Source organism: Clupea harengus, chromosome 1, assembly GCF_900700415.2.
Source record: "Clupea harengus chromosome 1, Ch_v2.0.2, whole genome shotgun sequence".
Taxonomy (NCBI): domain Eukaryota; kingdom Metazoa; phylum Chordata; class Actinopteri; order Clupeiformes; family Clupeidae; genus Clupea; species Clupea harengus.
Window position 1 is genome coordinate 18,890,506 of NC_045152.1, and position 71,806 is coordinate 18,962,311.

General features: G+C 42.7%; 4 protein-coding genes and 1 long non-coding RNA gene across 5 annotated transcripts in view; all 5 read left to right on the forward strand.

The window, feature by feature from the left end:
- The first annotated feature begins 883 nt into the window (after positions 1-883).
- Positions 884-2,137, forward strand: LOC105898511 (insulin). The gene is made up of 3 exons (XM_012825547.2): positions 884-975; positions 1,211-1,417; positions 1,648-2,137. Exons 2-3 carry the CDS (start codon positions 1,225-1,227, stop codon positions 1,809-1,811), a joined length of 357 nt encoding a protein of 118 aa, XP_012681001.1. The 5' UTR covers positions 884-975; positions 1,211-1,224; the 3' UTR covers positions 1,812-2,137.
- A 5,245-nt stretch (positions 2,138-7,382) lies between these two features.
- On the forward strand, positions 7,383-8,609 carry LOC105898719. The gene is made up of 3 exons (XR_001162321.3): positions 7,383-7,541; positions 7,730-7,906; positions 8,224-8,609. It is a non-coding gene; the product is annotated as an uncharacterized LOC105898719 (long non-coding RNA).
- A 5,772-nt stretch (positions 8,610-14,381) lies between these two features.
- scaf1 (SR-related CTD-associated factor 1) lies at positions 14,382-25,338 on the forward strand. Its single transcript, XM_042708904.1, has 11 exons — positions 14,382-14,579; positions 15,428-15,481; positions 15,611-15,766; positions 15,953-16,029; positions 16,342-16,445; positions 16,537-18,200; positions 18,249-20,325; positions 21,226-21,308; positions 21,408-21,710; positions 22,879-23,007; positions 24,710-25,338. The coding sequence occupies exons 2-11, from the start codon at positions 15,428-15,430 to the stop codon at positions 24,851-24,853; spliced, it is 4,791 nt and encodes a 1,596-aa protein (XP_042564838.1). The 5' UTR covers positions 14,382-14,579; the 3' UTR covers positions 24,854-25,338.
- Positions 25,339-31,189: 5,851 nt separating this feature from the next.
- Positions 31,190-51,380, forward strand: LOC105898513 (transient receptor potential cation channel subfamily M member 4-like). Its single transcript, XM_031569975.2, has 28 exons — positions 31,190-31,438; positions 34,414-34,475; positions 34,928-35,105; positions 39,242-39,422; positions 39,615-39,784; positions 40,017-40,194; positions 40,534-40,598; positions 40,941-41,180; positions 41,346-41,448; positions 41,824-41,942; positions 42,033-42,338; positions 42,594-42,695; positions 43,090-43,218; positions 43,333-43,462; positions 44,371-44,516; positions 44,883-44,995; positions 45,136-45,237; positions 45,514-45,560; positions 45,656-45,885; positions 46,002-46,117; positions 46,279-46,411; positions 47,438-47,612; positions 47,932-48,097; positions 48,437-48,618; positions 49,053-49,185; positions 49,639-49,711; positions 50,036-50,129; positions 50,754-51,380. Exons 1-28 carry the CDS (start codon positions 31,364-31,366, stop codon positions 50,780-50,782), a joined length of 3,777 nt encoding a protein of 1,258 aa, XP_031425835.1. The 5' UTR covers positions 31,190-31,363; the 3' UTR covers positions 50,783-51,380.
- Positions 51,381-70,695: 19,315 nt separating this feature from the next.
- Positions 70,696-71,806, forward strand: part of LOC105898514 (transient receptor potential cation channel subfamily M member 4-like) — a 24,716-nt gene continuing 23,605 nt past the window's right edge. The window contains exon 1 of the mRNA XM_031570008.1: positions 70,696-70,929. Within this exon, the coding sequence (XP_031425868.1) occupies positions 70,855-70,929 (75 nt within the window). The 5' untranslated portion in view covers positions 70,696-70,854. The remainder of the gene's footprint in view (positions 70,930-71,806) is intronic.

Here is a 71,806-nt window from a genome sequence, read left to right on the forward strand (position 1 = left end):
AATATTGTATGCTACATCTATACTATGATGGTCTACAGGCCATAAAGAGGGACACAAAAACACGAGGAGGATTTGAAGAAACGTGTTGCCACAATATTCATGTCATACATAACATACACATAGACACACACACATTATAGTGTAGACACACACTATGCTGAATTCACACAGTGCAACCTCAGAGTCTAATTTCTGTCTTCCACAATGAAGAACACAAGCCTGAGAGGAGACTGAGAGACTGATGGGTGAAGAAGCAGAAGTGAAGAGACAGAGACATTTCAGAACCAGATAATAACACTTTACTTTTACTTTCATTTACTTTTGGAGGACAAATTCCAGGCTTGTTATTAGAAAGGGGTTGGATTTGTGATGGTTCGTTTCCAGCCTCTCTGTAGTGTGCAAACAGAGTTTATGTGTATTTAATTATCTCATTATATGCACATAGACGAGGGGATGACAAAGTCTATATCTTGCATTTGATGAGCAAGATGTGTGATTTATTTACTTTCCTGTAGGGCTCTGGTCAGCATCTAAAGCTGTGAGTGGGTATGTTGGCACTCACAACAGGAGCAGAGGTGAAGGACTGGGAGGGAGACAGATGAAAGCAAAATCAAGTATGGAGTCCATGTCATGAGGGTAATCACAAATCAGAGTGGAAAGAATAGGTGTAATTATACAGGTGGAAACAGGATGATTAAACAGTACACAGCAAACCATGTAGCTCAGCGATCAGTAATAGACTGCATTGCTGGACAGAGAGCAGTGCATTAGTGACAAGTACTGAGAGAGAGAGAGAGACAGACAGACAGAGAGAGAGAGAGAGAGAGAGAGAAAGAGAGAGAGAGAGAGAGAGAGAGAGAGAGAGAGAGAGAGAGAGAGAGAGAGAAAACAGGGCTCCAGGATTATATATATCGCCCACTCCAGTTTTGCTGGAGGGACCAACAGCAGCCTCCGGATCAGAACTGTAACAGCCAGGTAAGAGCCTGTTCCACGACTTTTAATTGAAATGCTCTGTGTCCACCTCTTCTCTCTTTCCCTTGATTTCTTTCTCAATCTTCTTCTGTAGTTCTGATTGTAAAGTACAAGTTAATGACGCTGAATTAAGTCCACTGAACAACTTCTCTTGTTTGTTGATGTTTACTTGTGGAGGTCACGACATGTGTCTATGAACCATTTTTTCCTCAAATCTATGCAACTGCACCGGTGCCAGCGGTTGGAGGAAGAATGTCTGGTTTCAGAGTGCTGTTGCTGCTGCTCTGCTGTGTGTCTCTGGCTCCCAGCTCCCCTGGTACGCTCGCAGTCTCCCTCAGGGCTCGCCGACTGTGTGGAGTTCACCTGGTGGACGCCCTGCTGTTTGTCTGCGGCGAGAGGGGACTCTTCTACCAGCCGGGAAGACGTGTCAGAGAGGAAGACATACGTAAGGGACATGAACAAACGAGAGAGTGAGAGAAAAGATGTAGCCGGGATGGGTGGTGAAAGCAATTTCTTCAGCTCACCACAACTGAAGTCACCCCATCTGTAAGATGTCCCTGAATAGATTGACAGAAAATTGTCAAGGATGTTGGTTTACGATACAGAGTATGTGTGTTTGTAAGAGTGAGAAAAAGAGACTATTTATCAGTAATTCAAATCCATTTCTACTTGCAGGTATCATGATGGACAGTGTTCCTTCTCTTGAGGAGACCAGAGTTGTCCTGGACAAAAGCAGAGGAGGACCCAGCAGAGTGATCTCAAAGAGGGGCATTGTTGAGCAGTGCTGTCACTTCTACTGTGACTTCTATGACCTGGAGAATTACTGTAAGAACACATAAGAGGCGTTGATACTTAGATTAGAGTCATGCTTACACCTGCTTACTCATGACAAAAAAACATTTAGAATGTCACATGAACCGCAAAATGTAGGAACATCTATTCTAAAGGGACTTAAAACTAACCTTGCAGTGATTCGTAATACTGATGTAACATTGAGAGGAGGGTTTGTGGAGCTCCATCCTGATTGTGTGTTATGAGTGTGAGAAGGAACGGAACAGAATGATGTCATGAAAGACTATGGAAACCACATTCAAAACATTAATATAGACAACATTCATCTCATGCTGCACTCATGCTGCTGAACACTATGATACACAATAAACTTCTGACAAATCACTATAGAATCTGTGTGTGTTTGTGTGTGTGTGTGTGTGTGTGTGTGTGTGTGTGTGTGTGTGTGTGTGTGTGTGTGTGTGTGTGTGTGTGTGCACGTGTGCACGTGTGCACATGTGTTTAATGAACGGGCAGAATAGAAGCAAGCATGCCTCTGTGTATCTCTTTGTGTTTGCATACAGCCATAGAGGAGAGTCAAAAAATGTATACAATGAACTACATATATCTTAATGGAATTAAATGGATTTTCATCTGTTTCCAGAAAATGAATTGCAAAAGCCAATGACAAGAGACCACACTGTAGGAGACATTGTGGTTGAAAATAGACATTGCCGAAACTAAATTAGGACGCAAAGAGAAATATGAGAGGGATTTTAAGAAGACTGCTGCAACAGTGGAAGACACGCATATAGCAAACAGAACTGAGAGGAGACTAATGATGATGGGTGAGGAAGGAGAAATAAGGGGACAGACTGACATTTCACAGCCAGATCATAGTGGATCTTAGTAAGAAGTACACAGCCAGATCATAGTGGGTCTTAGTAAGAAGTACACAGACAGATCCTAGTGGATCTTAGTAAAAAGTACACAGACAGATCATAGTGGATCTCAATCAGGCTAATTACTGCAGGACGCACTTTAATGGAAGGGTCTGAGATTAACACAATCTCTACCATTCTTTTATCTGTCCAGTGCAAATAAGATGGAGTCCAGAGATGATGGAGGAAATTGAGAAGTGTATTGCTCCAGATTGTACTGCGAGGTCCACTTCAACATTGTAGTCATCCAGCTGGGATTAGTTTCTGTACTGATCTCCATTGTAGATAGACAAAATGATCTTATCTCCATTATCAAATGTCTCTGCAGTTTACAATAAATAGAATGAAGTTCAACTCTACATACTGGCATTGATATGATATACCAAACCTATCCTCTGGTAGTTGACTTGAGGTCATTGAAAGTGTCTGCTTAAAGAGAGCACCCATGTGCTCATGTATGACTTTTTTGACAATCATAAATCTCTTGAATGTAGGGGAATGAGTGGGAACACAGAGACATGGAAGAACACACTGGAATGATCAGATAAGGTTCTGGACAGATATTGAGACCCTTTGATGACAAGGTCCAGGGTATGACCAAGAGAGTAGGCTCCTGTACCTGCTGTTTTAGGCTGAAGACACCAAGTAGTGCATTTAGTTATTTAGCATAACAGCTCTTCAGATTATCCACATGCAAAATAAAAGTAGAGACAATAGTTCACTTAGCTCATCAGGAAAAACTTCAGCTGAGTGTTTTGGAGGCCTGTAAATAGTATATGAAAAGAACACTTAATGAGAGCACATAGGCACTCCAATGATATAAAGTCACCAAATGATAACTGTTATGCTCTGAAGAGATTCTGCGGCTATAGTGTGGCTATTCCCCCTCCTCTCCTGTCTGTTCTACACTCATCAAAGTGACGTTTGGAGGGGCTGATTCAACGAGGGTAGTAGTGCCACTTGCTTGATCCAACCATGTTTCAGTTAAAAGCAAAATATTAAGTTTATGTGTGCAAATACGATCATTAATAATTCAAAATGACTTGGTTAGAAGAGATCTAATGTTCAGAAGAGTTAGCTTTACAGTAACTGTAGAGGCTTTAACAGATTCATGTTGATATGTAACATTCTTTAAATTAGAAAAGTTAACCAGTTTCTCTGAACATTGTTTATTGGTTCACTTTCTGACTAGGGCAAGTATAGCTGAGTATGTGAGTACACACTGCCCTGACTTGAACTGACACCTCAGCAAGACTGCATGTCAGCTCTCTGAGTTGTCTGCGAGTGTGTTTGGGGAGTTTGTTAGTGTCTGTGATAGTTGGGTAAGCTACTGAAGGTAGAGTTTGTTAGTGTCTGTGATAGTTGGGTAAGCTACTGAAGGTAGAGTTTGTTAGTGTCTGTGATAGTTGGGTAAGTTACTGAAGGTAGAGTTTGTTAGTGTCTGTGATAGTTGGGTAAGTTACTGAAGGTAGAGTTTGTTAGTGTCTGTGATAGTTGGGTAAGCTACTGAAGGTAGAGTTGGTTAGTGTCTGTGATAGTTGGGTAAGTTACTGAAGGTAGAGAGACGGGTTTGATGTGGGAGGGAGAGAAAGTGGGGAATAAGGGTGGGGATGGAAAGGGTGGACCAAGATATATTTTTTTTCTAAAAACGTGTCTATTGTATTAAGAATCGCATTCATTTCGCCCAAGGAACACCACCACCAGGGGGCGACATGTAATTGTTTATGGCTCGGTCTGAGCGACCATGTTTCCAATTTACAGAGACAGGATTGTGTACGAACACTGGAGCTTTTTTTTGGCACAAACACAGAATGGACAGATAGAGGACCTTGAGGAGCAATTCACCTAATTTTACAAAATGTGCACTGATTACGATGGGAATGTATATTCGATGTGTAGGCCTAATTGCATATGACAAATATCAAATGTGTTGTATATACGTGTTCGCTACAAATAAGGCTGTGGGTAAATGGATAAGTCCTCATGAGTGGTCTAAGCTGCTTCCTTTTAAGTAAAGTGAGTGGGTTAGTAAGCAGGCATTCAATCGATCAATCCGTCAGCCAATCATTAAAATGTACTAATTCCTTGAGGCCTGGTTCATATTTTACCAATGAAATAATACAGTCATAGTAGTTATAGTTATAGTTTCTCATATAATTTAAATAGGCTGGTGCTGATCCAGTGGCTGTCCTATAGTATTATGAATGGTCATGTGTATACAGGTCACCCAAGGCGAGCTCCTCCTGCGACCTCCTCCTGCGACTGTCCCAAAGGCTCCTTTAAATGCTTGCATGCTGCTGTTGTGTGAAGTTTTGCCATCCACAATACGTCTCCAACAGATCAAGAACTCCCAGTCCCAACATGTAGAGCGTCTTCAACCAATTAAAACACCAGGGTTTAAAATATGTGCCGTCTGCTCTTGTGCTCACGGAAGAGATGCTGTAAAAAATATATACCATGAAGCAGCGTGACAACTCTCGCTGGTTTGAGCTTCGGAGAGGTCGGCTCACAGCAAGTCATTTTGGTTATGTTCTGGCTGTCAAGCAGGAGCGCTCATCCAAGTCACTCTTAAAAAAAGCACTGGGTAAGACATGCTTGGATGGACTTAAATCTATTGAGTGCAATATTTCCAATGAGAAAGAGGGTATACAGTGCCTAGAGCTGGCGGTGGGCATTGAACTGTCGGGCCTGTAGCTAACCTGTTGTGGCATAGTTGGGGCATCCCCTGATGGGCTTGTGGGGACCTCTGCAGTCCTCAAGGTGAACTGAACGCAACAATTCAGGAGGCTGTTCAAGAGCCGGTGTTACATAAAGAAAGAGGGCCTGCAGTGCTAGCTGAAAAAAAAACCTATCCATACTGGCAGCCTGGGTGAAGCAAGGGTATCAAAGATGGCTGCCCTTGAAAGTTATTTCTGTGCTTCCATCTCTCATAGAAAACTGCTGTCCTAATGTGTTACTGTGACAACATATGAGGTCCTAGTGGTGTGTTTTCGCATTTAAGGTTCATTATATAAGAACCAATAAGTGCTACAGTAGAATGTTACAATTCAAAAGTTAGTTCAACTCAGCGCTGTTCACTGAGCACTAGCTGCAGTGCAGGGCAAACTAGTGTTGTACCACATTTCTCTCATTCGGGGAAGAGTGGTTATATGCATGACCTAATGTGAAAATAATATAAATAGGATTTATTAATGCTATCATTTGTACTGTTCCATTGTGAGTCTACGTCTATGTAGGCACTCTGGTGTTAATAATATGCATTTTCCTGGTGTATTTAACTAATATGCATTTTTACTGATGTATTAAGTTGATACAACAACTGGTACTACTATGATTATTCCTAGTGAATGTCTAGACCCCTGAATGAATGTGTTTAAGTATGTTATGGTGACTGTAGGCCCTTGCTGTTATAAGCCAGGGAGATAGCCTCCACTATTCAGACTGCCCTTGCCATGAGCTGGATTAGCAAAACAGACAAATAGCTGGTCACTCGGCTAAACCTCCCTGGTGAGTGAAATAGATGTACACAACACACACACAGGGCACATCCTCCTCTGCTTCCCAACACACACACACACACACACACACATCCTCCTCTGCTCCCCAACACACACACACACACGCACATTCTCCTCTGCTCCCCAACACACACACATCCTCCACAGCCCCACCACATTTGAACTCCTGATGATATCAAATCTAATCAATGATTTTTCTTAAAGGTTTTCATTTTGGAATTGTGTCTGTAAAATCCCCACACTGAACAATTACACTTACTTTAAATTAAGCACTTATATGCTTATATTTATGCATCCAATCATCATATCTAAAAAATTGTCAGCCCATTCATGACAGGCTGAAATGCAGGTTTTAAAAATGCAGTACTAAAATAATCTTAAACTAAGAAACTGCACTATCACCGGACTGAGCATGGACATGACATCTTTGTGGTGTAATCTCTTAAACCGTCAAACACAAACACAAACACAATATAAAACAAATAATTACCCAAAAAGGAGAGTAGAAAGATAAACATGACGAAACTCATCTGCTCTAAAACAACTTTGAACTTTGTTCATTCAGGGAGAATTTGGCATCAAACAGGGGACACTAGCACCAGGACCTTGGAGTATCAGTGTTTACAATCATGATAAATAAATGACATTTAGTCACATCATACTGAAACACATACTGCACATTCATTGGCTATATTGAAACTATACTACATATTGTTTTAGTACATCAGATTAAAGAGGGGGTGTACATCAAAACTCAGAAGCGACACAATAACCTGAATTCACAAACAACTACGTATGGTTAAAAGGTGTTAAAACTGTGACATGTAAGAGCACACACTTTTTTCTTCATGATCTTGCATTTAATGAGCAAGCAGGGCTCTGGTCAGCATCTAAAGCTGTGAGGGGGTATGTTGGCACTCACAACAGGAGCAGAGGTGAAGGACTGTTAGGGAGACAGATGAAAGCAAACTCAAGTATGGAGTCCATGTCATGAGGGTAATCACAAATCAGAGTGGAAAGAATAGGAGGGAGGGGTAATTATACAGATGGAAAGTGGGTGATTAAACAGTACACAGCAAACCATGTAGCTCAGCGATCAGTAATAGACTGCATTGCTGGACAGAGAGCCCAGTGCATTAGTGACAAGTACTGATAGAGAGAGAGAGAGAGACAGAGGAGAGAGAGAGAGAGAGAGAGAGCGAGAGGAGAGAGAGAGAGATGAGAGAGAGAGAGAGAGAAGAGAGAGGCACCAGGATTATATATAATATAATCCACTACTGCCGGACACACATAGAGGGGGGACCGACGATAGCATCCGGAACAGTGGTGTAACTGCCAGGTAAGAGCCTGTTCCACAAAATGTTCTGTGTCCACCTCTCTCAGCCCTGTTTGCTCTTTTTCTGCTATTTGCCATTACTCCTACTTACTCCATAGCTTTACACATTTGCTATGAAATGTTTCTATTAAATTATTCTAATCCAGCATTCTGAATTGAACAACTTCTCCTTTCTCCTAAAACCTATGCAGTGCTGCCCCAGTGCTACCAGGAGACGGAAGAATGTCTGGTTTCAGAGTGCTGTTGCTGCTGCTCTGCGTCTCTGGCTCCCAGCTCCCCTGGTGCGCTCGCAGTCCCCATCGGGCCTTCTCACTTGTGTGGTCCTGATCTGGCGGACGCCTTGTATTTGATCTGTGACATATCATGGCGTAAGGAACATAAACGAAAACCTTAAAGGGACAGAGAATGAAAGAGAGAGAGAGAGAGAGAGAGAGAGAGAGTTCACCACATGGAAAGGCTGGCTTGTAGGGCTAGATAACTCACCCCATTCGTTAGATAGCAATATCCCTGCATAGACTGACAATGAGAGAGGATGTTAGTTCATGTCAGTTGGTTAGATTGTAAAAGCCATTGTGGTGCACATTGTGTTTGTAAGAGTGATGTATGAGTAAGAAAAACAGAAAGAAACAACGAGAGCTTTATTTGGGAATATTTTTCAATATTTCAAATATGTTTCTATTTGCAGTTCCAAAGAGGCGTGCGGAGGCCAGAGTTGTCCTGGATCATAGCAGAGGAAGACAAAATTCACCAATGAGCATTTTTGAGAAGTGCTGTGGCTCAGCCTGTGATATTCATGTCTTGCAGGAATATTGTGAAAACATACAATAGGTGTTGATATTTGGATTAATGCCATAATAAATGCCAATGCTAAACCTGCTAACTGTTGCTGAAAAGCATTCAGAATGTCACATGAACCACAAAATGTAGGGATCTAAGTTGTATTGAAACTATCTTGCAGTGATTCGTAGATGTAACATTCAGAGAAGGATTTGTGGAGTTCTATCCCGATTGTGTGTTATGAGTGTGAGAAGGAACATAACAGAATACTGTGATTAAACATAATAGAAACCACATGGTGTGATCATAATAGCCGATTAATATGGAAGTTAATCTGAAATTAGTCATGCAGCCGAATACTATGATACGATACACAATAGCCTACATTTCTCAGACAAATCACTGTAGAATATGTGCTATGCATTACATGGTCATGGTCAACAAAGGAGGATGCTTCCCTTTTTTTGCTGGAAAACAATATATGGATTTTATTCACTTAGGCTACTCAAACATTTCTTTATACAGCACCTGGCACACATTACACCCAGCAAACAGGGGTTCTATTGCCCAACTTCATTCTAGAAACTATGTTCAATGCAGTAGCTTCTGCATGGCAACACAGCTTCATCATTTTTGCAGCTAACCTATTATTTACCTCCTCCTACCTCCTCTTATGTTTGAGAATCAAATCTGACCATTTCCAATAGGCTTTTGTTTTCACAGGCTGTATTAGTAATTTAGTATGAAATGCAGTCACACTAACTAGGCCTTCTCGGTGTTGAACCAGTTTAGTGGTAGAACTAGGGATGCTAAACCAGAACTAGAGATGCTAAACCAGAACTACAGATGCTAAACCAGAACTAGAGATGCTAAACCAGAACTACAGATGCTAAACCAGAACTAGGGATGCTAAACCAGAACTAGAGATGCTAAACCAGAACTACAGATGCTAAACCAGAACTACAGATGCTAAACCAGAACTACAGATGCTAAACCAGAACTAGGGATGCATTTCCACAAGAAAGTGCAAGTGTGATTGACCCGCACCATCAGAGGGCCGTGATTTTTCTTACTCTATGCAAGCTAGGTTGACATGAGCGCTTCAAGCTACGAAGAATGGTTTGACATACCCCCATTGGCATGTCATACTGTAGGCTATGCGCGTAGCTTAGACCTATGAAAAGAAGGTTTTGACTCTGCTACTCCCTGTTGGATGAGTGGTAATGCATCTGAAAGGTGCAGGGCAGTGTACTTGATTTCATGATTTTTTTGTGTGTTTTTTTTGCAATCAGATTTTGTGGTGGTGATTTGAGAAATTTTGCGAATTTTGTTTCTCTTTAAACCCCATTTAAATGCCACAAAACAAATTATCAGACAGATTATCTATATGAGTATTTTTAATATGTTTAGTATTTTGATACTTTTTGTTTTAATACTTTTTTTTATGTTTTTTTTTTTACTTTTCAATGTTATTGAAATAAGTTAAAATAAAATGTCATGCCTTGGTTTGAACCTTTGAACTCCAAAAGCACAAGTTCTTGTTAATATTCAGAACAGTAATCATGAGTAATCCTGTACTATTGTTTAAAGAAATCTGAACAGAAAACATTAGAAAACAGGTGACCAATTGTGTCTACTTCTCCAACATTCTAAAATGTTCTTAATTCTTAAATCGTGGAATAATGAAAAGCTGGAGGGACTGTCCAACGTTTCAACACACCTAACTTAATCACTCAGATTAAAAAGTTTACACTAAATTACACCCATGAGTATCGCAGTTAATGTTCATGTCTACATCATTCGACACCCCTGTTTTGTTGACTTGTTAAGAAGTGTTTGCTAGCAATCCCAGTAAATGCAGGCACTTCTCTTTCAAACACCACAAATTGTACACATTAAATTGTCACAACATGTATTTGATTTGAAAGTGAACCACTTACAATTTCTACTGATGGTAGTTTTAAATGCTCCGATATGTATAAAAACAGTTATCTGCATGGTTTTCAACAGGTCAAGATATTAGCCAGCCTACAGTCACATTCAGTATTTATGCGAGTTACGTTAGCTAAATCTAATCACTCAAAAGTTTTCACTAACCTGCAGTCCTGAGTCACAGCTTGTCACAAGATGATTAAGACAGTCCATTTGAAATCCATATGATAATTTGGCAACCCAGCAGTCCTGCTCTGCGGTAACCTTGGTTGGACATGGAGTTGGTTCTCCTTACAAAACACAATATATTGCTCTAAAAGGCATAATTTGTCACAATAGGCATTTAGAAGTTCAACTTTTTTGCAGATGGTATTTTTAAATATTCCTATATGACTGAAAATCACAGTTATCTATGTGTGTTGGTAAAATGCTCACATTAATGGTGCAAGAGAGCCACCTCAAGTCTGCAGGAGGCACTCCATTTAAAGTTTTTACGAGTTGATTGCAATGTGACCTGTTTGATTACAAATCAATATGACAGTCACATACAAATGAGATTTCATAACTGGCTTGTGCTGTAGGTGTAAATATGATGATTTGGTAGTTTACAAGCTCGTAAACGTTTCCCTGTGTACATAGTGTGCCTCATATACTAGGTACTTCCAACGCATTCATTTTAAATGGGAAAATAAGCAATTGAAGAGGACCTACTATGCTTTTCTGGTTTTTCACTTTATTTGTGTGTTATATAGCTTTTTTGTGTGCATATAAACAGTTTGCAAAGTTACAAAACTCTCCCATAGAAACCACTTTTCCCAGCTGCCTAGATGTAGCCCTTTTCCCTTGTTACAAGATTACCCAATCTCGTAACACAATCCTTATTGCCCGCCTAGCTGACCAGTCAGAGTACACTGGGCTCATCAGGAGCAGGGCTTAAAGACACAAGAGCTCCAACAGAGCGTTTCAGACAGAGGGTGAATAGAGATGTACAGCATAAGAAAAATAATGTGTTTTTGGAACAAGCATGTAAATCTATTCTAGTAGACCCCACACATAAAATTATGAACATTGACAATGAGCATAATGGGTCCTCTTTAATAAATAATCAAAAAACAAAAACAAAGACGAGTGGGGCTATTAATTAGCTGTGCAGAAGCACACTACACAGTACTGGAACACATCTGTCAGTGCTGCAACAGTCTGAGAATAAATGGGTTGAGGTTAACTCTTTACCAGTTATGGCAGAGACAGTCGGATTTCTTTTGTGCGAGAGGGGCAGAAGAGTGGACACCAGGCATGTAAAAACAGGACTGGCAGATGGGGCAAAGTGTGGGACTGGAGATTGGAGACCAGATATGGTGTTGTATACTGAGTGCATTGTTTACTTTATTGAGTTAACAATTCCCTTTGAAGATGTGATTTAGGAAGCATTTAAAAGGAAGAAGCTAGAGTATGCAGAACTGGTAGAGGAAGCGAGGCAACAAGGTTGGCAAGCACACACAAGACCAGATAGGCGTTAGAGGCTTTGTAGCTAAATCAACCACAACACTTTGAGGACGGTCACTCAAAGGAGCTTTAAAGGAGTTTGTGGCTGCTAATAAGCTAGTGGTTGTGGCTGAGGCAGACTACTTGGGGTCTTGAATTAACCTGAAGTAAAACTGAGAAACGTATAATCTTGTTGAGTACACTAATCTTGAGGTGTATCTGTTGTTGTCTCTGGTAATGGCATGTGTTCTAACCCATTATGAGTATGGAGGGGGGTGGCTCTGGAAAGCAAACACCACGGTTGAGCCTTCTGGAGGTGTAGTTGGCCCACTTCAGTGAGCATTGAACATTATTCATTAGGTGGCTTGTAATGGATGCACCTGCTAGAGGACAGCTTGCCATAAAAGTTTCAGATTTTTTGTTTGGAAATGTGTGAATAATAAATGGTTGTCAAGCTATTGCCCAACAAGTGCTCTGAGCCTACACCACTTTAGGGAAACAAATATTTTATCCATGTGGGGCTACAAACGCCACTTTTAATGTGAATCGGTGAAGTCTTAAGTATCAGATATTGTCAACCAAAAATCGGTGAAAAAAAACATACTAGACAACTTTTTGTGAGATTGATTCTGAAACCTACATTTCTGAGGTGAGATGAGAATGGCCGAGATAGGTATTCTGGAGATCTACTGTTGTAAAATTTAATTTGTAAACATTCTAAAGGTGTGTTTGCACAAATGACCGTTCAGAATACGTAGATCGAGTAGCTATAGGACGAAGCCCCCTATGGTTAAAAACCCTAGAGTAAAAACGTTGCTGATTTCCTCCCTATGCGGCCTCAGAATTGCTCCCTTGCTTAAGAGAGTTGGGATTTAATTTTCCATCACCTGAGCTTATTCTCCCCGGGCCACTAATATCAAACCCTGTTAATACGAGGAGGTTTTATGGCAAATTGAAGCCTGTAGCCCCTTATTACAGGTGAGAATCACACTGCTATGAATTGCTGTCCGCTGTGTAACTTCGCTCGCAAGCTATATACTTTTTGAATAGTTACTTTGCTAATGTGTTAATGTTAGGTAGCTGGCTTATGGGGCGCCGTTTGTAAAATGCCGCACGTTCTAAAATCCTGCTCAGTTTTGGTACATTTAGCATTATCATATGGGAAAAAAAGCACGACAATATTCAAATGTCACTTTTTCAAACATTTAGAGAGATATTCATGTAAATTCATGCTATAACTTTTCCAAGGATAATGTTTGGCAGTAACACAAAGTTGTTAAATAATATAAATGTTTCATCTAAATGTTAATGTTAAATGTCAAATGTTAAATGTAAATGTTAAAGTTAAATATAAACGTAAATGTTAAAGTGTTAAATGTAAATGTTAAATGTAAATACAAATATAAAATGCTAAATGTAAATGTTAAATGTAAATAACATTTACATTTTTTAAACATTCTGTTTTCAAAGGACTACTTTTATTTCTTTCATGGAACTTTTATTTCCTAATGCCACATTTATTTATTTCCATGTACGTATTCAAATGAATGGGGCTTGGTTATCTCACAGTAGCATACCATCAATGTGAAGTATTTCTGATGGTCACTCCCCGTCTTGGGGTTGGAAAAAAATTAGTAAAAGTGACTGGCGCCAAATGGGAGATAGAGGCTGTCCCTATGCTGTAAAAGATGAATAATAAAAAACAAGGATGCATTTGTTTCTTCTTGGTATCGATTAGGGAAAGGGAGAGAAAATCAAGAGATTCATGAGATTGGTGGCCTCATAGGCTTTTTATGGGCTGTCACAGGTGTTCAGTTGTTTTGCTATAATAATACCTTCACATAACCACGCCCCATTCATTTAAATATAACAGATGGTAATAAATAAATATGACATTAGGAAATAAAAGTCCCTTGAAATAAATAAATGTGGAATTATATTATATTTTACTTATTTTTAGGCATATTGGCATATTTATTCATTTAATATTAATTTAAAGGGAATCTTCGGGATTTTTTAACCTGGGCCCTATCTTTTTAGGTCCAATTTTTACTAGGGACGAAAAATGGCTATACAATGAAGCCTACTCCCATTGGGCAAGCATCTACGACAAAGTAAACTGCTTGTTTTCACTACTGATTACTACTGGCTCATAATGTTATCACAATTGTCTGACAACATGGAAAGGATCCTCATAGAGATGTGCCTGTTTAGATCAATAACTGTAAAGAAACTGTAATGCATTAGGCTACTATTTCTACAGTTTATGTAGGCTAGTTTAAGGTAGGCTACAGTTTCGGTTTACAGAAACGGTAATTTTCTACAGTTTTTTTCATATAATTATTGAGATAAACAGACATGTCACAGGTCTTTCTCTGTAGGGGTCCTTTCCTTTCCCTTTCCATCACAGACAACTTAATAATAATTTCATTACGAACCTGTCAGTGGCAGAGAAAATTGGTTCACACGGATGGATGTCTCATGGGATTACTTTGTATAGCTGCTTTGCTGATGCCGGTCATCCTAGATTGACCGGACTGATTTTGATCGTTTTTATTCCTGGTAAAAAATTCGACCCATAAAAATGGGAAAATAGGGCCCAGGTTAAAAAAAAATCCGACTCATCTAAGAACAACACTTCCCAGGAGCCATTGGTTGCCGGTTTTCAGTTCGGTGGGGGAAGTAAAATGGCGGACATGGATGGGCAGGGCCTTTTATTGTGTTCAGAAATGTGAACTCTTCAATGCTTTTAAAAACCTTTAGGTTTTAAGAAAATATTTGAACGCTTGCATTACAGATTGAGCTCTTTTCAAGTTAGTTTATCCAGCTTGAGCTCCAACGATAAAGGTAGCGTTACCGCATGCATGCGTTTATTTTCCCAACAAGTTAGCTAACCTAGCCTGCATAGCTATCTAGCTAAAATTGAATACCATTTGCAATTGATCATGTAGACATTTAGCTAACGTTAGCCAGCAATCCGTTTGCTGGTGCACTGCGTTGCTCAAAGGGTAAATATTTGTTTTTGTTGCCATCATTGTCTTGCAACGGGATTAAACGCCATGTCTGTTTTCGACAACCCATTATTAGAACTATGAGGTATTGCGAACTATGGCATTCTGAAATGTTAAAACCTATGTTGGCTAGATGGCCGTCTAGCCAATACGCTAAATGAACTGAACCGTCAACACCAACGTTAGCTTTCTATTCTGAGACACTCGGTGAGATGAATTGAGTATCTGCTTAAACGTTACTACTCCAGTGTGCAGCAATACGTGGCTTCTCTAGCATATGCACGTTGGATATGTGGCTTGATTGTTTCTCACATGCCCAGATTTACCTTCTCACATACTGGGGGTGTTATTGTTATCTACATAAGTGGGTATCCTGTTTATTAGCATCGTGTTTTGATTAAACGGAGCCAATGGTGTGGCCATTGTGATCCAACATGGAACTGCTCTGCTGCCATATGACAGCAGGGCTACAGAATGGTATATAGGTTGGAGAAAAGTGAAACATTGATATGGGCTACATGCGCCAGTTTACAATTTGGTAGTACAGCTGCACCATTTGATAACTCGCTCACGTACAGACTACAAATCCAGTTGCTAATTGTATGTTAATGGTAGATGGTGACGCATCTACCATAAACGGATCGAAATGAGATGTGCAATCACAGTCACATTATTTCTGAACAGATGGGGGCGGATGAAGATTATAAAGAGGCTGGCCTCCCGGAACCAAAGGTAAAGGTTTGTGTCTTGATTGTATTTTGTGATTAATGCAAGAATTAATTGGAACACAAATTTGCCACAAATTTGTTTTGTACTTATTGTCATTATTTTTGCCCAGTGATCCATTTTGTTCTGTGTGCACCTCAGATAGAAGATAATTCCAGAAAAGAAGGCGAGGACAAAGAATTTATTAAAGAGGAAGGAAAGGAGGATGATGAGCATAACACTCAGAGGAGAAAGAAATCGGGCTTGAGATGTAACCAAGAAAACAGAGAGTCCCTAGATGATCAGCCCAGTGAACTGGTAAGAATCCAATCTTTAGATAATCAGTGTGTGTCTGTGTGTGTCTGCAGCCTGGCCAGAGCCAGAGTATGTAATGAAACCTTGATCCTCTGCTTTAATGTGCCCCTCCCGAGCCAATGCCATGTTAGCTGACAAGTCATAAGCTGGCTTTAATATGTCTGACATAAATTTGTTTCTTTGTCACAGGGAGCTTCTGTGGTTGCCATAGAGACCTCCTTCTCTTGGATCCCTGGGCAGTCCTCATCCCTGCAGCTGGTTGACAGGTGACTGTTCTATGCGTGAAGGAGATAAAGTAAATATGAACTGATCAGTGTAATGGGTTGTGTTTATTTGGTATGATTGGTCTTCAGAGAATGCATTCATTAGGGAAGCTCATCGAACATAGTTTTATGGGGCTGGCTGTGGGAAGTTCTGACCAAAAGGACTGATGGCTCAGAAGTGGTTAATTCAAAGTGGTTACATTGACTGACTGAACAATAAAAGGGAGCATGAATAACCATGTGTTTTATGCATCAGTCAGTGTTATTGTGAAGAATGGAGTTACTTACGTCTTTTGCTGCCTCATTCTGCCACAGTGGTGACATTGAAGTAGAGCTCACAGCAGAGGTGCAAGTAGAAGAAGGATCAACCCTTGCTTTGCTGTCATCATTGGCACCGCTTGCTGGCAACCGGAAGATAGGTAACCTCTTATTTCCCCCCAAACTAGTCAACAGTCAAACTGGAAATGTTTGACTCCCGATCAACCTGTGTTCTACTGTCTTTGTCCCCAGGCGTTCACTTCTCTCACCCCCACTCCAGAACGCTTAGACTGATGAAGGAGCTTCTGACGCTTGGCTGCCCTTCATTTTCTCCTCCTTGGGTCACAGGCTCCACTCCAGCCCCAGGCTTTAGGATGAGGCCTACCTCTGCTCTCACCAAGAGCCCCCTCCCCTCTTCACCCTCCAGCTCCCCCTCCTCCCCTTCCTCTCCATCATCACCCTCCTCTTTACCGTCATCGTCCTCTTCCTCGCCTGGGGGAGCTGGTAACGGTTACCACGACACTGATGACAGAGTCCACTCTGGTGCTGGTGGAATCACCAACTCGACAGGTGATGTCGTATCATCTACCTCCTCTTCCCTGGGCCCCTCCCACTCCCTTAATGGCCCACCCCCTTCCTCCTCCGATCTTGAATGCCGTCGTCTGGCTCCGCCTGCACACACAGAAGACGACTCTCAAAAAGAGGACCCGGAGATGGAGATCTACGACCCATTCCAGCCCACGGATGGAGAAGTGGAGCAAGATGGTTCAAAAACCCTGGAAGAGGAGGAGGAGGGAGACAAATATGACCCCTTCCAACCAACAGGCTCCCCTGCTTCAGAGGAGCCTGATGACGGAGGCTCAGATGGAGAGGGGGCTCCAGGAAGCGCTAGTGGGGATGCTCTGAACCGCACGGACGACGCCGAGGTGGAGGGGCTGGACGGTGTCCCGCAGGATTCCCCTCCATACTCCACGGAAGCCGCAGCCTCAGCTTCAGCTCCCTCCCCTGGCCCCGCTCCTGCTCCTGCCACTGTGCCCTACAGCCCACAGCCACCCCCGAGGAAGCGGGTGCTCCGAGACGGAGCGAGGGAGCAGCGGCGGATGCGCGAGAGGAGGGAGGACTCGGAGCACTCTGAGATTGAGGAGGGCGAGATAGTGGGCGCGGGTGACAAGGAGAGGTGGCGGGAGCGGGTGGAGGAGGTGCCGGGGGTCATGGGGATGGGGATGAAGACAGAGCGTATCCTGCGGGTGATGGAGGGCGACGGGTTCGTGTCCGTCTGCACGGAGGCCACCTGGGAGGATGAACCGACCACACCGCCGCTGGTAGTGGGGGTGGGAGACCTTCGGAGGAAGCTGACCAGCAGAAGGAAGGAGCGCTTCCGCTCCTGCCCCGTGTCCGTGACCCTTTCCCCTTCACCAGCCCCACTTCCACCCGCCATTGCCCTGCCCTCACCCCCAGCTTCCCCCTCCCTCTCAAAAGACCACGAGAAGAGCAGGAAGTCCTCTAAGAGCTCCCGAGAGCGACGCAAGCTAAAGGAGAGCAAAGCGGGAGAGAAAGAAAAGAGGAAGAAGAGGAAAGAAACAAAGGAGAGCGGTCGGGAGCAGAAGGAGAGAGACAGGGAGAGGCGGAGTGAGAAGGAGGAGAGGCAGAAGGATGAAGGGAGGAGGAGCAGCAGGAGCTCCAGCCGAAAGAGGAAGAGGAGAAAGCACAGCAGTCCGGAGCCTTCCCACAGTTCTGCTGTCCGACACACACACTCGAGTCGGCGGTCCTGGTCTACCCACTCGGATGACCATCACAGAGACAGGGACCGGGAGAGAGACCGAGATGGAGAGAGAGATCGAGACCGAGATGGAGAGAGAGATCGAGACCGAGATGGAGAGAGAGATCGAGACCGAGATGGAGAGAGAGATCGACACCGAGATGGAGAGAGAGATCGAGACAGAGATGAAGAGAGAGATCGAGACAGAGATGGAGAGAGAGATCGAGACGGGGAACGAGAAGGGGGGAGGGAACGAGACCGAGAGCGGGATCGTGAAAGGGAGAGAGACAGAGACGGGGAGAGAGACAGAGACGGGGAGAGGGACAGAGGTAGAGAGAGAGTGAAGCGAAGAAGTGATCGAGAAAGGGATAGGAGCAAAGACTCCAGAGGGAAGAGCAGGAGAAAGAGAGAAAGGGAGGATGGAGACCAGGGCTCTAGCAGTAGAGAGAGAGGGAGCCTGAAACGGTCAAAGAGCAGCAGAGAGAGGAGGGAGGACACGCATGAGCGAGACAGACACAGAGAGAGGGAGAGGGACAAGAGGAGAGACGGACGGCCCGTTGTTCCGCCGTCCATCCAGGACTTGAACGGGCCGGACCTGTTTGCCATCAAACGCACCATCACCGTCACCACGACGACCACCACCACAACTTTGCCAGGGTCGCCAGGGCAGGGCCAGCGGTCCTCCCTAAGCCCGGCCTCAGGTCGTTCTCACAAGAGGAAAAGGAAGAGGAGGAAGCACTCGGATGAAGAAGAGCAGCAGGAGGAGGAGGAGCGCTCCAGGAAACACCGCAGTCACTCGCGCCACACCTCCCTCTCACCTCACCGTTACCGTGGCTATGATTCAGACCGCTTCTCTGAGCGTCCGGAAGTGGACCTGCTGTCATTAGATGGTGAGGCGCTGGACTCTGACTACCCCTCGTTGGAAGACTCTCCCCTCCTCCTTCGATCCCCTGAGCCCCCTCCCTCCCCTCCGCCCAAAAGCAGCCCCCCTCCCAAAGCCCCCACCCACCGACCCAAGAAGAAGTCGCATGCCGCCAAGAAAACCAGCCAATCAGAGTCCACGTCCCTCAGAGCCAAAACCAAAAGCAAGCGCCTGATGACCTCATCATCGCCTCCGCCCCTCTCGCCCACTGCCTTTGCCCCCTCCCTGCCTAAGCCTGCCACATCAGCCAAGCGTACCCAGAAAAACAGGAAAGAGAAGGAGCGAGAGAAAGGAGGCAAGAAGGAGTCTGGACGGTCGGGACACTCCAAGAAACTGGGCGGAAAGAAGGCCAAATTGCAGTCAAAGGTGTCCGTTCTGGTGCGGGAGGGAGTGAGCAGCACGACGGGCACCGCTGCCCCCGGGGCTGCTGGGAAGCTTGGTGTTGACCACATGGGACCAGGTGGGGCGGTGGGCGGCTCCTCCTCGGTGGTGGGGGGTTCTATCGCCGTGGTGTTCCGGCGGGACAACGAGAGCCGCTCGCCGTTCCTGAAGCCGTGCTCGGAGCCACTGTCCCTGCAGTCCCGTGGCAAAGACCCCGGCAAGGCCAGCCAGCAGAAGCAGAGGAACGTCCTGGCCCCAGCCAGCGTCACCAGCCCGACCCTCCTCAAGGCAAAGAAGGCCACGCCCACCTCCAGCACGTCCTCCTCCACCTCCTCGCCCTGCTCCTCCTCGGTGGCCAAGCGGCGCCGTCGTCCGGGGAAGAAGCTTCGCGAAAAGAGCGCCACTGGTGGCGAGGTGAAGGCACCGCCTGGGATCTCGCTGCCAAAACCATCCAGTCCACCGACATTGCTCCCTGCCCCCACCCCTTCCTCGTCATCTTCATCCTCCTCTTCTTCCACCAGCGTTCTGCCTCCTTCCTCCTCACCCCCTCACACGCCGCCCCTCTCCCTGCCGCTTCCATCCAGAGATACCCGCGATTCCAGCCCTGACTCGCAGACAGTGGACAGCAGCTGCAAGACCCCCGAGCCCTCCTTCCTGCCTGAGGAGCCCCAAAGTGGACCCCTGCCGGCCAGCCCACCCCCCACACTGCTCTCCTCTTCAGCCGGGGGGTCTGGTGCCGCTCAGTCAGCAGCCAGCACCAAGCCCCCTGTCCTGGATGAACAGAAGACCTCGCCTCCCTGCTCCACTTCATCCGGCTCGGCAGTTCCCTCCCTACCCCTATCCCTCCCGCCTTTGGCTGCTGACCTCTCCACTTCTTTCTCATCCGTGTCATCGTCGTCAGTAGGCAAACCCCAACCCCCTCCGCTGCCCTGGAGTCTGCAGACAGGAGTGGACTGCACTGCAGGGGGCGTGTTAGCTTGTGAGTACTCCCTTTACTCTATATAGGCCCCATTCCAACTGGCTTGAATGTTTACAGGAAGGACCTCTTTTTGTTTACCACTGCTGTGCAGGAACTACTGGGCCTTCAAGTTGATAATAGCTTAATCATTTTGTTCTTCAATTCCAGGCACGACTAAATAGACAAAACAGTTTCAGCCCTAACATTACACCGCTAATCCGGGTCATTTTTAGATAACGTTGAGTAGTAACCAGAATTTACTAAAACGCAAAATGAAGATACCATCATCACTGTCATTTATCTTGTGTTCATTCAGTGACTGTAACCTCAGCAAGCTAACTCTCTAAGCTATAATTCATTTTGCTGCATTCCTTGATCTCTGGTAAAAAAAAATGTCCTGCTGGTTTGAAAAATGTCTTTTGTCTTCCGCGGCCGTCAGGTTTAACCAGTAAGCATTAACCAGTAAGCATTAACGATCACTTTAACCATGCTTAAGAGGAAGGCACTTTGTGTATATGTCTTGTTTCCAAAAGAATTTTAATGATATTGTGGGTTACACATTTGGAATGTTGGACTGTCAAGGGCCTTCACATGTAAGCTAAGAGGAGGAATGAACAGGGTTTTCTCTCTGCTACAGGAGTACATGCAATGCTTGAATCAGTGAATGTCATACCTCTTTTTCAAAGAAACTGACGTTATGTTTTTTGTGTGTATTTGTGCGTGCCCATGGGTTTACATTATGGGGTGAGGAGTAAACTTGGCCTTGTGTTAGTGGGTGGGTGATGTTGAGTAGTACTGCATTTAATATAGTATGGTGTTTGTATGCATTTCATATAGTATGGTGTTTGTATGCATTTAATATAGTATGGTATTTGTATGCAGAGGAATACATTTCTCTTTCTTTTTTTCTTTGTCCTCCAGTAACGGCACTCCTGTTTAAAATGGAGGAGGCTAACATCGCCAATCGCGCCAAAGCACAGGAGTTCATCCAAGCCACAAGTCAGGTAAGCCTACAGTGGGTATTTAAGCAACTACTGTACTTCTGTAGTACTGTACTGTGTGTGTAATTGGCTTACAGTAATGTCTTTTTGTTATTTTGCTAGATTTTCTCACAGGCGAACCAGACACAGCAGCACGCCCCCTCCTCTTCCTCCACCTCTTCTTCCTCATCCCAAGCCCCTCCCCTATCATCACTGGCTCCATCCTCTGGTCCCAATCCAGCACAGTTCATTCTTCACAGCTCTCTCCCACTTGGTAGTTGCACCAAAACCCCGCCAACCCATCTGCTTCCTGGGCTTTCATTGGGTGGTGGATGTGCACAAACTCCACCCCCTCCCAATCTGCCTGCTGGGATTGGAGGAACAAGTGAAGGAGCCTGGGATGTGGATAGTAAAGATCCCGACAAGGTATGGGCTCTCTGTAAAGCCTTTAGATACTCCTGACACAGCGGTCTTCATACTGAGTATTGATGTTAAGATAACAGAGTAGATGTAATGTGTATTCTGTGGTAGTGTGTTTACCTAATAGGCCAGGCAAATTAACCCATTTTGGAGCCAAAAATAGAATTAATTGTAAAATAATTTTTTTCAACATAGATCATTTCTATGAGGTGTCCAGAACAACATACTAAAAGTCCTAAGAAATCCTAGTTGAGGAAATATGTTTAATTCTCATCAATCTGAGACGTGTGCTAATAATGCATGGCAAAAATACACCTCAAAAATTAAATTTTTTCCTTTACTCCTTTGTAAATAAAACTTCACACAATGAAAGTTTACATAAGAAACAAAAACTCCAAACAATAGTTCTCAATAAATAAATAATTCCCTAAACAATTCAGCTTCAAAAATGCACAAGTAAAGTCTCAATAATCCTGAGTGAATTGTTGTCGCGCTCAATCCTAAACGTTTCACCTATGTCGTCTGGAGGGGTTTGAAGTTGTTCCCCTCAGACTCATCGCTCTCAAAGACCAGTTCTGCGCAGGTATTTGATTACCCCGGCCTGAACCATTACACATCGTAAAATCAATTATCAATAAAAATACATATTCCGACTCATAATTAAATAAATACATTTCCCTATCTTACTACAGACGGGTTTACACAAATACCATAATATTATATTACATAGCACTCTAAATCAGTCCAGTTATCACACACCCCTCTCATCCCACCAACTTGGCCTGTGCACGTCTGACGTTCCATGCGCCCAAAGTTCAAAGGTCCTTCCCGACTTTCTATCGGGTTGTTCCTCTGTGTCGCATCTGGAAGTCAACACGCCTCTGCACGGCAAGCACTCCGGTACTGTCCAGCCTTGTACAACGCTTCCCCCGCGTTGCAGGGAAGGCCTTTCAGTACCGGTATGTTTGGTGGTTGTATGTCCAATATGCGGTCCTGATCGTGGTGAACTATTATGGGTGTTGTTTGTGTGCCAATAAACCGTGTGCATGTACCCCGAGCTGTCTACTGTGGGTGTTTTTAGCAACGGAATGTATTACCGTAGCGGTAACGGGCAGCCGCACCGTTACAGTCTTTAACCTGAACTCTCCCTCTTTTGTTGCTCTTTTTTTGTCAGTACCTGAAGAAGCTGCACACACAGGAGCGTGCAGTGGAGGAGGTCAAGCTGGCCATCAAGCCTTACTATCAGCGCAAGGACATCAATAAGGATGAATACAAAGACATCCTGAGGAAAGCTGTACACAAGGTAGCAACCACTGTCTCCTCACTGAAACTTCAAACAACTCACACACACACTCACTCACTCACTCACTCACACACACACACACACACACACACACACACACACACACACACACACACACACACACACACACAGGGTTTTTCCTGCATAGAGAAAATTTGGGCGCGCGCCTAAGCCGTTTTCCCGAGCCTCTATGACAAATCCCGAGCACCTAAGTCAAAAAAAAAAAAAAACCTGTCATTCATGGCGCAATTCATCACGTGTGCAATGCATGTCAGCGAATATGTTCTCAATAGTGTGTTTCAAGTAGGCTACAGCCGAACCCTCGTTCTGTTTTGATCAATAGTAATCGAGTTGATAAGCGTGTCTTCTTGTCTGATCAATACGCAACTGTGAGGCGCGCGAATGGACAGAGCGGCCAGCTGCCAATTATGATGCATAATTATGCATCCTGACTTCATCAGTCGGCGGTGATTTTGAGCATAACATTCCATTTTCAGTATTCATGGCTTTCAATGTATTAAAATATCTGCTATGTTGAGGACCTACACAGGTGTAGGCTATTATTTGGTTTGTCTACCCGTTTGAACGAGTACCAGTAGACCGCGGGGCCTCGGGAGAGGCCGACAACGCATTGGTTTATCAATGAAAGCTCAGCTCGTTCTGAAGAGAGCAAATAGATTTGTGTTGCATCTGGAATATAATAATATTAATATTATCATTGATAAACCGGTGCGGTTGTAAACTGTCGTTCCGCTGCGAGGGCCAGCCCGACGTGCACGAATACACCTGTACAAATGCAAATGAAATTTCCCCTCAAAATGCTGACAAAAGTTTAATTAACAATTTCCATTGGTATTCTTAACCTGGAATTATAATATATAGTGTAGGCACAAAGAAAATAAAAGGAAATTGCAAAACACCTGGGAATAAATACATTGATTAGAAAATATATATAAAGTATGTGCTCGCTATAACTTCTATTGGAGCCGTCATCGCAATTAATCACTCATGCAATGCATGTCCGCGAATATGTTTAATAGTATTTTTCAAGTACAGCCGAACCCTCGTTCTGTTTTGATCAATAGTAATCGCGTTGATAGAAAGATCGAGTGTCTTTTCTTGTCTGATCAAGACGCAACTGTGATGTGCGCGAACAGTAGCTTGCTTCTAAGCAAGCACCCAATTATCAACCTGCGGAATCCTGACTTAAACATATTTGTGGACAGTTTTAATAATAAAAACAAAAAAGAATGGTATGTAGATTTGTATAATACAAATGAATAGTAATAATAGATAAACTTGAACTTCATAATTTGTGTGTTCCATTTCTGACCACTGGTTATTAGTTCTAGATTCTATTGATATACATTTCAGTTGTTTGCATATATATGTAAAGAGGTAAACCTTGATAATCTTTGAACCATACATGATAGCACCATGGGGCTTGGACTATTGTCAATATATTAGCCTATCTATTTTAATCTAAAGTGAAAGCAAAATGATTTCCTCAAGCATAGCCTCCATTATTTATCAAATGGTAAAAAAAAAAAAAAAAAAAATACATAGATGTCTGCTAATAAGGTGACAAGGTAACACAGCACGCACATTTTTTTTTTTTACCCATTTTGACCCAGGAAAAACCCCACTCACTCACAGCAAAACACACAGTACCTTTTGACCAATCTGTTCTCTGATCTTCTAGATCTGCCACAGCCGCACAGGCGAGATCAACCCGGTCAAAGTGAGCAACCTTGTCAAGCTTTATGTGCAGCGTTACAAATACTTTCGTAAGCATGGCCGCAGGATGGATGAAGAGGACCGGGAGCTCATGCATCCCTCCCCCTGATTGGACATCGGAAGTGCTTAACTGGGCTCCCCGCGCCCCTCCCCTTTGCCTGGCTCTTGATGCTGATTGGCTACACCAGTCATGGACCGCCTTTTTATCCTGCACGTGTTTGGGTCCTTTAGGGCCACTGAGTGACAGCTGTTTGTTTTTAATCCCCTCATATAAGTCTCGTTCCCCCTTGCCTCTTTGTTTATCATGTCTTGTTGTACAGGTTTATGAGTAGGAGCAAAAAACACACACAAAGAAAACGTATGTAACAAGAAACAGACATTAAGAGGGAGAGATGACACTTGCCCACCTATACACAGTTACATCTATATTAGGCATCCTAAGCCTGTACATACTGTTAAGGACACTACTACTATGACGGTGGTGTCTCGCCCCTGGAATGGTGTGCAGGTTTGGCCTGCATAGTCGTTACTCTATGTGAGTGTGGACGTGGATGAGTGGACTTCAATATCTAAATATAGACATTTGACAATGTTGCCGTTTGTGTCGTTAAGTCTTTGGAGGCGTGTCGCACATTGCATGTACACCATTCTCTCATGTATATTTACGTAATACTTTTCATTTGGTGTGGTTGGTAAGCTGACCTCTTATTTTATCCAGTGTTATGGATGTTGGGAGCAATTTTCAATCCATTATTTATGTTAACAAGAGACTGCAGAAAGCAGTTGTCTTGTCATCTTCAGCTCAGCTGCTCAAAGGCAAGCACCATAAGTGGAGCCTTTATGGTTTCTCTCCCCTCGACACAGACCAGAATGAGTGCTGCAGTGAACATCCCACAGGTAAAATGCTTTTGTTTCAGGACAGACAAAACCTCTTAAAGGTGGTTATATTCGTAATCAGATGGTTTGTCACAGCCCTGTTTTATGATGAAACAATATGAATGAGTCGTATATCATTTTTAAAAGGGGTACACTGACAGACATTCTGTTGTAATAGGAAACAAAACAATTTGAAGAAGTCAGTAAACAACAGGAAATCGCCTTGCCTTTTTGCTTCCAGGTTAGGAATCTGCAAATATCCAGTTAAATAATAAAGAGATGTTGGAAAGGTGGTCTGATGACCTTAGTTTCCCAAACTGAACACTTTTGGTGGGTGTTCAGTTATCACGGCAAACACCCAAGAGACAGGTTGGAGCAAGTAAAGATAGAATGGCAGTTTGTGTGTGCCTCTTACACCCCCACTATTTCAGCTTGAGGGTGTAACTGGTTAAGCCTCATCTTGGCAAATAAACTGAATGGAAGAGAGAGTTCCTTCATCCACACACCTAGGCTTTTGTGGCTAGCCTGCAATACTTCAGCCTCGGATGACATCACTGGGGCCAACTTCAATACAGACCACCGCAGCTCCTGAAAAGGACTCGCCTGGCAGAAGTTTTCATCAGTGACTCCTTTAGAGAAAATAAAAAGAATGTTGCTAAATTTGGCACTAGTGAGGTGTAGAATGGATGCCTGGTGCATGGCTACCGAGAGGCTTGGGAATACGTGAAAGAAACTGAATAATGTATGATGACAAAGGTGGATAGGAGTTGTTTTGTTTCAGTGCCTATGTTGACTTCTAGTTTGACAGTCTTTCACACTTTGTGAGGAACCAATCATCTGCATACGTCACTGTGATAGTTCAGATAGATAGGTCTGTGATACTGTGCCTATCAATAAAACCATTGCACATTTATATTTTCCTTCCACAGTTAATGTTACAATGCTTAATACTAAATGTAGAATGGAGCACTGTCTGCACTGTGTCCAGACGAACATTTCACCTTACCCCACAATCACATGTATTCTGAGCAGAAATAGAAACACTTTGGTCTTTCTTCCCTATTGGCCTAAATGTGAATATACCACAACTGGGGTGATATTTCCTAATTTCACCTGCTTAAGATCTTATTCAAACAGTGATATCCACCATATCATGGGATCTAATTCATTGCTGGTTGTTCTGGGAGCCCCTCACTTCAGATACTGCCACAATATGGCCACCAGATGTCGCCAAACAGTCTTTCAATGTCTTTTTTCACTGATCAAAGATTCAATAAATCTGCAGGGCGTTGTTGACTATGTTAGTTGGTAGACTGTATAACCAACTGGCAAAAATATACAAAATCCGATTCATAGCTTTCAACATTTACATCGAAGGTAATACAGAACATGAATGTAATGTTTACCAAATGCGTCTCCTCAACACTAAGCTCCTACAATCCAAAAGGAAATCACGCTTGAACTGCAGATTTAGAATGAAGATTCCAGTTTATCCACATGCCTGCTCGCCAACCTTTGTAAATGTATTCCAAACTCTCTATCATTCTAGGAGTGTCTATTTGTTCTGTCAGTTCTTAGGAAAGCCAGGAAATGTGCTTCCCATTATCTTGCATGCTCACAGTTAACTATTTCCTGTTCTGAGTTTGCAGCTGTTCCAAAGAAGAAAAGAGAGACTAGCTTCATATTAAGGACTACAGCGTTTCAGAGAAGTACACACTCATACTCAGTATAACATAAACATAAAGTTTTCAGTGCACACAAACACAACTAATGCCATACGCCATCTTCATTTAACCTCAGTGAGGATGGGAGGGGTAGGATTTTATGGCAGTGACTTTGATCTGCAGGAAAGTAAACAACAATGAAACATCCTTGGCCTTTGGTCACTGGGTCTTTCCCACACACTATAAGAAAGAAAGAACAACATTCTAACAGTTTCACACTTACTCACTCTGTACTCAAGACTCAGACATAACGATACATACGTCACAGACTATGCATAGCTTGGGAATTGAGGGTGGCATAAAATCCAAAATGTTTACCAGTCTGAAACATAGGCGTATCCCCAATTGTCTAACTACAAAACAGTGAGGATCTATCTTGTAATATGTGCTATGAGACCAGTACCCCTATTAATAATATGAGTCATTTCCAAATAATCACCTTGTTGTTCCCTCTTTCAGCAGACCATTTCAGCTTTCATGTTTGGCAGAAAGGGTGGGAACTGGCACTGGTCTTTCTAAGACTACGTTTACACGGACCCTGGATTGCCTGAATCCGGATTCATTTTTGGATCCGATCCTTTTTTTATTGCGTCTACACGGAGCAGTGACAAGAAAAATTTGCGTCTACATGAACGCAGCGGATCGGATTGAATCCGCTGTAGTTTATCTCCCAGGCCTGTTGGTGGCGCATTAACGGTGCTACAGACAACTGAAGAAAACGGAGAAGAAGACAGGAGCATGCGTATAAAGTGACTGAAGACAGTGGCTCTGTCTCAAACCGAGCACTTGTGCATTTTGAACACTGACTTTCAGTGCTTAGGGCGTTCACACTGACAGAACCAGCAGAATTCAGGGCACTGAAAGTACCCGGATTGCGCACTGAAAACGGTCAAAAAATGCAGTGTAAAACGATGCACACTACTCGCCCTAAACGGGCGCCATCTTGGCTACGTAGCGGAAGAGGAGGAGCCCCTCGGCAGCTTCTCAGTTTGGAAAGTTGGCTGACTGACGCCTCGCAAATCACTTCAACCATTATTGCTGGTTACAATAACTGTGTTATCTGATAAAACAATGCACATTTTTCGGTAACTTTAAAAAATCTAAGCGAGAAAACGCCAAAATATGTACATTTACATACAAAACACGGCCGGTTATAAACCCTAAACTTGAGTAGCACCCAATCACGTCTACAATTGAATTACAAAACTGTAGGGGAAAGATTTCAAAACAGTTATCGAAGACCACATATACACCTTATAATTTCAGAAGCCAATTAACTGATATTTAGGTAATGTGATCACTGTCTAGACTCTAGAATAATGCCACAGACGCATGTTTGTTTCTTGTTTGTAAAATAGGTAGGCCTAGGGCTCTTTACAGGGATAAAGAAACTGAGAAACCACCATAGTTCCCTTCTTAGGAAATAGAAGACTGATACAGAAACCTGCCCTGACCTGACCTATCAAGCTAATTACATACTTTAATGATGTTGTTGTAGTGATATACGACCGGCATTATTTAATAACTAAATGGGTTGGCATGGCGCAGCGAGTGTGGCAGCCTGTTTTAGCAGCTCTCCAGCTTAAAAGAAAAAAAAAGGATTCCACTGTTTAATATATTTGCATCAGACCATTGTACAAAACCGTTAAAAGTGTCAGCAATAGCCTATATGAGCAAATCTGACGTGAAAAGATTTTTATTATAGACGGAAGTTTCAAAACGGTCTATAATAAAGATGAATGTTATGTTAGCTCTAGCCCTGTCAGACTTGCGTAGCGTCTAGCATTACCGTTACTTCAGAGGAACAGTACGTGAAGGACAAAGCCCTCAACAATAGCCTACATTTCTTGTTAGTAATAAAACCATGAAATTGGAAGCAATTGTAAACCATGAAACATCCAGGATCCACACTACTTGCATTGTGGTCTCTCGTGCTCAAGCTCAGCCTCTCCATAAAGCACAGGCATTTAAACAACTCACAGACATGTTGCACTTTGTTGCACATTGCTTTGTTGCACTGTTCTTAACTCGTTATTATCAATACAAAATATAATTATTTTTCGCTTAACCTACAGTCTGCTCTGACCACTGATTTTATCAACCACCATAATGTGTAACTATGCAGATTAAATGTAGGCTATGCGGCAAGGCTATACGTTGCTAGTTGGAGCTCGACTACTGTCTTCTGTCACTTTATACGCATGCTCCTGTCTTCTTCTCCGTTTTCTTCAGTTGTCTGTAGCACCGTTAAAGCGCCACCAATAGGCCTGGGAGATGTACTACAGCGGATTCAATCCGATCCGCTGCGTTCATGTAGACGCAAATTTGTCTTGACACTGCTCCGTGTAGACGCGATAAAAAAGAGGATCGGGTCCAAAAATGAATCCGGATTCAGGCAATCCAGGCTCCGTGTAAACGTGGCCTTAGTGTTGATCTTTTGGCTGCAGACAGACAGAAGAAGCTACTGCTGCTTAATGAGGGGGGTATTATCATGACCATTATATATATCTATGGACGCGACCGATAAAAGTTGGAAAAAGTTGAATCCTATGCAAATGTGGAGCGGTTTTTCCCGGCAGCGGCCAATCAGATTGCTAACTAGCTCACTAGTCCAGTCTGTTATGCTATTTCCACACGCTACAACATGCCCACTCAAAGCTATGGAAGCGTATCGCGTCGCTGTCATGGGTTTGCACCGAAAGGCTCACCTTTCAGCACAACATTCAACCGAGCATTTAGTGGGCTTGTGGATGTCCTTGCATAGCCCAGGCAAGGTCTTAACATGAATTCCATCGAGTATGTAGAGACAGACCTGAAGATGACAAAGCACACACACACACACACACACACACTCCATCCAATGTGAGGTTTTGATTTTCAGAATGGAAGAAACTGCTCAAATCCAGGCACCCATGGAGACAAAGACACAATGATTGCTGCCAAACCTGATGTGCTATAGATGCAGGGTATAGATGTATTATATTTCTATTTTATACAAACAAAAACAATTGAAAGGAAATGTAACACACTGTACAGTGAGATGTGGAGGCACAACTTTCCAAAGCCATTATAGTCCCTATTTCACACCTTACTGTCTTCTGTCTGCTAGCATATGATACATTGTGTCAAAGCTGGTAGTTCTGAGAAACAAATGTTTGCAAGACAGGGGGAGAACAGGCTATGGTTTTCTAAGATTCTCCAGCTCAGTCAAACAGAGTGAGGTACCTTAGAGAATTAGATTCCTGGTCCTCTTTTATTCCACCTGTATTGTTTGTTTCCAATGGCACAGCCTATTCACTAAGTAGTTTCACCCGGTCAGTCACATAAATACCATAGTCATGCAGTTATCAGGAGGATCCCATTACCTCCATGTCTCTGTCAGTCAGTCTCAACAATTCCATTTTTATTTGTGTATTATGAGAAACAACTTCATAAAGTGCGTTCTTTGTCCTGGCAAGCTGTTGCAATGACATGGGCTGAAAAGCTTTGGGCTTTATTCCAACCACTCCCACGTCTGCAGATATTTGGTAATCATGGTGTTTTTTAGTTTCTTTGTCATTGATACTGAACAAAAAAGCCCCTCATCACAACAGGCTGGGCTCCTGGCTCCTCTCGCCTCAGCAGGTGAAGATATACAAGAACAGACTTGTAGTACAGGGTTGTAGACTACAAATTATATGACCTGAAAGTCGTCTGTAGTGTGATAAATGACTAGCTTACATCTTAACAAATAAATTACATGGACTGGAAAGCTTTGGGCTTTATGCCAACCACTCCCACGTCTTGTTCACCCATACAGTGGCACACACTCACCTGACTTTTAAATTACCCTGAGCGTAAAGGACACGCAGGAATGCATCCTGCTTCTTGAGTGGGAGGGGCTGAGAGACGATCAGCTTCTACAGAAGGATCAAACGGCAAGCGTCCTCTCTTCAACCTAGCAAGTGAAGGGCACTGTCTGTCAAATACGCTACGGGAGTTCGTTGTCTTTGACACGGGAGAGAGAGGGGGACAGAACCATGAAAGAAGCGGAGAAGGGCAATGATGCAGGTGGAGGAGGTAAAGATGGAACCAGAAAATCAGAAAAGGATCAGGTAGGTCATAAATGTTGATGCTGACGTTGAGATGGAATTACTAATGTAGGCTACATGCCCAATGCTGGTTTAAAATAGCCAAATGTTTATTTTATGATTTTCATGATAATTGTTTTATTGCCTAAATCTCGCAACTCCCCTTACTGCTCGACTGTTCCAGCTGTGCAAGTTAAGACTTGTGTGCAGGGGCGTAACTATAGGGGGTGCAGCAGGTGCGGCCCAAAATACTGATATATAGTATACCGATATTCAGCGAAGTAATTACAATGCGCGGGGGAGGGGGCGTGGCGGCGGCGGTTAGTGACATACCCTGTCAATTTCAAAGTGTTAAAGGCTGAATATGTGCGCAGGGGTTGAGGGGGCGTGGCGGCGGTTACAAACATGAAAAAAAAAAAAACGGTGGGGTACGTAGTTTGGGAACCACTGCCTTACGCCACTGACTAGGGCCCGTCATAATAGCCTCTGTGGTAGGGATACGGACAACGGCATGTCTTTAGCCTGCTGGCATATTTACCGAACTGTCTAACTGACAACACACAGATACATTTATACAGCCCCAGGTACGGGGCATCCAGAGGGTCATACTACAGCCTCCACCTGGGCCCGTCATAATAGCCTCCACCTGGGCCCGTCATAACTACGTTAAGCCACTTATTGTGTGGCACAGGTTCCCATGTTAGTCCTAAAGGTTATCGCCTATAAATTGTCCAGCTGCAGATGCCCTTCTTTTTGTCAGCATAGACTTAAGCCCCGGCTCTGTTTTTATGGTTTTAAAAACCGAATCCATTATGTCTTACTAGTAGGCTGTCACACTGTGCTGTACAACACAATTCAAGATTAGTTTAAGATTACAATACTGTAAACGAAAAATATAGCGTCCTGCGATATATAGTCTACGTTTAGTAGGCCACAAATAACCGGCTGGAGAAAGAGGCAGTTCAGTGAAAGAGTTGTGAATGATCAATGTTACCTATGTCATAAATGGACGTGTTATGGCTACTTCTGACAGACCATCAGGGAGCTGGATGTTTTCAAAACATTCGTGACCAATGACTTTCGTGACCAATGACTGTATATACAGCCGGTGTTCGTGACCAATTGTACTCCACCCTCAAACTTTAAGGCTGGAGCGCACAGTGCGAATGTGGTTAAGCGCGAGTGGCACGGGGAAGAGGTTGATTTACATCAACACTACTTGTCATTATTCAGTCATTTGTTTAACGCTACTTGCTACGATTATTTATTTCACGTTTTGACACGGTATCAGACCTTGCATATATGACTGAAAGTTTTGCACAGAGATTTAAAACCTCCCGTGAGTTGCCTGTTTATCGGTGTAGCCTGTCAGCGCGTGTTGTTTAACAGAACGCTATCTCCGTCTGTTTCCCCAAACAAACCTGCAAGGAAGTAGAGAGAGAAAACAGACAAAGCGAGAGAGCCTGTCAGTTGACTATTGAACGTAAATTTTGTTCAGAGTGGGCACTACAACTGACACTTTTCAATATCCCAGGAACTGCTTAAGCTAAAATTTGGAAATTTGGTATGCTTATACTTGGCTTACCTATGGTCATTCATATGGTCAAGCTAATACACAGTTTTGTGAATGACCAATGTTGACTGAATTTTGTAGGCTCATTAATAATGGCATAAAGAAGCTATAGAAGCTTTAAAGCTACTATACACTATGTCTTTACAGAACCATTCAATGTGGCTTAAGTATTACAAGGACAGAGTTTTTTTCAGTGCTTGGGACTAGATGCCGTATGTTATATCGGCTTTGCAAATACAGTGGACACTTTTGGCCTCTTTTGACACTTAGCAGTCTATATCGGTATTAGCCTCATATTGTTTTTTCCAATGTTAGTGTAAACACTCCCTCTTCTGTTTACACAATATATGGCAGGTTTGTTTCACTTAACACTATAACGCCTGTTGTATCATGTTTGCTACATGAGTTTTAGATCTATGACTTCATGATCAATCCCTGAAAAACCTGTTGCATGCATCTGGCACGTTTTCTGCCCTCTTGTGGATTATCTTTGCACTGTTGGCAGTAGTGGGCCTTTGAATGCTATCCCAAATGTCTGCCTTCATGTAGTAGCTCACAAGGATTTGCAGGGAAATCTTTGGAAATGTAGAAAAATCGACAGTAAGAATAACATTTATATTGTTACTAATATTTCAATATATAAATGGACTGTGTTGAAGCCGCTTATAATTACTTCACATTTCTTACAATTCATGTTGAAAATGTGTGTATCAAATATGATAGAGCAGGTGTTTAAGATAAATATATTAAGTTTGAAATATGCACAGCAAGTATATAAGGTAATTTATCTGTAAATCCCTCCATTCATGTTACTGACAGAAAAATCATACTCAGCAACTCTTTTAAAAATAAAAATGTATAAAATAAAAATGTGTGTGATCAATAAATTGTCACAAAGGCCTGATGTATCAAATATGATACAATGATGGGTTGTTTTGTATTTTGTCAATAGGTCCAATAAACACTTTAACTTAAAAAAAAAACATTGAGTGTGTCAGTCTGTAAATTACACTTATATATATATATATTACACAGTTAATTCTTGCACATTCTTTCATTTTTTTATGCAGTGGTCATATTACGCACCACTATGCGTTACAGCTAGTTTAAGTGACAGACACTTTTTCACCTAAATTATAGAGCAAGTTTAGGGGGCTCATAAAGCTACTTAGGAATTTGTGTCAGAAATAAAACACATTGTGACAGATCTTGAGTTTTCTTTCCAGAATTTTAAATATGGTTGTCTTTGTTGATATCCTGTTTATATCTACCTTATCTGAAGTCACACCTTGCTAGCTTCATGGATTTGTCTACTGCTAATGGTCATGGTGGAAGCCCCAGAAGTGTTTGAACTCCAAATGTATCAAACAGTTAGAGCACATCTGACTAAATGTGTCTAATTTATGTATTACTGTGTTACCTCCAGAGCTGGGTTCCAAAGATCATTAAGAAGAGGGTGTGCACAGCATTTGTGGAAGACTCCTTCAGGTACAGCCTGTTCCAGTTGTCTAATATTTGTCCTTATGTGCACTCACATACACTGATTATGCTTCAGAGCTGGAGTGTTATAACCCAAACCTTTTGTGTTTTTAAAGATGGTATATAGACCTTCCTGTTGCATGTATAAGGTATTGAGGCTCAAAGTGCATGGCAAGCCTGATTACCTTATTGGAAATTGCAAACAATGCTTAAGTCATTAGATCCATTTCAGAGCAATCAGAACTGACAATTGCCAGTATACCAAAAGGCTTGTTGTTGTTGTTGTTGTTGTTGTGGTTGTTGTTGTAATCAGCAGAAGCAGTGGTAATATTTTTGCTGTTGTGATCTCAAGACACCAGGCTAAAATCCTGCTATTATTTAGGAATTTCAATAGGCCCACGGCCACATCATTAATCCTAGTCTCAGCATCTCTTTCTCCCTCTCTCTGTGTGTTCTCTCAGCAATGGGGCTCTTTGTCAGTGTGGAGGGGCGCGAGAGATGCATAGCTCCATCGCCACAGGGGATTATTTTGGGGCTGCCATCGTGAGCCAGTGGGCCAGCGTCCAGCATTCCTCTGAATACCCCACAGATGCTTTTGGGGAGCTGGAGTTCGCTGGGGCTGGCAGAAGACACAGTAATGTGGGTACCCTCTGACCTCCAGAGCTTCCTGCTTCTCAGCCTTCGCTCTTTGAGTCAGTCAGAAGAGTTCTTCCAGATGTTTGTCTTTTTATGTCACTGTTGTACCCAATATTTCCTACAACATTACTGCATCCTATTTCTTTTTCTTTAATCTCATGTCAGATGTTCGTGAGCCTGAATAAAGATGCAGATGTGTTTATTCTACCTGTCTACTTAAACCTCTTATCAATCAATCACCAATCAAACTTTATTTGTACGGCGCATTTCATACCAGGAGGTAACACAATGCGCCTCACAGAAGGAAAAAAGGGGGGGGGTTACAAACACTTGTAAAGAGATACAGATTTTGTAGAGATAAATAAAAAGGAAATGACGTACTAACCACACTGTCACTGTAGACTGCTCAGTACAGTTATCGTCAAACTAAGAGACAGCTGCCGTGGGGGGGGGGGGGGGGGGGATTTTCCAGAGGTTAGTAAACAGATAAATGTTAATGGAAATACTTATGTTCTTCAGAAATTTAACTTTGGTCCTAAATTCATAAAGATGATTAAAGTGCTTTATGCAAATCCGTCAGCTAGAGTTTGTATAGGAGGTGCCATCTCAGATCTTTTTGCAATTAACCGCGGCACAAAACAGGGATGTCTGTTATCACCGTTAATTTTCGATCTCTCCATAGATTGCACAATATATTCGTAACAGAACACTGATTTCTCCCATCCAAGTCGGTTCTTCTAAGCAGTCTATATCAATGTTCGCGGATGATACTTTGATCTATATGTCAGATGTACAAAACTCGTTACCGAACACAATCAATGTACTGGATAAGTTTGGTACACTGTCTGGTTTTAAAATCAATATATCAAAATCGGCTTTGATGTTAATTAACGGTGATAAAAGGAAATTAAAGTTACCTACTTCTATTGTGATTTCCAAAGAAGTCAAATATCTAGGGGTTTCGATACATCCATGTCAACACCATAGCTAAAATAAACTACACTAATATTTAAAAAAAGATTGAGGAAGATACTAAAAGATGGGCTACCTTGCCTGGCTCTGTTCCGTCTCGTATAGCAGTAGTTAAAATGAATATCCTACCTCGCATTAATTTAATCTCTTCTATGCTCCCACTGCCTCCCCCAAATGGCTACTGGTCCAAGGTTGATTCTCTACTTTCCAAATACATTTGGAATGGGAGACGAACCCGCATAAAAAGGACAACACTTCAGCATTACAAACAAGAAAGTGGCTGGGCTCTTCCAAACTCTCAATATTATCACTGGTCATTCACCCTGCGTCCACTTAAACAGTGGTTCGACCCTAATTCTGTTTCATCTTGGAAAATAATAGAAGAAAACATAATTAGCCCAATTAGACTTAAAGCTTTTTTATTCTGTGGCCTCTCCATTAAACATTGCGCTTTGAGGTACGGACCAATTCTCACTTACACGCTAAATATCTTAAGAAGATTGAAAGATTTGTGGGTTTTGCATCAAAATGGCATAAATCATCTCCTCTGTGGCATAACAAATACTTGTTATCCGGTAAAAAACCTTTTGTTCAAAATGTAAGGGTATATGGACTTTTGGAGACATAAATGGTAATAATTCCCTACTAAGCTTTAATGAGCTAATGACACTTTACAACATTGCTAAACATTCTTTATTCTTTTACTTCAGACTTAGATCAGCCCTGAAAACACAGAATGTTACATGGGGCTCAGGGCTGAAAGAACCCCCTGTAGTTAAATGGTTACTTGTTGCTCCTAAAAACACTGTCTCCTTCCTGTACACAAAACTTCTTTCACATTTGTCTCCTAAAGCCAATACTGGGGAATGGGATCGATCAATGGGGCTCAGAGGGAGAACTATAAATTGGGAAACAAGCTGGCATAATATATATAGAAGCTCCCATAATCCTAATCATCAATTCATTCACATGAAGATTGCCCATAGAGCATATCTTACCCCTAGAGTCAGACACTTAATAGGACTAGCACCACATCCATTTTGTACTTTTTGTCCACAGAGTACGTTAGGGACATTCATGCATGTAATGTGGGACTGTCCCAAAATATATGATTTCTGGAGTGCTAGATTGTTTGTCTGATCTGATCGGTATACAACTTCCCATAGACCCTGCTCTACACCTTCTCATTGATGACTCTCTAATTTGTATGAATGAAAGATCTAGGAAAATCTGGCTTGCCGGTTTAACAGCAGCCAAAAAGATTATTGTACAAGTCTGGGTGCCACCCCACAATTTATCATTCGAACACTGGTTGAATACCCTTTTGGACATTCTTTTTCTTGAGCTTTCCTCCGCCAAAGTAAATGGTGCAACCCCACGAACACTTAAAACCTGGAACAATGGCATCTCCAAAGTGAAGGACATTATAATGAAAAATAACTAACTGAATGTGAGACCTGTTGACGTTAGTGTGCTTTGTTGATATGATTTGTTATATGAATATATCTCATGTGAGTAGGGGGGTGGGGGGGGATGACATGTTTGGGATATGTTATGCCATATATGCTTAATAAAAAGGTATTAAATCCCAATTTAAACCAATAAATTAAAAAAAAATTAAAAAAATGTTACAGTGAGTGATAAGCGAGATCAAAGAGGTAAGTCTTAAGTGCATGTTTAAAGGTTTCCACCGTTTCAGCCATTCTTAGGTATTCTGGCAGAGTATTCCTTAGGCTGGGGGCATAAAAACTAAAAGCTGCTTCTCCATGTCTCTTTGTCCTGGCTTTTGGAACTGTTAGGAGTTCAGAGGACCTCAGGGATCTACTGGGTGTGTACCTTGAGAGCATGTCTGTTTTACTGTATATTCAGGTGCATGACTATGGAGTGATTTATAGACTAGAAAAATAATCTTGAAATCTATTCTGAAACTAACAGGTAACCAGTGCAGTGATTTTAATACTGGTGTGATGTGCGCTCTCCGTCTTGTTTTAGTGAGGACTCGTGCTGCTGCATTCTGTATTGTTTGTAGTTGACTAATGGCTTTTTGTTGGTATACCAGACAAAAGCGAGTTACAGTAATCTAGCCTGGTCGTGATAAACGCATGCATCAGTCTTTCAGTGTCAGCCTGAGAGAGAAACGGTTGCACCTTAGCAATGTTTCTTAAGTGATAAAAAAGATGTTTTAATTATATTTTTGATATGGGTTTCAAAATTGAGATCTGAGTCTCAGATCTGAGGCTTGGTGCTTGGTGTTAAGTGCTATTGTTTTTAAATGTGCAGGTAGTTTCTCTCTGTCGGCTTTTTCACCAATGACTAATACCTCTGTTTTATCTGGGTTGAGCTGGAGAAAGTTTTGTGACATCCATACATTTATATCAGAAATGCAATTTACCAATCAATCAATAGAGCTGTAGTTGTTGGGTGTTACATAAATATAGAGCTGGGTGTCATCTGCATAGCTATTATAGTTGATGTTGTGCCTCCTAATGACACTACCAAGGGGTAACATGTATAGACTGAAAAGTAAGGGCCCTAAAATGGATCCTTGAGGGACCCCACAGGTCATACAAATGTTTTTTGAGCGGGGGTCTCCGAGGGCAACAAAGTATTCCCGGCCAGTTAGATAGGTACTGGACCAGCGATGTTATGTATGATTGCCTTCTGTTTTGCCTCCTTGCACTTACTAACATCAGTCCTTTCAACTCCTTACTGCTCTCTGGCTATCTTAGGTTTGGTGGAACTTGAATGATGCTTTTATAGCATTTCTTTCCTTTTTTTAACGTTTTCTTTTTTAAAAGAATATATGTGTAAAGGTAATGTAAGTGGGTTATTAACAGCCACTTTTATCAATATTTTGTCTCCACGGATGAGAATAGAGGCTTGTATTGCTCTTATTTTTGATGAACTCACAGGACAACTCACAGAAGAATAGGGACCATGAGTAGCCATCATGTGATCGCTCACTGACTATTTAGGGCTGTGATCAAGCTTTGTGAAACTAATTGCACAGAGAGCAGCAGGGACTAACACTGTTATTTCTGATCTCCTCTCAGTAGAACCATACCAGCCGACATGTAGTATAATGCAGTCTTTATCTCTATGGATCAAGTGTGTAATGAAGAACATGTTCTGGGTATTTACGTCTCCTTTCCCGTCCCGCTTCCCAGTTCCTGCGCCTGTCGTGTGACACAGCCCCTCAGATTGTCTACGACCTGATGACGGCCCACTGGGGGGTTCCAGCCCCCAACCTGGTGGTGTCTGTAGTGGGGGGCGAGGGCAAGGAGGTGCCCAAGCCCTGGGTGAGGGAAGTCCTCCGGCAGGGCCTGGTGCGGGCTGCACAAAGCACAGGTACATTGTGGGAGTTTGCTTTGTGTTGTCTAGTTTGGAGGGATTTGACAAGGGTGAGACTCTGTTCCTATCACTGTAGGAAACTTGTCTTTTCTCAGCTCCACGCCCCTTGTGTATTCTGTGTAAATAGAGTGGTGTAAACACACAATCTTCCTCTGTATTGCGCTCTCTCTCTGTCTTTCTCTCTCTCAGGAGCGTGGATATTTGCTGGGGGCCTTAGGGAAGGCGTTGGGCGTTGTATTGGGGAGGCAGTGAGGGATCATGGGACAGCAGCCTCCTCTGTATCCCAGAACAAGGTCATTGCTGTGGGTGTGGCACCTTGGGGTCTTGTGCACAACCGCCAGCAGCTTGTCAATCCACAGGTGAGATATATTCTCACAATACTCCTTCCCCATGTTTTCACACACACACACACACACACACACACACACACACACACACACACGCACATACCAACAGACAAACTGGCTTTAATTGCGAACATACAGTGTACTTCATGCATAACCTGGTTGACATCATATGCTTATATTCTCTCTCTTTTTCTCACTCTCTTTGTCTCTTTCATTCGTTCTGTCTTTCTCCCTCCTTTCTTAGGGACGTTTCCCTGCACGATATTATGTTCAGAATACTTCTCGAGATTCCCGATGTCTGGATAATAACTACCAGGCCTTCCTCCTGGTGGATGATGGTAGTGTAGGCCGCAGAGGAGGGGAGATGGGGTTCAGAGCTAACTTAGAGGACTACATATCCCATCAGCGCACTGGCATCTGGGGTGAGTGTCTTTTGATTGTTGACATTATTGGATAAATTGTATAACAGGTAAGATAGCGTAAGCTACCCTCTGCTGGTCATTTTTATACTTGCACTTTTCATGACTAGTTGATCATACCGTGCATGTCACCACAGTGGTTCAAAATGTAGAAGTTCAAAACAAAACAAAGTATACATTTTTTTTAGATCTCAGATATACTGTGATTCACCATTTTGCTTTGCATTACTGATCATTTTGAATTATCTGGTTTGAATGATCTGGTGACACAAATTAGCAAAATAAAGTAGTGAGTGTTCAGTGATGAGCGGCTCATGAGTCCGATGATTTGGTCCCTCACAGGCAGTGGCAGTATTGAGATTCCAGTCTTGTGCATGTTAATATCCGGAGACGTCTCCATGCTAGAGGTAACTTTTCATAATCTTTGATCACAGTGTACCAGTGTACCCGAGAATACCCTTTTCTAGGTATTAGGATTCCCTTACTTGACAGCGTCTTCGTATGTTTCCTGTTATTTCTGTCTTTCTGACTTTAGAAAATAAAGAACATATGTGTTAGATGAGTAATCATTTAAAATAATTCAATGAAGTAATACAATGTCTGACTTTTACACAATCCCCATACAGTTGCTGTTCTGTTACTGAGTGTATATATAATCAGATTGAGGGGATGTACGCCTACATATGTATCATTCAACCTGGCCATATCCTGAGATGTGAACCTCACAGAGATATCTCTCTCCCACACAGAGGGTGGATCTGTCCCTGCGTAAGGCCACACCGTGGCTGGTTCTGAAGGGTTCTGGCCCTGCAGCCGACCTGATCTGTGAGCTCCTGGATGAGCTGTCAGCGATGCCCAAGAGCCCCACCTCACCCCCTGCAGACGGGGAGGGCGTAGATGGCCCCAACATGGAGCAAAGGGAGCGGGTGCGGGACCGGATCAGCAAGGCCTTCCCTGGCGAGGCTGACCTGGAGAAACTAGTGGACCGGGTAAGGTTAACACACCCTTCTGTGTGTCAGAGAATGTACATGTACATGAGTACATTTTACATTTTTGTACATTGTACATTTTTTTGGACTTTGTTTGAACCCTTTTGTCTCTTCATCAGTGTCTTCTTCTCTTCCCTCTCCTTCTCTCTCTTTCTCTCTCTCTAGGCTCTCAGCATTTACCAGAACAGGGACCTGATCACTGTGTTCCACGGGGAACAGGAAGGGGCAGAAGACTTTGACACAGTCTTACTGAAGGCCTTGGTCAGAGGTATCAGTTACACGTTGCCATTGATAATCAGGGTGATATAATGTGTGTGTGTGTGTGTGGGGGGGGGGGGGGGGAGCGTGATAGAGTAGAAGAAATGAAGACAAAGCAGAAAAGGTGTGCACTGTAAATATAATCAGAAAAAATAGAGAAAGTGATGAAAGAGGGAGTGGGGATTAAGATCGAGAAAGACTTTCTCACAATCCCAGATGTCAGAGGAAACTTTTTAAGACTAAAATACATTAAGAGAGAGGAGGATGGAGATACAAAGCAGGAGGCAAGAAAAAGTCTGTCTCATTTACTAAATCACTTGTTTTATGTAGCCATCAATTATTAAATCATTATTCATTCCAAATGTGTTTGTGAAATGGCATTCAGCCTGCAAGCGCGTGTCCAGTGACGCCAGTGAGAACATTGAGGAGCTGAAGTTGGCCGTAGCCTGGAACAGAGTGGACATCGCCAAGAGCGAGTTCTTCAATGGGGACATCGAGTGGCGGGTGAGTGTATGACCACCACGGACCTCTCAGCCATAACACAGCTTCTTTCAAACACCCTTCCTGATCTTTATCCCTGCCTTCGCCCCTCAGTACGAAGACTTGGAGAACTCCATGACGGACGCGCTGGTGAACGACAAGCCTCAGTTTGTGCGTCTTTTCACGGAGAATGGCCTGAACATCCTGGACTACCTGACCAACCAGCGCCTGGAGAGCCTGTACAGCTCGCTGTCGGACAGCTCGCTGGTCTACACCCTGCTGCAGCGTAAGCTCAGTGAGCGACAGGGGGTAGCCTCCAACCTCGCCCCTGTGCCAGCCCCTGATCCCAGCACCCCCCTCAAGAGCCCGATCAGCTCCATCACCGACCCCTGCTTAGCTAACGAGCTCAGCCTCTATGAGGTAAGATTTCAAAGGGCGCACATCACAAAGGGTCAGGAGTGAATGCTCTGAAAACAATTCGGGCTTGCACTAACATAATTTCAAAGCAGTAATAATCTGTATAATTGCATGAAAGAGGGTTGCTTTTAATGTCTTATGTGACTGAGACCTTGCTAGTGGTTGTCTGATTGTCAGTTAAAACTACAGTGATGATACAGTGATGATTTACCACCATGCATTATTTAGCATTTTAGTCACAATGCCATGTTGTTTCAGGTATCCCGAGTATTGTGGGACATACTGGGAGACGTTTGTCAGCCCTTCTATTTTGGTCCACTGCGTTTGGATCATGGTGCTAGCACAAGAAAAGCAATGAAGGTATGGCCCATACTTACCAGCATCATGTACAGACTGTGGAAACATCTGCAACCAAGAGCACTGTTGATCAATAGGGCCTTTAGATTTTTCTGTGTCAGTCGGAGCAATAGTTACCAGCCAATTATGAGTTTTTCACGGCACCTAGGACTATGGCTGATGTATTCTCACATGTCAGTGAAGATGACGAAAGCCTGTGTGATGACAATATGACACAGATACATCTATATTAAACAAGTCAGTGCGTACAGTAAATGTAGATCCACATCTCACAAAGCTACGTTATGATTAACCTATTACTTGATATTTGACTTGGTAGAGTATGTTTGTCTGACTGTCTCCCTCTCTGTTTCCCTTGTCTCTCTCTGTTCCTCCATCCTTCTTTTCTCTCGTTCAGCAAGTGAATAAGCTGTTGCTGGGGGAGTGTTCATACAAAGACCAGCGCTGTCTCTCTCCCTGGGCATCCCTCTTTATCTGGGCCGTCCTGCAGAACCGCAGTGAAATGGCCATCTTCTTCTGGGAGATGGTACAAGCCCCCTCTCCTCTGACATCTACATTGAGGCCAGTGGCTGAGTCCTAGTGCCTTCAAATGTGTGTTTGCCCTGCCTTTATTTTGCCTCTCTCTTTCTCTTTCTCTCAGGCAGGAGAGTCTGTCCTTAGTGCTCTCAGTGGTTGTAAGATACTGAGAGAGTTGTCTAAGATGGAGAATGAGACCGAGTCAAAGTTGGCCATGAAGGAGCTCGCCCAGCGCTTTGAGAACCTGGCACACGGTGAGAGGATTACGGGAATGATGAAAAATACAACAAAATACATCATGCACTTTTTAGGTCATTAGAATATTATAGATACATTTAGTTATAGAACTAGTATTGTTTTGACAAGAAAATGATTAGAGGATATTGTAAAAGGCTATGATGGCTTTTGCCTATTGAGACAAATAAGTCAGGTAGTAGGGGTACACCACTGACCTCAGAGCTCAGGTAGTAGGGGTACACCACTGACCTCAGAGCTCAGGTAGTAGGGGTACAACACTGACCTCAGAACTCAGGTAGTAGGGGTACAACACTGACCTCCAGGCAGAGCTCAGGGAATGGCATCTACCTGTGGCTTAGTAACCAACCCATTTCAAGTGCCACACATTAGTGTGTCCTGGGATGCATGGATGGATCTTTTTGCCATATTTTTTGGTGCGGTCACCAACAATTTAAATCTAAATGTAAACTAAAACTTGAGTAGTTTGGCTAGTCTGCTAGTAGATGCCAGAGTTTTGGAAAAAAAAACATCAGACAGTGGAAAGCAAAGGTAACCTCTCCCTGAGCTGCCTAAACTGAGACTCACGTATTTCATGCCAATAGGTTAGGAGTTTTAAGTAACGCTTAAATTACAGACAGGGCATCCTGGCTAGCCTTTGTTGTTTATGGCATCCCTGAAACAGCTTAGCTAACTATCAGTTGTTAAGGGTTCCTCTGTTTAAAGTAAGAGTGTATCATGTTGGCTGGCCTCGGGCCAGAACTCCAAGGACTTTTTGTGCTACTCACCCCACAATTCTGACACGAATTTGAGGGGTGAAATACAGAGTTAATGAAGGAGAGATAGAGTAATTCACTTGTGTTCAGTGAGTTCAGTGTTCATGTGTGTAACTCCTTGCTGTAACTGGTTTTGTCTGTGTGTTTTACAGATGTGTTTAGTGAGTGCTATAGGAACAGTGAGAGTCGCTCCTTCTCGCTGCTCATCAGGAAGTCTCCGCTGTGGGCCGGGACCACGTGTCTGCAGATGGCCATTGCAGCTGATGCCCGACTCTTCTTCAGCCATGATGGTGTTCAGGTGAGGCTCCACACACACACACAACACACTGTTCTCATCCCAATACTCCACAAACCTCCTTCACAAAAGTGTGCCCCTGGTGCCTGTTACATGACCGACCGATAACACTGTGCACCTTCCCCAATGCCTACCAGTGCCTTACTCCCACATGCTTGCCAATACCCCAGTATTCAGACCACCAACTCTGCCATCTTCCGATTTCTCTGTAGTTTGTCACTTCACCCATCACCTTCCCATGTGATACCTTGCAGTAGATGAGTTAGACATGACTTGTCAAATCTGCCTGAGCCTGTTAATAAATCTCTCTCTCACACACACTCTCTCTCTCTCTCTTCTTCTCTCTCTCTCTATCTCTCTCTCTGACAGGCATTGCTCTCTCAGATCTGGTGGGGTGACATGGAGAGCTGCACGAAGGTGTGGAAACTCGTCATCTCTTTCTTTTTCCCCCCTCTCATCTACTCCAACCTCATCAGCTTCAGGTGTGTCCCATCATCATCTTTCATCTTCATCTGTAGGCTTCATCTTTTCTATCTCTCTGCCTGTCTTCTCTCTCCTTGTGCCCTCTATCCCATTAGTGTTGCTTCTCAGCGTCTTGAAGACAGTGTTTGATTTTCCGCAGAGAACAGGAGGAAGATCAGAAGATAGAGGAGCTCTTTCACCGCCGGGACAGCCTGGACGCAGACGACGCCACAGTGTATTCCCTCGCCGACATCCTGCACACGTAAGATCATCATCACATACACACACACACATACATGCACACAATGATTGCCCCAACATAGCTCACACAAGTAGAACTAGAGTTCTCCAAGCCATTCTTATTTAAGCCATAACATAAGTTTAGCTCGACACATAGCTCTCATTTGTATACTGAATATTACTGCGGTTATATGCCAGATGGGGATCCAGGGCAATCATGCTTAACATGTTTGTATGTTTAATACGTTAATATATGCTGTGTTGATATGATTGTTTTTTGTATGTGTTTGATTTACAGGAAAGAAGATGCAGAAGAATATAATGCTTTAAGGGACAAATCTAAAGGTATGTAATGTTTATCTCACTGAATCACTTCCTGTTGACCTTTTGACCTTTCACAGATACCTAACATTTGACTTTGGTTTGTTCTGACACCATAGGAGCCTCCCTCTCCAGCCAAAAGCGACCATTTGTGTTCCACAGATGGCGGCAATTCTGGTTCTCACCCGTTACCTCGTTTCTTGGCAATGTGCTGATGTACTTCCTCTTCCTCTTCCTCTTCGCCTACATCCTATTGGTTGACTTCAAGCCACCACCTAAAGGCCCTACCTCCATGGAGCTTGTGTTGTACTTTTGGGTGTTCACCTTGGTTTGTGAGGAGATACGACAGGTGCGCATACGTACAAAAATGGACGCATTAACTATGTAAACACCCACACCTGCAGGAATAAACACACACCTATACTTGCATTCACAAACACACACTAATATTGTATTGTCTTTCAGTCTTTCTATGTAGGAACCACCGCTGTATTCCAAAAGACGCGGTTGTACATCCAGGACATCTGGAACAAATGTGACTTAACCGCCATCCTTCTGTTCTCTTTGGGCCTCATATGCAGGTATGTGTGTGTGTATGTGTGTGTGTGTGTGTGTGTGTGTGTGTGCATGTGTGCGTGTGTTTCATGAGTTGTCCATACATCTGTGCACATGGGTATAGTAAATATCAGACAATATTTAGAATTCGTATTATTAAGGCCATTCTGTGTGTCTACATTTCCAGAATGTTCCCATGGTCGTATAAGTTTGGGCGTTCAATGATGTGCCTGACCTATATGGTCTTCACCATGAGACTCATCCACATTTTTGCCGTTCATAAACAGATGGGCCCCAAGATCATCATTGTTGGGAAAATGGTGAGAAAATGAGTATATGACAATGACCTTCAGAATGTTAGTGATGTACGGTGAAGTGAAAACTAGGGCCTTAAAATGCTTAGATCCTCTTTCTTTATGTTATTATTAGTGCTGTCAAACGATTAAAATATTTAATCGCGATTAATCGCATTTTTGTCATAGTTAACTCAAAATTAATCGCGATTAATCGCAAATTTGTATCTATTCTAAATGTCCCTTCGTTTATTTATTTTTTCCATCATTTTATTTTTATTTTAATGCCCTTATCAACATGGAAAAGTGGATTTGCTTGCTTTAAGCAAATATTTTATTTTATTGAAAACCAACATTGCCAAACAGGGCGGTACAAAATAAAATTATAAAGTGCACATTTCAGGTAAACAAGGACTCAGCCTATAGTGCAGTTAAACCATGGCTTAATATTTTCTCTTTTTCAAGTTTGCTGGGAACATAGCAGTCAGGCCTCTTATTTCAGAAACAATGAACCGTAACAGTTAGGTTACCAATAAAAGGTAAGCCTACTACTTCTTTGATTTCAGCCAGCTGCCTGTTGACATTTTCAGACAACAGTGAAGCTCGCTTCTTTTGCACAACACAACTTTTAAAAGTTTTTCAATTCAGAAGCCTTTTATCATCCATTTCGCCGTATTGCGCTCACCATTCACTCAAAACGTAACGTTAGCCTACTACACAGTTTGCGAGGCCAAAAAGAACGTTAATCTAAAAAAAATAAAAAAATAATAATAAAAAAATCGCGTTAATCTCGCAATAAAAAAATTAACGGTGTTAAAATGGGTTTGCGTTAACGCCGTTAATAACGCGTTAAACTGACAGCACTAGTTATTATGTTTTTTCCAAATTAATTTTCTTTATGTGAATTTAATACGGATGAAGACAGACACGGTGACGTTTGATGAATGCATGGGTCTGTGCTCTACAATCTGCGGCAAGCAATTTCCAGGGTGAATCTCCTTACAGTGATGAACATCAACACTTTATGAGCCCTTACTGTTCCTTTTCTCACAGGTGAAGGATTTGTTCTTCTTCCTGTTTTTCCTCGGGGTGTGGCTGATGGCCTATGGAGTAGCCAATCAAGCACTTATATACTCTTATGATTCCCGTCCTGGTTGGATATTTCGTCGAGTTTTCTACAGACCATACATGCATATTTATGGACAGATACCACTGGATGAAATAGATGGTCAGTGAATACAATGGTTCTAGGAATAATAAGTTGCACAATAGAAATAGAAATATTAATTCTAACAGGTTCATATAATTCATCTGTTACAGCATGTCTCTAAATACATAATGCGTGGGACTTGCAGGGAGCATACATACAATGAATGCATTTCTTGTACTTGAAACCAGTTTAGATGAAAGAGTCTTCTTTAATAATGTGCATTGAAAGGTTTTCATCTCCCTAATATCTTCTGTTCTTCTCCACTCTCATAATCTTAAAATTCTTTTCTCACTCCCCTGTGTTCACTCTCTCAATCTTTCTCCCTCTCCCTGCTCAGCTGACAAACGCAGCGAGATAGAGTGCACAAGCAATGCAACTCTAATTCAGGAGGGCATGGAGGCGTGTCCGCAGTCTGATGCCAACTGGCTGGTGCTCATCCTGCTGTCTGTCTACTTGCTGGTCACCAACATCCTACTGGTCAATCTGCTCATTGCAATGTTCAGGTACCACATGCCACACTAGCCTATTGGTGTCTGGGCCTGAGAATACTCCAGGGTCCTTACATACCAGGGAACCAAGGGTTTGGAGGTTTTATGCTAGTAGAATGTATTCTGCTAGATGTAATAGTGACCACAGCATATTGGTAAAGATTTAAATCTTGAGCAGTTTAGATATTTGAGGCAGAGTGGATCCCTCAATGGATCCCCAATCTTTAGGCCACTGGTCCTGGACCTGGCAGGACTGTGTATCTCATCCATGTTCAACATCAGCCAAATCAGTGCTATACTATATCCATCTTTACATTGTGTGTGTGTGTGTGTGTGTGTGCGTGTAAATTACAGCTACACCTTCAACAAAGTTCAGGAGCACAGCGACGTCCACTGGAAATTCCAGCGGTACAACCTGATTGTTGAGTACCACTCGCGGCCCTGCCTGGCTCCGCCCTTCATCATCCTCTCCCATCTGCACCTCTTCATCAAGAGGAACATCCGCAAGGTGCCCTCTGTCAAAATTACACACTTCGGTAAGTCATTTGGGCTTTATTTCCGGGATAAACGGATCTGTTGTGAACTTAACCAAAGATGCCAATTTTTTAGTCCACATTAGGTCTATCTGCTTGCCTAAATGGGCCCACTTTATAATATATATAATTGTTGCGGAATGTATAATATAAAGTTAAACCTTTATGAAACTCTAACTAAACACTAATAAAAACCATAGTGGTTTATATTTCATGTTTACCATTTTTACGTAAAAAAAACCAGTGAATGTTTTCAGTGCGTGACTGTTTTTCCTCTCCTGTTCTCCAAGCCCACATGGACCCTTCAGTGTAGGTGACTGTGTGTTTCCCCATTCAGCCCCAGGAGAATCTTCTGTCAGTAGCCCACACGGGACGTAAATCATGTTTTTACTCTCTCTCTCTCTCCCTCTCTCTGTCTTTCTTTCTTTCCCTTAAAGTTCTGGAGATCAGGGGCAGGAAGGCTAGCCGGCTCAACACGTGGGAGTCCACTCAGAAAGAGAATCTTCTGTCCATCCAGAACAAGAAGCAGCGTGAGAGCGACACAGAAAGAATCAAACGCACATCCAGCAAGTCAGTGATTTGGTCCCGCTCCCTCCCTGTCTTCCCATATAGCAGCTGTCTCTACACCGGATCTGGTCCTGTTCTGGCTTATTCACTGAATGTGACTCTGCCATTAGGGTCAGAGCTAGCGACTGTTTAGGCTGCGTCCTCTTGGGACATTTGCATTCTTTTCACTGTTGGTGTGAGCTAGTGTTTACATAAGAAAGACTTGCATGTCTTACACTGTATCGTCTTAGTTTGCCTTTTACGAGATTTATACTCATGAGCTATGTGTTTTACAGTCAAGGGTCAGGTGTTACAAGACTACACAGCCAGGGCGGCTAGTTCTGTAACTAGCGCATGTTTTATGTGGGTTGTGGAATGTGGGTTCCATTGACCCAAGGCCACCGGCATGCCTTAGCTTCATGTTTGGGTGTGACTCTGCCTGGGGGCTGATGAGCTCTCTGTGTCGTCTGCTTGAAGGGTGGATAGCGTACTGAAGCAAATGGTGGAGATCCGAGACCACGACCGCAGGCTGAGAAACCTGGAGTCAGAGGTTAGTTTAGGGTGTGCACCCCTTTCTCCCCCCTCCCATGTGACACCCAAGCACACGTGGCTAAGGTTCCACTGACCACAACTGGGGAAACAGTCTGACTGTCTTGTTTGTGGTGTGTGTGTGTGTGTGTGTGTGTGTGTGTGTGTGTGTGTGTGTGTGTGTGTGTGTGTGTGTGTCTGCATGTGTTTGTGTGTGTGTTTGAGAGATGATGGCTGTCTGATGCAGCTGTTTTAAGTGCATGCTCAGCACAGACCAGAGACGATCCATCAAGTTCACACTCATATACACATTGTCTCTCTCTCTCTTTCTCTCACTCTCTCTCAGCTGGAGTACTGCTCCAGCATCCTCTCTTGGATGGCGGATTCACTGTCCAAGAGTAACCTGATAAAACCACCACGCCCTCCCCCCACACGAAGAGGTACAGTCTCTCTCCCTCTCTCCACCCTCCCTTCTATCTCTATGGCATAACTAGGTTCTTCCTAATATAGCTCATATTTATGAAACGCTGAACTAGTGAGTGCTTAATGGGATGAAGAGCTGCATCGTGCTTATAGCAGCTAATTAAAAGCATGCTGCTCAAACAGCCTCACATTAACGTGCAACCTGTCCAATACCCAATGCAATGTAATAATTGAAATGGTTAAATGTTCAGGTATTGGTAACATAGAATGAAATATATCACATTATCAAAAATACACCTACTGGTATTCTGCAGTCTGGAGTAATGATTGAGATATGTCGGCCACAGTTTGAGATATATTTGAAGGCAGGGGGAGTTTTTATTTCCTTATAAATACCTTTCTATTAAACTGAATGGTATGCCTGTGAGATCAGTGCACAGAGTGCAGAGTTCCTAGCGAGCACACATAGTGGTGAAGTGAAGTGCACATTTCCCGCACTGCTAGTCTGCTTAAGATAAATAAACAACAGTTTGTAGAGACTATGGTGGTCAGTCTCACAAACGAATGCTCATTGTGTCCATGACTCAGGTGCAGTCCTTTGGTGTCTCACAGTTTTGTCTCTTCTGTCTCTGATGTCCTAGATTCAGTCATCAGTTCTCCCAGCTGCTGATGGAGACCGGGGAGGAGAGAGAGACAGATAGAGCCAGAGGGAGAGATGGAGTGGAAATTGGTGGACGTCTTTTATCTCTGTGTGGCAGTTGTGTTGCGACTGCACATGAACCGCACACTTCTTCCCCATGTTTGCAACCACTAGCGCACCCAAACAGACATGTTTTGCACACACACGCACACACAAACACTCATACTAGTGATGTTACAAATGAACCCGAGGCTTCGGAGCTTGTGTCGCCAAACTGAAGCACTTCCAGACGGAGCGCGTATCGAGGCTTGTATCGTTTTGCTGAAATGACGTCACTGGTGACGTCCGAAGCCTCATTTGAATCAAGTGCTTCTCAAAGTGGTTTGTTCGTTCACTTTTGGCGGGACGCTTCGACTATAAGATGTCCCAATTCCCATCTCGTATTCATGGTTGTTGTCAGTGGTTGGAGACATAGCGATAGTTGTTGAAAAAACCTGATTCTGATCTGATTTAGCGATAGTTGGAGACATAGCGATAGTTGGAGACTTAGAGGTAGTTGGAGATTTAGATTGTTCGCTGTTATTAGTAGTATAGATTATTTGAGATAGAGTTATGGAGCCAGTTAGGAAGAGAAAGCCCTCGATCCAGTTGCACAAAGCACTTTCGCCCCCTTTTCACTGCCCTGCACTTTCACTGACCAGTTGTCCAAAAGCACTCACTTCCCTTGGTTTTACAAAAGTACTGACCAGTATTCCAAAAGCACTTTAACTACCCTTTGTTCCAACAGCATACAGAAGAGAGTAAAGATAATTAGCAGGCGTTTTTATCCAAAGCATCTGATTAAAATTCGCTTTGACCGGTAATCGAACCTGAGTGGCACACATGACGCGACATCGCTAACCGTTGTGCCACCATACAACCCTTAAATCTATAGGTCAAACAATTATTAGAAGAAAGAATAGAAAAAGAAAGCCTTTATTGTCATTGTATTCGCATACAACGAAATTTGAATTAATGGAGGTACATTTTTTCCACCATATGTTTGTGTGCATGTTATTTTAGCAGGCCTTGCGCACTACAACAAATTGAACAAATTCACTGTCCCGAGAAAACCTTTCCTACACCGTATTTTTATTGACCAGCAGGTGTCACTAGAGAGCGAACGAAGCTTCGAGTAATGAACCTTTTTTTAACACGTCGGGCTGGAAAGCTTCAAAGGTTCATGATAGGTGGTGGGCCGAAGCCCCGTATCTGTTCAACTTTGTAACTTAAAATGGGACAACCTTGATATTTTCCAGTTGAGGTAATTATGTTATTTCTAACGATAAACCAGTTGTTGTCACCTAAGATCGTTGCACATTTAGTCAAAACCATAGTATAAAAGTTTGTTAAACTCACCGGCAAACACAGTTGCCTACTAAATCAGTGCAACCAATAACACGATGTAATACTGGCGTAAGAACATTATTAACCAATCAGATGCAGCCACATTGACACCCGTTTCACCTATTACTCAGGTGTAGTTCATATTGACATATTTCACTGCTGCCGCGACAGCTCCAACCCATTGAAATGGAGACGTGTTTTAAGTAATAATTTGATCAGTATAAGGCCGTTTTAAAACGTGTTTGTTTTCTAAACCGTCTTTTTCATACGTGAGTGATGGTGTAAATAGTTTTAGTTCGCTAACGAGCCGTAGTTTGTACTATATGGGCTTGCCTACTGTTAGCTATGCTATGCTTTGTTGATACCTCATTAACCGTTTCTCTGTCAAGTTTAATCAACGTTATTCACCTTGTATGGAGTCGATGGTAGACTCATAAACCACGCAACACAAAACGTTATAGTCTAAGACATATTTAATCATCAAGGGGGAAAAGGAAAGGGGAAGGGAAAATGTGAATAGGGATATCTCCTGAGCACTTGGACCAGAGCCTAAAGGCAAAGGTCGGTTAGTACACAAAGAGAATAAAGGAGTCCTCCCTAGTCCTATTGTCACAGTTTGTGCACTTGCAAAGGTTTGTACATGGCAGCTCATACACTTTGCATGTACATTTCCCCCTGACACAGTTTAATTTTTTTGCAGGGGCAGTGAACAAGCTCATAGATCGCCTCTGGAGCTGGTGGAAGTGACATCCAGTCCACCTCATAGAGCTCCCCAGCCATCTTCCAGCCATGGTTGATTGGAGGAGGAATGTCTGGGTAACACTCCAGGCTCCTCCTGTGCACTGCAGCCTGGTTGCTTGCCCGCTGAATATGTTTGTGCAGAGAGTCCTGGTTTGGACGCAAGTCTCGCTCAGAACATCTGCCCGACTTGAACAATGTAGCCTGACTGTATCACACCCGGAAAATGGATGGAGACCTACAAGGGCGTCACACTTCTCCTGTCCAAAATGGCTGTGCAGTTTCTATAGATCTGTTATTTGGGACTCTCTCCCCTTTGCAGTGTGGAAATACAGGTTCGCATTGATGTGGCTACAAAAAGACAGTGCCAGAACAAAAACATCTGTGTCTGGGCTCTTCATCACAATATTGATACAGATGTCTTTGTACTGGCACTGTCTCTTTGTCACATCAATGCGAACCTGTATTTCAACACTGCAAAGGGGGGGGGGGGGGGGGGTCAGCCCTATGTTCCCACAGCCCTATGTTCCCACATTTCTAAGGATTTTTTTTTCACTGACAATTTTGAAAATTAGGCCCTATGTTCCCACAGCCCTATGTTCCCACATTTCTAAGGATTTTTTTTTCACTGACAATTTTGAAAATTAGGCCCTATGTTCCCAAAGACCTATGTTCCCAGATTTATTTTGAAAAATTAGTCCCGATGTTCCCACAGCCCTATGTTCTAGGGGGGGGTCAGCCCTATGTTCCCACAGCCCTATGTTCCCACATTTCTAAGGATTTTTTTTTCACTGACAATTTTGAAAATTAGGCCCTATGTTCCCACAGCCCTATGTTCCCACATTTCTAAGGATTTTTTTTTCACTGACAATTTTGAAAATTAGGCCCTATGTTCCCACAGACCTATGTTCCCAGATTTATTTTGAAAAATTAGTCCCGATGTTCCCACAGCCCTATGTTCTAGGGTTAAGGTTAGGGTTAGAGTTTGGAAGCTAGCTAGCTCCTTCAAATCGCCAGCTACGGAATGGTGAACCCTTAACTACCAGGCAGGGGTAGAAATGTGGGAACTGTGGGAACATAGAGCCTAATTTTGTAATGAATATTAGAAATGTGGGAACACAGAGCTGTGGGAACATAAGACCTAATTTTGAAAAAGCTCTTAGAAATGTGGGAACATTGGGCTGTGGGAACATAGGGCTGTGGGAACATTGGGCTGTGGGAACATAGGGCTGTGGGAACATAGGCACGCTCCCCAAAGGGGAGAGAGTCCCAAATAACAGATCTATCAAAACTGTACAGCCATCTTGGACAGGAGAAGTGTGACGCCCTTGTAGGTCTCCATCCATTTTCCGGGTGTGATACAGTCAATGCTCTGTATGGTGTTGGGAAAATTAAAGCATACAGAAAACTAAATTCAAAAAAAGAATACATTGACCTATTTCGGCAATTAGGAGAGAGTTTCACACCATCTGAAGACCTCAAACAGGCACTGGAGGCATTCACTTGTGACCTGTATGGAATTACCTCTCAGGACATTAATAAGGCCAGGACTACAATGTTTAAGTCGGGCATATGTTCTGAGCGGGACTTGCCTCCAAACCAGAACTCTCTGCAGAAACATATAACGCAGGCAAGTTACCAAGCTGCAGTGCACAGGAGGAGCCTGGAGTGTTACCCAGACATTCCTCCTCCAATCAACCATAGCTGGAAGATGGCTGAGGAGCTCTATGAGGTGGACTGGATGTCACTTCCACCAGCTCCAGAGGCAATCCTTGAGCTTGTTCGCTGCTCCTACAAGAAAACGGATTGTGTCAGGGGAAAATGTACATGCCAAGTGCCACGTACAAACCTTTGCAAGTGCATAAACTGTGACAATAGGACCGTAGAAGAGGACTAGGGAGGACTCCTTTATTCTCTTTGTGTACTAACCGACCTTTGCCTTGTGGCTCTGGTCCAAGTGCTCAGGAGATATCCCTATTCACATTTTCCCTTCCCCTTTCCTTTTCCCCCTTGATGATTAAATATTTCTTAGACTATACCGTTTTGTGTTACGTGGTTTATGAGTCTACCATCGACTCCATACAAGGTGAATAACGTTGATTAAACTTGACAGAGAAACGGTTAATCAGGTATCAACAAAGCATAGCATAGCTAACAGTAGGCAAGCCTATATAGTACAAACTACGGCTCGTTAGCGAACTAAAACTATTTACACCATCACTCACGTATGAAAAAGACGGTTTAGAAAATAAACGGCCTTATACTGATCAAATTATTACTTACAACAGGTCTCCGTTTCAATGGGTTGGAGCTGTCGCGGCAGCAGTGAAATATGTCAATATGAACTACACCTGAGTAATGGGTGAAACGGGTGTCAATGTGGCTGCATCTGATTGGTTAATAATGTTCTTACGCCAGTATTACATCGTGTTATTGGTTGCACTGATTTAGTAGGCAACTGTGTTTGCCGGTGAGTTTAACAAACTTTTATACTATGGTTTTGACTAAATGTGCAACGATCTTAGGTGACAACAACGTTAGAAACAACATAATTACCTCAACTGGAAAATATCAAGGTTGTCCCATTTTAAATTACAAAGTTGAACGGATACGGGGCTTCGGCCCACCACCTAATGAAGCTTCATTTCGCCATCACTAACTCATACCACTGATTACAATTGGATCCTACCTCATTGAAACTACTAATTGCCTAGACTGGCAGAGGGGACACGAAAAATGGTCTGGGCCAGACCACTTGGAAAAGGTGGTTGGTTTTTACAAACCTGGCAAACATTATTACGTAGTGCATAGTAGTTTCTTTGTTTTAGGGTAAGGACGAAATACTATGTTTGTTTCGGGGTCTGTTGTGTCATTGTGTATTGTTTAGTTTTTGGGTCTACCCCTGTGTGTAGAAATGGTGCTGGCCGCCAGGTATATATGTTCATTGTTCTGTCTAGTTCAGTTAGTCAAGTCTTGTCAGGTATGTGGACTCTTTTTTGACTGCTGATTTTTGACCTCTACTACATTTAGAGGCTTAGCAAGTATTTTGAATAGAGCTTTGTACTGCTGCATATTGTCCTCTACTCCATTCAGAGGCTGAGCTGGTGATCTTCCTCGAGACTGTTGCTTTTTGTCCTCTGTTTATTTGAGAGGCTTAGCAGTTATCTTGGGTATGTTGAACCCTATTAAAACTTATATTTGAACCCTCACTCTGTCTCTGAGCTTTTCGGGCCAAACCCACATTTTTGACAGCAACCAAGGCTCGGCCAGTCACAATCTCCATGTTGTGATATTTTGGTGTGGTGTTTGTGTGTCGGGGGGGGGCCTTTTTATCCAGATGCATTTGTTTACTCTGAATTTTATTAGTAGGTGAATTTGTCCTTTGACCTCGGATGTAATTTAACCCACACCGTTTACATAGTTTTGACATATTATTGCTGTCTGCTCTATGTATCACCATGGGCTACAAGTTTCACATGAACGAAATGACCACAGATGTACAACCACAACTCACTAAAGTTTTGACAGCATATTATTTTGTGTTTTGTTTTTGTGTAAAATTGATTGAGTTATTTTTATGTATCATTTACACTTAAAAGTGCTAACAATCTTCTGACATGCAGTTAGTGGAAATTGCAACCAGAGAGAACATTGTGTTTGAGAACATTGATATCAGAGTAAGCCCTTGCTCCATTGATGTCCCATTATTTCTCTCAGGATTGTTTAAAGGGGACATATTATGAAAATTCCACTTTTTTTAGTGCTTCTACACGTTAATTTGGGTATCTGGCATGTCTACCGACCCAAAAACTCTGGGGGGGAAAAAAACAAAACAACTACCGCGATTTGTTATGGTTCTTTTACGTCAGAAACGTCATGCTTGAGTGACTGCCAATGAGCTTCCTTAACAGTCTCCGGTCACAATGATATGGGCGTCTCTCTTACATGGCCTTGGCCCGCCCCCCCCTACACTCACTTATAGATTTGCCAATGCATTTCACTTTATTTTTGAAAACTTCAGATACACTTGGGAAAGCTAGCTATCAGCATGGAGCAAGTTAAGCCCTCAACATGCGCTGTGGTCGGCTGCACAAATCAGCACAGATCTGTACATAATCTCCCAGCCTCAGAAGAGACAAGAGTAAGATGGATTGAATTCATATTTAATTGTAATGTTCCGGAAATAAATTGGCAAAAGTCTGTTGATGTGCGCAAGCCATTTTGAATTGGACTGTTTACCAATCTGGGCCAATATAACGCTGGACTGGCAACAAGATTCACCTTGCAAGCGGGATCGGTACCATCTCTTCGACGCAGTACAGACGAGGTAATTGTAAGTATCTTTCAAACTAATTATTTTGACGTTGAGTAAATAGTGTGGGCGGTTAGCGACTTTGCCCATGTTAGAGGGCTTGGGGGATGTCACCATTGTTGCGTTTTGGGGAAATGTGTACTTGTATCTAATTTTCTCTAACAATAACGTTACCATTAGCGTGTAAGATCTAGTCTCGTGAAATGATAGGCTTTGTGTAAAAGTTAGCGACATTAGCATGTTGTACTGTGTGAGCCAATATGTGGCTAACGCATTTTTGTGTGAACAGTTAAGCTAGCCTATTTGATCTATGCTTGCTTATGCAGTAGATAGTTCGTTTGGATATCTATGGAGTGGAATTCGTGTCGAAGTATATATTGTCTTTATGAGAAATAGTTCTCTCATACAAAAAACATTCCCTTGTGAAAGGGCTTTGGATTGGGGTGGGGAGAGGTGTTAATAGTCCGCCTGCATATATGATTCAAGGCAATTAGCCCTCCTGTTGACAAGAGCAAATGGTTGACAGCAGGTATGTTCACCCAATTTGCATTGTAAATGTAAGGCTTGTGTTTATATACATGTACTATATATATACTATATGTGTATGTACATATATGTACTATATGTGTATAAAACAAACCAAATAACCAATGCCATAATCACTTTGAATCTATAGTTATGTTTTCCCCCCTTTTTTTACAGGGACACCAGCCTTCTGCAGATTGGAGAATGTGTTGACTAACAAGAGGGTTCTAAAAGATGTGGGGAAGCTGAGGCCTCACTACCAAACCTCGTCGTTGGAGTCTTTCCACAGCGTCATTCTGCGTTTTGCGCCCAAAAACGTAGTCTTTCCTTTTCTTGGAATGTTATGCAGGTAACAGTACGATCATTTTTTCAAAGAAATGTATACCTATTATGTATTATACAAACTATTATACACGCATACACACATGCTCTTATAAGTATGATTTTCTCCCCAAAGACTCTACCTGGCAGCCTTGCATTTCAATGAAAATGCTGGGCGTCCCCAAGCAAAAAGTTCAGCTGGTGAGCCACTATTTAAAGTGAACTTCCAAAAATATAAGAAGGGCGAGTGCACTGCAAAGCCGGTGAAAGCAGAAACCTTCCGTGAGTCACAGGCTTTATTTAAAATTCCACAAAGTCAAAAAATTTACAAACAGTATGTGAAACATAAATAACATATACATTAACTGCTGTCTTTAAATGGTCTTCATAATAAATAGAATAATATAATTACAAAATAATAATAAAAATCAAATAATAAATACAAAAATGTGCAACAGTGTAAATAGTTTTTTTGTATTACAGAGTACTTGGATAACCTGTTGGACATCATCTTTCACGAGGTTTTTCAGGACCCGGCCCCATATGTGAATGAGGTGCTGAAGATCCCAATACCCGCGGATCTCTCTGCCCAGTTTGAGAAACCTGACAAGCGGGAAGTTATAGCCAGCTATGTGTCGAGGTTCAATCAAGGGCAGGTCTGAACCCCGTATAACTTCCCTGTGCATCAGGGAACACTCTTCGTATCTGGAGCACAACGCAGGACGGCAGGACCACCCTGATTCTCCGGCCCAGATAGCCCCAACACCAGCTAACAAAGCTTCTGTACGCCAAATACCTGTAACGGCTTAGCAAAGTTTACATTGTATTGATTTGAACCCGGATCTAGTGGGTGAAAGCCACTAATCCTACCCTTAGACCATGGTGATATATCTTTTATGCACATTTATCACTGCTATAGTTAATAATAGACACTATTTCAGAGGTGTGTGTGTGTGTGTGTGTGTGTGTGTGTGTGTGTGTGTGTGTGTGTGTGTGTGTGTGTGTGTGTGTGTGTGTGTGTGTGTGTGTGTGTGTGTGTTGGGGGGGGGGTGGGTGCGCGCGCGTGTGACTGCTTGATGCATACAGACATACTTATACGCAATTATCCTTTGAAGCTACCACCCCATGTGTACTGGGTGGCCATCCTCTGTTCCCTGGCCCTTACAACCAACAGTTCAATAGAGTCATGGCTTAACTTTTGGGGCTATCAGCCACTTCTCACACCTCATCACACTACCATTGTTCTGACCCTTCACCTGGGACATGGGGTGGGGGTTAAACCAGGATACAATTTATGGCTTGTCAGCAGACAAGGGACACAGGTCAGAAACTTGACAACTGAACAGATACCAACCAGATGACAGTGTACAGATCCATCATATATGACATATTTATCACACATTTATTACCCCCTAATAAATCATTTTGACACAAAGTGCACCATAATTACTACTGGCGGCTGCTCTAAAACTACCAGAAAAGGGCTTGACTAGTGACCAATATACGTAGGTTAAAGAGATCCTTTGTCAACACCTCCCTGAGTTTAGCACCGGTGATGCCGACTTGGGCCGTACTCACCTGACTCACCATCATATACACACTGGGGATAATAGGCCTGTTAAGATGAACCCTAGAAAGATTCCAGTACATTTTGAAAAGGAGGTTGAAGCTCAATTAGAGCAGATGCAAAGTCAGGGGATCATACGCCCCTCTCAGAGTCCATGGGCTGCCCCTATGGTCCTTGTGCGTAAGAAGGATGGGGGTTTGCGGTTTTGCGTCGACTATCGGCGCCTCAATGATCTCACGGTTAAAGACGCATACCCCCTCCCCAGGATTGATGATACACTAGACGCCTTGGGATCTGCTAAATGGTTTTCTACACTGGACTTAGCTAGTGGCTTTTGGCAACTGGAGGTTAATCCACAGCACTGAAGACCGCTTTTGTCACTAAACAGGGCCTTTGGGAATTCAATGTTTTTCCCTATGGCCTTACGAACGCGCCCAGTACATTTCAGCGCCTAATGGAGCTAGTCCCTGGTGGGTTACAGTGGATAAAGTATCTCGTTTATTTAGATGACATAATTATTTTTGGGAGGACGTTCCTTGAGCACATCTCGCGCCTGGGAGAGGTATTGGGGCATTTAAAATCTGCCCAGTTAAAACTCAAGCCTGCCAAATGTAACCTATTCTCTCGAAAAGTGACATATTTAGGTCATATCATTTCTGCAGAGGGCGTTTCCACAGACCCGGCAAAAAACGAAGCTGTGCGCTCGTGGCCTACACCCACTAGGGTTCACGATGTCCGGAGTTTCCTGGGCTTGGCCTCATATTATAGGCGCTTTGTGGCTAATTTTGCATCGATAGCACAACCCCTTCATAAATTGACCGAGAAAAAGATCCCCTTCCACTGGACGAACGAATGTCAGCAGGCCTTTGACATTTTGAAAAATGAATTTACTACAGCTCCTGTCCTGGTATATCCAGAGATTTCCAAGCAGTTAATTTTGGACACAGACGCCTCTGACCGTGGCATTGGGGCTGTGTTGTCTCAAATACGAGACGGCTCCCGGGCCTTGTCTAAAGCAGAGCGTAATTATTCTACTACTCGGAAAGAAGTATTGGCTGTCGTCTATTTCACCAGACACTTTTGCCATTACTTGTTGGGGTGTGAATTTCTATTACGAATGGATCATAGCTCATTGCAGTGGTTGCATAATTTCAAAGAACCAGAAGGGCAGGTTGCCCGATGGCTGGAGCAGTTGTCAACATTTTGTTACAGTATCCAGCACAGACCGGGGAAACATCACAGTAACGCTGATGCACTATCGCTGTTTAGGGGTGAGCGAGGTCCGTGTGAGTGACCCTAAATTTGAGTGGGAATTGCCCACTATACAATGTAATGATTTAATTAAAACAGGTGATCTCTGCTAAGGAAGAAGGTGGTAGCTCTGCACCAAAGGAATGGGCTGCCTGGCCCTAGCTTAAACAGTATGTGCAGTGGCGGCTCCTGAAAAAATTCTCAGGGGGGGCAATTTTTTTGATAATGATTAAGGTGACCCATTCAGTAGGTACATTAAGTTAGCTGATTAACTCATACAGCAATACCTTTTTGTCCACTATTGGCAGCACACAACAGTAATATGTCCCCTCTTGCTACATAGCTAGAGTAGCAAGTTACAGGTGGAAAGCTATGGAAGAAAGTTGCATCCAGGAGCCTTCATAAGCAAACATGATGTGGCTCCACATTAAATTATCCCACTTTTTCATTATCCACGTGTCTCAAATGTTGTATGATGTAACATAGCTTAACAGGACACATGATATGTCCAGTAACATCATAAAGAAGGGGTAACTTAAGTCAAAACCAACAAAATGTATTGACTGATCTTGAAAGTATTGGCTTACAAAAGCAAAATAAGTCATCACATAAAAAATTATTCAGTGTTAGTGCAAGAAGCGAACTGTGAAACACACTGTGAAACCTATGAAAAGTGACAGTGGTATATGAAATACAGACCGCGTTTTTCTTTCAATCCAATTCTTGGATGTAGGATTTCCCCCCCTTTGTAGAAACCTGTTGAATGGATACATTTGGTCTAGGAAGTCCTAATTGTTTTGTTGTCAATTTATCTTCATTAGTACGCCGACTAAAAAGGAGTTTCTGTCAAAGAGCGAATCGAGTTACTGGACAGGGCAGCCATCTTGACAGAATATGCCTCCGTCGAAGCTGTATGACGTTCGTATAGGCTTTTACGTCCATTACTTATGACACGACATGGAGGGGCGAGCCCTCCCGGAAGCCATAGAGAATGCATTGAGAGCTCTGTTTTGTGAAAATGGATTTAACATGGGAGAGGTCTGGGGCGCTTTTCATTTCGCCCCAAATCGCCCCAGAAGGGGCGGGGCCATTTGAAGCACGACTTTAGGCTGACTGAACGACTGTTACCTGATTCAACAATGACATACAGAGGCAGATCAGACGGTCTAATGGTAGAATCCGACAGAAAGAAAATTATTACATTTAAATGTACATGTCATTTACGCGACTTACAAGGATATTGCGTTTATACATCAAGAGTTTAAAAAAAAAAAAAAATGTCCCTAGGCAGTGCGTCGCCCCAATCGCCCTTATGGACGAGCCGCCCCTGAGTATGTGGCTATTTGGGGTAGGCTTCAGTTGTGCGGGGGAGTACTGCCATTCATTGAGGAGGGGAAAGCTAGTCGCGCCGTCATACCAGAGTCTATGGTCCCTGTAGTATTACAAAGTTTACATAACAGCGAAACTGGGGGTCATTTGGGGTACAGAGAAGCTGATGGATAGAGTTCGAAACATACTTTTGCTGGGTTGGGTGGGCAGAGGGCGTAAAGATGTGGTGCAAAACTTGTCCTGACTGCGCTTTAAATAAAATCAGCGGACCGGCACCTAGGGCGCCGTTACAAACCTTCCAGACATCCCGACCCTTCGAAAACGTAGCTATGGATATATTTGGTCCTCTACCCCACTGCAACCACTGTCTCCTCACTGAAACCTCAAACAACTTACACACACTCACTCTCACTCACTCACTCACACACAGCAAAACACACAGTACCTTTTGACCAATCTGTTCTCTGATCTTCTAGATCTGCCACAGCCGCACAGGCGAGATCAACCCGGTGTAACAGGCCATAGTATACCCCCATTCCAGACTATACCTGGGGTTAAAGGGGCCTAGGCTAGGGTGACCAGACGTCCTCTTTTACGAAAAAGGAAAAATGTCCTCTTTTCGAGACCTAAAAAATGCGTCCGGCAGGGATTCCAAAAACGTCCGGGATTTTGCCTCGTCGGATATTTCTGTTTCTCTGGGTCTTTCACAAAGTAGTTATTACGGCCTTACAAGTTTTGGAAAGGGTATCTCCTAGTGCTGTCAGTTTAACGCGTTATTAACCCATTTTAACGGCGTTCATTTTTTTATCGCGAGATTAACGCGAATTTTTTTTTTTATATAATTTTTTTAGATTAACGTTCTTTTTGGCCTCGCAAACTGTGTAGTAGGCTAACGTTACGGGTTGAGTGAATGGTGAGCGCGATACGGCGAAATGGATGATAAAAAGCTTCTGAATGGAAAGTTTACTTTTAAAAGTTGTGTTGTGCAAAAAAAGCAAGCTTCACTGTTGTCTGAAAATGTCAACTGGCTGAAAGCAAAGAAGTAGTAGGCTTACCTTTTATTGGTAACCTAACTGTTACGGTTCATTGTTTCTGAAATAAGAGGCCTGACTGCTATGTTCCCGGCAAACTTGAAAAAAAGAAAATATTAAGCCATGGTTTAACTGCACTATAGGCTGAGTCCTTGTTTACCTGAAATGTGCACTTTATAATTTTATTTTGTACTGCCCTGTTTGGCAATGTTGGTTTTCAATAAAATAAAACATTTGCATAAAGCAAGCCAATCCACTTTTCCATGTTGATAAGGGTATTAAAATTTAAATTAAATGATGGAAAAATAAATAAAGGAAAGGACATTTAGAATAGATACAAATTTGCGATTAATCGCGATTAATTTTGAGTTAACTATGACATAAATGCGATTAATCGCGATTAAATATTTTAATCGTTTGACAGCACTAGTATCTCCCTTACGTTCCACCTTCTTGCGCGAGCTCTGACTGTAGAGAGAACTGTCATTGGTCGACCGCCTTCCCAGTGTTGCCAGATAGGAAAATGTTTAGAGTTAGAAATAAAATAGACTCGAGTAGCACAGGAATCCCGCCTGTTTGAGACTGTGGTGGCAAGTGCACGGCTCTGTTTGGTCGTGAGTGAGTGAGCCTCGCGAGCGTGCAGACAGACGGACGGTCATAACGTTTAGTAAACAGACTTGGAGCGACTGTCCGACCCAAGCTGGTGAAAGCTGCCATAATCAGCTGCTGGATATAAAGGTATAGCACATGAAGTTTAAAATAGTAAAAGAAACGAAATGGTTAAATCACGAGTTAATCACGAGTTTTATCAAGCCGGTTCATTGATCCTGTGGGTATGCTACCCTACTCAGTAGCTCCACCAGCTCTAACTAGCTGGTGAACTCTAGTCTAGCCTACAACGTTAACCTACTCACTTGAGCTGCAAATCCCTACCAGGCTACAGTATAATTAGCACCTATCTCAGCAGATGTCTTCAGTATGTTTATTGTTGTGCCATATTTTAAATCTAAATTTGTTCATTTCTCTTCCTAAAGCCACTATAAAGCCACTATTTAAAAGGATATTTTCAAAAATGTCTTATGGGGGAGCACGCCCCCAGACCCCCCCTAGTTTTGCTGGGTCACAGGAAAAAGAATAGGTTTTATCTAGGGGCTTAGCAAGACATGTGTAGAATAACGATAGGAGAGAGTGCAGCTGCTAAACTCAGCGCAATACCTATGTCAAATGACACTGTGTCACGCCGAATATCAGAAATGTCTAGTGATATCAAAGAGCAACTAATACACTACATTCAAATCAGACCTTACTATGCACTGCAGCTGGACGAATCAACTGACATCGCTGGACAGGCTCAGTTTCTTATTTACGTCAGGTATGTGCGGGAAAAGGAAATTGAGGAGGCCTCTTCAGACCCGTACAACAGGGGAGGTAATCTGTAATGTTCTTGACTCGTTCATCCAAGACAGTGGTTTGGGCTGGGGAAAGTGTATTGGCCTCTGCACAGATGCAGCGCGGTCGATGACAGGGCGTGAGCGTGGCCTCGTAGCTCGTGTCCAGCAAGTTGCTCCACTTGTGCAATGGACACACTGCATGGTCCATCGCGAGGCACTTGCTGCCAAGAAAATGCCACCGCTCTTCAGCTGCTGTTTACCTTTCAATAATGATAGCAATAATAACACTTATTATTATTATTATGATAATTAATTATTATGATATATGATAATAATATAATAATAATTGGTCAATTTTCATAAATTATAATAATAATAATAATAATAATATAATGATGGTGATAATAATGATGATTATTATAATAAGAAAGCATGCAGGCTCACATAGCTGCTGATATTAATAGCCTACTAATAGGCCTACTACTACTGATCATCATAATAATAATAACAATAATAATAATAAATAGTAAAATAGTAATAATAATTGTCTGTATGGGCCTAACAATAGCCTAACCTTGACATGTCAGGCCTATCAATAACAATATGCTATCTATCTATTTGTCTATCTATCTATCTATCTATATATGGTGGTGTAGTTGAGGGTGGCGGCGGCGGGGGGGTGGATGGGTGAGGGGGCCCAGCTTGCAAAAGTTTGAGAACCCCTGGCCTAGGCCAATTCATACCCCCTCAGGCCAGATTATACCCCCATGATATCAGTAGTGAGTGATATACACAAGAATTACTTAATTTTCCAACATTTTATTGGGGGTTCAGCTTTGTCAGGTAAGTTAAGTGAGAAAGCTAACTGTAATCTTAAAACTCTAAAACATAGACTTTTATTACTTTAACCAGAAAAACAGAAAAAATATTACTACGTCCTGAAACTTCAACTTCTAAGACTAGCAAGTCCTCGCTACAATATAAATGCTCAAAGTTAAACACTGATAACAACATCAAAACATCCACAAAGATCAAAGATTACTACAACACTTCACATAACGACATCACATAACATAATCATTGATAGTTACTAGCTAATTTACCGTAGCATAAATTACAGGGTTGTGCGCTTTCAGGTGCCTCTTGAGGTTTGCTGTGTTCTTCCAACCTATTTTGAAGCAACACCGTTTCTCTCCCGTTATTGAAGTGCTTTGTGTTTTATTTTCTGTCAAGTTATAATAAAAGAGTGTCCAGATATCTATTATTTTTCTTCCAGTACCAGAGTCCAGAGTGCTTGAACTTCAGTCATCATCTAACGTTTGTTAGGATGTCTCTTGCATGTCTGGGCATCTCAGGGAGTGGAGGAGGGATACAGAACCGGGCAACATTCAACCAATGATATTAAGAATGTACTGCACTAGGTGCATGCAAGTTTCGAAAAAATTTCGACCCACACCCATCAATGCGCTAGCATGTTCTAACAACACCCTTACCTCTTTAGATTTTTGGCAAATGTTCTCCTTATGTTAAATATATTTTTTAATGTCAAAATATTGGTTGGAGAAATAGAAGGGGCACAAAAAACTCTGTCCAGCAAAAAAAAAAAAAAAAAAAAATATATATATAATTTGTTTTGCCAGGCACAGTTTTTGGCGCCTCCCTCTAGGTGGCGCTCTAGGCAACTGCCTTTGTCGCCTATAGGAAGGACCGGCCCTGCCTGAAGGGGTATAGTCTGACCTAGGCTATTTTACACCCCCGGGTATAGTTTGGCCTCGGACAGTTTGGCCTGGGCCAAAGTATACCCAGGTTTAATCTGGCCTGGGCCAAAGTATACCCAGGTTTAATCTGGGCGGGGGTTAATTTGGCCTGTTACACCGGTCAAAGTGAGCAACCTTGTCAAGCTTTATGTGCAGTGTTACAAATACTTTCGTAAGCATGGCCGCAGGATGGACGAAGAGGACCGGGAGCTCATGCATCCCTCCCCCTGATTGGACATCGGAAGTGCTTAACTGGGCTCCCCGCGCCCCTACCCTTTGCCTGGCTCTTGATGCTGATTGGCTACACCAGTCATGGACCGGCTTTTAATCCTGCACGTGTTTGGGTCCTTTAGGGCCACTGAGTGACAGCTGTTTGTTTTTAATCCCCTCATATAAATCTCGTTCCCCCACACACAAAGAAAACGTATGTAACAAGAAACAGACATTAAGAGGGAGAGATGACACTTGCCCACCTATACACAGTTACATCTATATTAGGCATCCTAAGCCTGTACATACTGTTAAGGACACTACTACTATGACGGTGGTGTCTCGCCCCTGGAATGGTGTGCAGGTTTGGCCTGCATAGTCGTTACTCTATGTGAGTGTGGACGTGGATGAGTGGACTTCAATATCTAAATATAGACATTTGACAATGTTGCCGTTTGTGTCATTAAGTCTTTGGAGGCGTGTCACACATTGCATGTACACATACACCATTCTCTCTAATGTATATTTACGTAATACTTTTCATTTGGTGTTGTTGGTAAACTGACCTCTTATTTTATCCAGTGTTATGGATGTTGGGAGCAATTTTCAATCCATTATTTATGTTAACAAGAGACTGCAGAGAGCAGTTGTCTTGTCATCTTCAGCTCAGCTGCTCAAAGGCAAGCACCATAAGTGGAGCCTTTATGCTTTCTCTCCCCTCGACACAGACCAGAATGAGTGCCGCAGTGAACATCTCACAGGTAAAATGCTTTTGTTTCAGGACAGACAAAACCTCTTAAAGGTAGTTTTTGAGGTTGGAGCAAGAAAAGATAGAATGTCAGTTTGTGGGTGCCTCTTACACCCCCACTATTTCAGCTTGAGGGTGTAACTGGTTAAGCCTCATCTTGGCAAATAAACTGAATGGAAGAGTGCAGAGAGAGTTCCTTCATCCACACACCTAGGCTTTTGTGGCTAGCCTGCAATACTTCAGCCTCGGATGACACCACTGGGGCCAACTTCAATACAGACCACCGCAGCTCCTGAAAAGGACTCGCCTTCATCAGTGACTCCTTTGGAGAAAATAAAAAGAAAATGTTGCTAAATTTCACACTAGTGAGGTGTAGAATGGATGCCTGGTGCATGGCTACCGAGAGGCTTGGGAATCTGTGAAACAAACTGAATAATGTATGATGACAAGGTGGATAAGAGTTGTTTTGTTTCAGTGCCTATGTTGACTTCTAGTTTGACTGGTTCCCTTACAAAGTGTGAAAGACTATCATCTGCATACCTCACTGTGATAGTTCAGATAGATAGGTCTGTGATACTGTGCCTATCAATAAAACCATTGCACATTTATATTTTCCTTCTACAGTTAATGTTACAATGCTTAATACTAAATGTAGAATGGAGCACTGTCTGCACTGTGTCCACACGAACATTTCACCTTACCCCACAATCACATGTATTCTGAGCAGAAATAGAAACACTTTGGTCTTTCTTCCCTATTGGCCTAAATGTGAATATACCACAACTGGGGTGATATTTCCTAATTTCACCTGCTTAAGATCTTATCCAAACAGTGATATCCACCATATCATGGGATCTAATTCATTGCTGGTTGTTCTGGGAGCCCCTCACTTCAGATACTGCCACAATATGACCACCAGATGTCGCCAAACAGTCTTTCAATGTCTTTTTTCACTGATCAAAGATTCAATAAATCTGCAGGGCGTTGTTGACTATGTTAGTTGGTAGACTGTATAACCAACTGGCAAAAATATACAAAATCCGATTCATAGCTTTCAACATTTACATCGAAGGTAATACAGAACATGAATGTAATGTTTACCAAATGCGTCTCCTCAACACTAAGCTCCTACAATCCAAAAGGAAATCACGCTTGAACTGCAGATTTAGAATGAAGATTCCAGTTTATCCACATGCCTGCTCGCCAACCTTTGTAAATGTATTCCAAACTCTCTATCATTCTAGGAGTGTCTATTTGTTCTGTCAGTTCTTAGGAAAGCCAGGAAATGTGCTTCCCATTATCTTGCATGCTCACAGTTAACTATTTCCTGTTCTGAGTTTGCAGCTGTTCCAAAGAAGAAAAGAGAGACTCTAGCTTCATATTAAGGACTACAGCGTTTCAGAGAAGCACACACTCATACTCAGTATCACATAAACATAAAGTTTTCAGTGCACACAAACACAACTAATGCCATACGCCATGGGAGGGGTAGGATTTTATGGCAGTGACTTTGACCTGCAGGAAAGTAATAAAAACAATGAAACATCCTTGGCCTTTGGTCACTGGGTCTTTCCCACACACTATAAGAAAGAAAGAACAACATTCTAACAGTTTCACACTTACTCACTCTGTACTCAAGACTCAGACATAACGATACATACGTCACAGACTATGCATAGCTTGGGAGTTGAGGGAGTGGCATAGAATCCAAAATGTTTACCAGTCTGAAACATAGGCGTATCCCCAATTGTCTAACTACAAAACAGTGAGGATGTATCTTGTAATATGAGCTATGAGACCAGTACTCCTTTTATTTCCAAATAATCACCTTGTTGTTCCCTCTTTCAGCAGACCATTTCAGCTTTCATGTTTGGCAGAAAGGGTGGGAACTGGCACTCTGGGTTCTTTCTAAGTGTTGATCTTTTGGCTGCAGACAGACAGAAGAAGCTACTGCTGCTTAATGAGAGGGGTATTATCATGACCACTCACTGAATATAGCTTTTCGTTGATTTAAATTAATTTAAGACGGGAAGAAATTTCAATGACTGGACAAGAACGGTGTCAGTAAGGGAGATTATTTGAAGTGCTGAGTTGGCAGAACATTCCAGATGGAGAATAATTTTAGAAGAACTTCATTAATTTGACTGTTTATGGTGACTATATGAAAATCATCCCTTAGAAAAGGGTAAATGACAGATGAATGTAGTCAAATACAGAGCGATCCCTAACTGAGTAACGCTCATTGCACAAGACTGTGGGGTAACACTAAGGCTCACCTTTCAGCACAACATTCAACCGAGCATTTAGTGGGCTTGTGGATGTCCTTGCATAGCCCAGGCAAGGTCTTAACATGAATTCCATCGAGTATGTAGGGACAGACCTGAAGATGACTAAGCACACACACACTCTCCATCCAATGTGAGGTTTTGCTTTTCAGAATGGACGAAACTGCTAAAATCCAGGCACCCATGGAGACAAAGACATAATGATTGCTGCCAAACCTGATGTGCTATAGATGCAGGGTATAGATATATTATATTTCTATTTTATACAAACAAAAACAATTGAAAGGAAATGTACCACACTGTAAAGTGAGATGTGGAGGCACAACTTTCCAACGCCATTATAGTCCCTATTTCACACCTTACTGTCTTCTGTCTGCTAGCATATGATACATTGTGTCAAAGCTGGTAGTTCTGAGAAACAAATGTTTGCAAGACAGGGGGAGAACAGGCTATGGTTTTCTACGATTCTCCAGCTCAAACAGGGTGAGGTACCTTAGAGAATAGATTCCTGTTCCTCTTGTATTCCATCTGTATTGTTTGTTTCCAATGGCACAGCCTATTCACTAAGTAGTTTCACCCGGTCAGTCACATAAATACCATAGTCATGCAGTTATCAGGAGGATCCCATTACCTCCATGTCTCTGTCAGTCAGTCTCAACAATTCTATTTTTATTTGTGTATTATGAGAAACAACTTCTTAAAGTGCATTCTTTGTCCTTGCAAGCTCAGCCATTAAAGTACATTTGCAGATATTTGGTAATCATGGTGTTTTTGAGGGTTTTTTGTCATTGATACTGAACAAAACAGCTTAATCCTCATCACAACAGGCTGGGCTCCTGGCTCCTCCCGCCTCAGCAGGTGAAAATATACAAGAACAGATTTTGTAGTACAGGGTTGTAGACTACAAATTATATGACCTGAAAGTCATCTGTAGTGTGATTAATGAATAGCTTACATCTTAACAAGTAAATTACATGGGCTGGAAAGCTTTGGGCTTTATTCCAACTACTCCCACGTCTTGTCACCCATAGTTGCACACACTCACCTGACTCTTAAATTACCCTGAGCGCAAAGCTCGCGCAGGAATGCATCCTGCTTCTTGAGTGGGAGGGGCTGAGAGACGAACCGCTTCTACAGAAGGATCAAACGGCAAGCGTCGTCTCTTCAACCTAGCAAGTGAAGGGCACTGTCTGTCAAATAGGCTACGGGAGTTCGGTGTCTTTGACACGGGAGAGAGAGGGGGACAGAACCATGAAAGAAGCGGAGAAGGGCAATGATGCAGGTGGAGGAGGTAAAGATGGAACCAGAAAATCAGAAAAGGATCAGGTAGGTCATAAATGTTGATGCTGACGTTGAGATGGAATTACTAATGTAGGCTACATGCCCAATGCTGGTTTAAAATAGCCAAATGTTTATTTTATGATTTTCATGATAATTGCTGTATTGCCTAAATCTCGCAACTCCACTTACTGCATGCATACAATTAGCATAACCCATGCTAAAATCCTGCCGACAGTAGTCCACTTTTGGAACACTCTGCTCGACTGTTCCAGGTGTGCAAGTTAAGACTTGTGTGGCACAGGTTCCCATGTTAGTCCTAAAGGTTATAGCCTATAAATTGTCCAGCCGCAGATGCCCTTATTTTTGTCAGCATAGACTGTAGCCCCGGCTCTGTTTTTATGGTTTTAAAAACCGAATCCATTATTTCTTACTAGTAGGCTGTCACACTGTGCTAGTACAACACAGTTCAAATTTTATTTGAGATGAAAAGTAGATTTTAAGATTAGTTTAATATTACAATACTGTAAACTACAAATATAGCGTCCTGCGATACGTAGGCCTATAGCCTACGTAGGCTATAGGCCACAAATAACCAGCTAGAGAAAGGCAGTTCAGTGAAAGAGTTGTCAATGATCAATGCTACCTATGTCATAAATGGACGTGTTATGGCTACTTCTGACAGACCATCAGGGAGCTGGTTGTTTTCAAAACACAGAACTCTCGTGACCAATACAGCCGGTGTTCGTGACCAATTGCACTCCGCCCTCAAACTTTAAGGCTGGAGCGCACAGTGCGAATTTGGTTAAGCGCGAGTGGCACGGGGAAGAGGTTGATTTACATCAACACTACTTGCCATTCATTTGTTTAACGCTACTTGCTACGATTATTTATTTCACGTTTTGACACGGTATCAGACTTTGCA

Bases quoted from the DNA above. Each gene is read 5' to 3' on its own strand.
- scaf1 (XM_042708904.1), top strand. From the start codon at position 15,428: ATGGGGGCGGATGAAGATTATAAAGAGGCTGGCCTCCCGGAACCAAAG. The intron at 20,326-21,225 runs GTGAGTACTCCC...TTTGTCCTCCAG, and splicing joins TGCAGGGGGCGTGTTAGCTT to TAACGGCACTCCTGTTTAAA. The intron at 21,309-21,407 runs GTAAGCCTACAG...TTATTTTGCTAG, and splicing joins TCATCCAAGCCACAAGTCAG to ATTTTCTCACAGGCGAACCA.
- LOC105898513 (XM_031569975.2), top strand. From the start codon at position 31,364: ATGAAAGAAGCGGAGAAGGGCAATGATGCAGGTGGAGGAGGTAAAGAT. The intron at 43,219-43,332 runs GTACAAGCCCCC...TCTTTCTCTCAG, and splicing joins CCATCTTCTTCTGGGAGATG to GCAGGAGAGTCTGTCCTTAG. The intron at 45,561-45,655 runs GTATGTAATGTT...CTGACACCATAG, and splicing joins TTTAAGGGACAAATCTAAAG to GAGCCTCCCTCTCCAGCCAA.
- LOC105898511 (XM_012825547.2), top strand. From the start codon at position 1,225: ATGTCTGGTTTCAGAGTGCTGTTGCTGCTGCTCTGCTGTGTGTCTCTG. The intron at 1,418-1,647 runs GTAAGGGACATG...TTCTACTTGCAG, and splicing joins TGTCAGAGAGGAAGACATAC to GTATCATGATGGACAGTGTT.